Source organism: Parasteatoda tepidariorum, chromosome 6 (assembly GCF_982258835.1).
Source record: "Parasteatoda tepidariorum strain Cologne lab strain chromosome 6, Ptep-v5.0, whole genome shotgun sequence".
NCBI lineage: Eukaryota > Metazoa > Arthropoda > Arachnida > Araneae > Theridiidae > Parasteatoda > Parasteatoda tepidariorum.
Window position 1 is genome coordinate 112091525 of NC_141760.1, and position 72089 is coordinate 112163613.

At 31.3% G+C, this 72089-nt stretch overlaps 1 protein-coding gene across 1 annotated transcript; it reads left to right on the forward strand.

Annotated features, from left to right (window-relative positions):
- The first annotated feature begins 19789 nt into the window (after positions 1 to 19789).
- On the forward strand, positions 19790 to 52535 carry LOC107440264 (uncharacterized). The gene is made up of 4 exons (XM_016053142.4): positions 19790 to 19946; positions 38867 to 38998; positions 41241 to 41439; positions 48933 to 52535. Exons 1-4 carry the CDS (start codon positions 19791 to 19793, stop codon positions 49160 to 49162), a joined length of 717 nt encoding a protein of 238 aa, XP_015908628.4. The 5' UTR covers position 19790; the 3' UTR covers positions 49163 to 52535.
- The last annotated feature ends 19554 nt before the right edge of the window (positions 52536 to 72089 follow it).

Genomic DNA, 72089 nt, shown 5'->3' on the forward strand with positions numbered 1-72089 from the left:
GTTTCGGAGGACCTGTTAAATGTATACTGGGCAGTGACAATTGATCTTAATTTATGTGGAGGGCATACCGGGCAAGTGTATACCGGACAGTGTCACTTAACTAGATCTAGTATATATTTCGGACATTTATCAAATCGATTATGTGATTGTCAACATTCACCGGTGGAAGCCAGCAACCACCAATTTTGGTCATTCACAATTACGTGGTTAAAAATGTATGATAATGTTTGCGTTTAAGGTGAATCTAATTATCAATATCGAGCTTAAAACGAATCATAATGTTTATATTTAAGTTGGAAATTACTATCCTCTTATCACGCTTAATATGCTTTAAGCGTTTTACTATAGAACTTAGCACCCCTATTAAAATTGCCAAAAATTTGAGCGATTTTTTGGTTCAAGACTCGCTCTGAAATTTAAAACATTGTAATATACGTTGTTTTATCTTTCTTCAGAGCACCCGAAAGTATTTCTTTCTTATACTTACTTGTCCTAATATTTTAAAGTTATGGAGCTGGCTAGAAATTATGAAGTACCCGGAAGTATTCATTAAATTTAATGCATTTCTTGCCCACCATTCCTTTTTTTCTGCCCCCTCCCTTCTGGGCTCTTGCATGTTTAGAAAGAGGGGTGAGGGAAGGAATTTCGTGTATCGCTTTGATAAAGCAGAAGTCTAAGACTTAATCAACTGTAGTCAGATTGGATTGCTTCCTTCCTGATTCTTGTAAGGAGGGATATATCGAACGGTAGGGATATTTCAGAAATCGATTTTCACCCCCAGAAAAGGTGATGAAGTACTGAATCAGCCAACGTCTGCTTAAAATTTATGCGAGAAAGGCTGGTAGATTATCGGTGAGTATGATTTAAAAAATAAAATGTGGATTTCGTACACATTTAATGCAACCATTATCTACGATTTTTTTTTTTTAAATGAAACTTTTTCTGACAGAAACATTTAAATTTTCAAGTCATTTCTGCAAGAGTCAGAAATAAAATACTACCTTTAAAAACGATGATCAGTACTGAAATTTGTTTTTAATAAATTTTTTTAAAGAGAAAATAATTTTGGATTCATATTTATAAAATAATAAAAGGTTCATTTTATCTTAGAAGATGTATAGATTAAGAAAAATAAGAATCTATATTTTTCTTAACATATATATATATATATATGTGTGTGTGTGTGTGTGTAAAATGATAAAATGATGCAGTCGGACCGAGCAGGGAAGCAGACACAGGATTTTAATGAAATCAGATGTATTTTATTTAGATCATGTTCTTATGGAAGACCAGTGAAAAGTGATGTTAACTCCATTCAGGATCAGTCTTTCTGGTAGGGAAAATCTTGCAAAAATCCGAAAATGTCTCTATTTAGGGAATAAAGTGAAATCTTAGAAATTACTATTGGTTAATGAGCTTGCTCGAGTGATTCCCACGGCTTAAAAGGGAAAAAAGATCTTTATTTAAATTTATGCATAGTAGGGCCAAAAATAGAATTAGAAACAGGATGTGGCTTTTAAAAGTGTGAGAAAGTGTTTCGATTAGAATAATTAATTAGGATAACATAAAAAGATCAATTGAAACTTTTTATGTTATATATATATATATATATATATATATATAACCAGGTAGTATTGATATACTATACTAATCTAATTAGATCTTTAAAGGAACAACAGCAACGTTTTTACACGCTTTTAACAGAAAATTATTTATTATTCATTGTGTAAAACAATCAAGTTACGCACAGTTCTTCTCAATTAATACCATGGGAGTGCTGCGATGGCTCAGGGGATAAGGCGTTCGCCATTCAATGAGGTGAACCTAGTTCGAATCCCAGCGATGACTGGTCGATACAAATTCCGCATCCGGCTTGCACCGACCACAGTGCAGACGTGAAATATCCTCAGTGGTAGATGGATCATGGGTTAAAGTCCCTTTGCCGTCAGGCTAACCGTGGAAGGTTCTAGTGGTCTTCCTTTCCATGTAACGCAAATGCTGGTTAGTCCCATTAAAAAGTCCTCCATGAAGGCAAATTTCTCCCAATATTTGATCTAAGAGTTTCCTTGTCTTCTAGATTGGGTTCAAAATTACAAGGCTACGGGGACATTAGAAGTCGTAAACCCAAAAATTGGGTCGGCCGTTCGACGAATGTTATAAAAAAAATTAATACCCGGAAGGGCCGAGATAGCCTGATTGGTAGGGCACTGGCCCCATATCCAAGAGGTCATGGGTTCGATCGCCGCCTGCCAAAGACTCTCCGTGTAGTACATGGTGACTGATGCACGTTAAATCTGTCGAGTTACAAAGTCCTCCATGTTCACATAACAAATCATACTTCTGGGGGTAACTGATCCGGGAGTTTCCTTCCGGATTGGGTTTAAAATTACAAGACTAGGGAGTTAAACTTTAGTATTCGTAAACCCAAAAATTGGGTCGGCTGTTCAACGACGGTTATGAAATAAAAGATAAAAAAAGTAAAATATTTTGAATCAGAGCAGTATTCTCAAGACACGCTTTAATTCGATTATCTAAATAGAATGGATTGTCAGAAATATCATCGATCCCTTCATTTTTTTTTCTCTCTATGAAATGTTCGGGAAAACTGCTTTCAGACTTGAAGCGGAGCTCAGTTTTCCGATTGATTTTTTTATTCTAAGATAAAAAAAAAAAAATAGTTTTTATACTAAAATGAAGCGTTAAAAAAGAAATGAATAAGTAAAAAAGAATAAAATATATGGTTCGCATTCTGTTTTTTTTTGTTCTAAGAAGAGAAAATTTTTTGATCCGAAGCCTCTTCTGAAAGCTGAAAATTACGGCTATTCCCTTCACCCTCCCCCCTTCTTATATTCAATCAATCATTGCGCTGCCAGATTTAGATAGGGGGCGCTGCTTTATTAAATATTTCTTTCAATCTAATTTCCTTCCAGATTCCTAGGTTTAGTTTCCAATAAAGCTATTTTTTTTCCTTTCACCGACTTGTTAGTTTCTCTATGCGAGGCACAAGGATTTATAGTGTATCAAATTACAGTCGGACCTCTTTTTTAACGAATTCGCTAAATCCCGATAGTAAGTTTGTTATATCGGAAATTCGTTAAGTAAAAAATCAGCTTTTGAAATACTTAAACGACACAAAACAGGTTTTAAATTCATAAACACTAGACATAATTAAAATAGCAATTGATACGCAGTTATCTTGTAAATTATTATTTATTTTACAAATCTTAACCATAAAAGAAATCTGCATGGTAAGCAAGAATAGTGCAAAACATTATCCAGTGTTACACTATCATGCTATATACATTTTCAACTAATAAAAACTAAATTTTTGTATAAAATTATAGCTGCCTTTATTATAAAAGTGATTTTAAACATACATTGCCACGTGCGTTCTTAAGTTTAATTGCTACTGATAAAATCCGTTAATTTTCTTTGAGTTTTTTGTTTGAAATGCAAACAAAAGGGAAATAGATTTTCTTTCTCTAAAAGTGAAGTGACTTCGAAAATCCATTCAAGTTCATTTCCCCTATAAAATGCGTTAACAAGTTCGAAATGTTCTGAAATATTTTGAGAAATAGGAAAGTTCAAAGAAAAGTTCAGAAAATTCCTTCAGCTATTTGGAAATTATTTGACGAAAATATTTCCAAAATGTTCCTCGAAAAAATTCGCAAAATGGAAGTTCGTTAAATAGAAGTTCGGCTGTATTACAAATAAATGACATAAAATGCTATTAAAAATACCTCAAAACTTTTTTTTATGCTTTTTAAAAGAATTTTAATTGAGGGCCAATTCCTTCTTTTACGAATGTCATATTTGCAGAATAGAAAAAATTACAACTCAGTAAATTTTGAGCTGTTGTAATTTTTGTGAAAATAAATCATCTTGGTTTTATTTACTCTTACTGAAATTTTTAAAAAAAGTTGTTTTAGAAATTTAAATTTTTAGTAAAAAAAATGACAAAAACTGACTGTTACGGACGTAACATATTGTGTTACGGCCGTAAGACGCAGTTTTTTTAATGTTTAATTTTTTGTTTTTTTAAATTAATGAAAGTTACTGAGAAATGGAGTCAAGGACACCAAGTCTTACTTATACAAAAATTATTAGAATTTGATTGATATGACATCCAAAAGCGGTGATATTTTCGCTTTAGTATTTAAGGAGCCATTCATTGTCGTTAAAGGTGACTGGTGCACTATAAATCTGTCGGGTCACAAAGTCCTCCATGTTTCCATAACAAAACTTACCTCTGGGAGTACTGAATTGGAGATTGATCGTTCGCTGTTTCAGCCCAAAATTACGAATGAATGATTACGAATGACCTAAATTATGTAGTTGAATGAATGGAGGTATGAATGGATCTGCCCTATTTCTGTGTCGTATGAGTGGGGCAGAAGACAAATTCTTGGCAATAGATGGCGCCACTGGAAAACAAGAAGGAGCTTATTATTATCATCTAAAGAAAAAGTTTGAGAATTGAAAGCGATTTAAATGTGCATTTAAACACTGTAAACTAAATATAATGTATGAATACTATCTTCAGAAAGATAGCTCATCCAATTTTTAAGTATTTGAAAGCTCTAATTATTTCGACATTGGTGCACCTGCGTCTTGCTTCCCCAAACGCTCTTACGTTCTTCCTGGAAATATTTTTTAGTCGTAGTTACCGGTAAGCCATGAAGGAGGGGGGAACGAACTACTGATGGTCTTAAGAATTCAGATCCATATTCCATCTTATTTAAATAAAAAAAAAAATTGCATCATTCTTCCTGTCATTATTTTAATAATTTAAAATTATTATTTTCGTCGCTGTTCATCACTCGTTATTATGTTAAAAAAAAACTTTAAATCATCTTCCTTTCCTAAAGTTTAGTCTTAAAATTTCTCTTGGTTTAAAATGTAAAATGATGCGTGGTCCACTTTGAATATTATGGGTCAATATTAAGGGGAGATATTGGGCCATGTTGTAATACAGAATATTGACATCGGATTTCCTCACTTTTACTCTATTCAACACACTATTATACATATACGTACATAGTAACCTATAGAGCGACATTGTGGGCCCCCTATTGAGCCTATAAATATTTCCTCTGGAAGGGTTCAATATGTCGCGATTTTGTAAAATTTTACTATTGATTTAACAATTACCCTGACTACTGTAGGGCTAAGCATATTTAAAGATAGTCATTAAGATTGCATCCAAGTATATGAAAAAAAAGTTCCTGAAAAGATAGAGACATACTTCTATTTTTATTCCGGATATAAATAATTAAAAACTCAATTTCATTTCGGGCCAACTAATAATACATACACTGTTATTAAAATATGTGAAATTATTTATGGAAACTTAATCAAAACTTAATAAGAAAAAAAAGCATTTTTCAATTATAAAAATTAATGATTTCAACTGCATTATTGAAATTATTTATTCTGCTGTACAACAAAAAAATCTCATTATATTGATGTTAAATAAGGCTTCAGGAGTTTTCTGAAATTCCTGAAAACTTTCTGCTCGGAAATTCTTTTAAAGGTTGAAAATTACTGCAACAATTTTTTTTTATCGTTTCATACTTTTTTCAATCAATCATCTCTTTTCTGTAGTCTTTTTCTAACAATGCAATTTTATAAAATCTTTCTTTCAATCTGAAATTTTGCTTGCTACTCCCTTAAATCTTCCATCTTTTCTTTTCGAATACTCGGGGAGAAACGCATTTACGAAATATCATTTTCCCAGTAACTATATTTCTAAAAGAAGTGATGCTTCAATATAATACTCTCAAGAAAATCTCTTACGAAATACATATAAAATATAATGATATAGAAAATGTTTACGAAAATATAGGGAAGTATAGAGAGTTTTTATTTGTTGAAAAGATTAAACGCACTCAAAATTTTATTGGAAAACTTTTATATATATATTTTTTAAAAAAATAAGAATTTTTACCTTCCAATTCAGCAACAAAATCTTCTAACTTCTATGGGAATCATCTCATCCGATAACTTTGGAGAAAAATAATTAATAATGAAATAACTGAAAATGTTATAACTTAATTTAAACTTACAATTCTTTTTTCTTAGTTAGTTTGGATATTGGGTAAGAGCTAAATTTTGTTATATTCTTGGCTCTATGGAATTTTCACAAACATAATTAAGAAATATAAGAAAATTGTCTTTATTTTTTTTTCTTTCATTAATTGAAAATTATAAACTTTTGAAATCATAAAATTTTTTACTATATTTGTTCGGAATGTAAAAATCAAAAACTTGAACGAATGAAATCGATTGAATAGTTTCTGAGAGCAAAGCTATGGCCACGCACCAGAAGTAAGTATATCTGAGCTATTTGTCTTTGTTTCAATAGGTGATCAGCACAGTGGAAAACAACCACAAATTTACGCTACCGCGATTTTAAAGAATCAACTGACAATATCCTAAGTATGCCATAATTGATGTTTCCTGAAATAAAAATTATTCACGAATGATGTGAATGCGCTTGAGCTTGGTGTAAGAATTTTTTATTCTAATGTTTAGACTTAATTACACCCTTTAAGATATATATGAAAGCTCGATTTGATACTAACTTGAAATTAAGCAGCTATTCCCACAATTGTTTGGGTTTTTTAAGATCAAATTTGAGTTTGTTAAAGTGGAATTAAAATCGTTGTAAATCAAGTTTATCTGATCAAAGTCAAAAAGCAGCATTTGCTACCTTTTTAATGTTCCGCTTTAGACTGATCGTAAGGACTCTGTTCACAGAAGAACACTGAATTTAAGCATCACTGTCTGCGGTCATTAAGCGGGTGGGTGACCACTTTGATCAGCCTGCGTAAGGACCGACGGTGTACTCTATCGTTCCTCGTTAATCTGTTCGTTCGTAAAGTGCTCGAATTCGTGCGCAGTCGTCGGGCTACCAAAGCGGGGGAGCCATTCGTTCTGCAGAGAATCAAAATTGTGATGGCGTGTCTTCGGATTATCCTCAAGAATATATTTCAGACCGTCCGTCGCCAATAGCCCGTTGTGAAGCTCTAGAGAGACGTAAATGAAGCACCTGCCAACTTTTTTAATAGAAATCAATAGTTAAAATAAAAGAAAATTTCGTTTAAAAAAAGAGAACACCAAGAATTGTGAAAACTACTACTTTACATGAAAGTAGTGTTTCACTGCATCGAGAATAATTTTTGCACTACTTTGTGCAAAGTTGCCGCTGCCATTTTTTTTTGGTAATCAGTAGCACCTAAATTTACGATTATAGTAAAATAGTATGATAATACCTCAAATACCTCAGACTACCTGTTAGCACCTTGTGGAATCAATTCCACGGCGGGTGCTAGCAGTTTTGAGGGCTAAAGGTCGTCCTACATGTTATTAGCAGGGTGGTCATAATGTAATGGCTCTTCGGTGTATATAAAAAACAAAAAGTATTTTTTGTTTGCGAATTCTCCCTTTTTCTTCTTCTTTATGTTGTATTATATTTTGTCGCGAAAAAACTATAAGACTTAAAAGCTTAAAATTACTCTGGTGTGTTCGATGGAATGAAAATTCCATCGAACACAATTCACATACAATTCATCTTACAATTCAATTATTAGTTCGATAATTATTAGCTATCAAAATTGTTGTGAAAAATGTCATGTTGGCTCATCTTTTGCCGGTTGAAATGCAAATACAAAGTTGAAATATGACATGCTGATAGGACTATTTTAAATTATAAAATTAACGAGAGTTTTTTTTATATTTTTCCTTGTTTCTTGAAATTATAATTTTGTTCGAAAGTTATTGCAATTTTAGGAGCTTTTAGCATTTTTCTTTCTTTAAATAATATTATTTACTTTTGTTGAAGAAAAATTTATCTTTCTCGCAATTTTAATTTCATAGACTCGCCCTTGATTGAAAAGTAACACAAATTGTATTAATAAAAAATAAGAGAAAGATATTGCCAGATATAAATCCTAATGTTTATATTAAAATTTTTAAAAATATTTTGTCTGGGAAAGAGATCTAAACTGTTTTCGATGCGAACTGTTTTATGATAAAAGGTTATTATTGAATAGGTTTTACAAATGAAATAACTTCACTCGCTATTTTATCACCCATTTTGTGTTCCTAAGTTTATTTATTTATTACTCATTGGCAAAATGGGTGTTGTTTTGGGTTTGATGGCGTGCGCACCTTATTTGGACGTCATCACACTTTTCAACTGTGTTCAAGAGTAATAGTAAGCAGTGCGCATGCGTTGCTATATAATTTTTTAGAGTTCTTTTTTTTCCACTTTTAATTTTGTTATGCATTAAGTTGGTGAGTTTATTTTTGATATACGGGACCAGAGAGATCCCATAAATATTTATTGAGTTGTGAATAAAAGAGAATTTCATAACTTGAACGATGTTTTTGTTCTTATTAAGGGTCATTTTTATAATTAACTTCTTCAAAATTATGCACTAATTTAAATATAAATTTGTATATTGAAATAACTTACGAATCGATATTGTGATTTTAATATAAATTTGAATGCTAAAGAAGGAAAATAATTTTGTGATGTCACACGAAACGTTTATTGACTGGAACTGAAAACAAATTCAGCCCTTTGGACGGCAAAAGGACAAACACTAATTGATGTAGTTTTTGTAACCTATGACTTGAAATGTTGTGGTATATTTGAAAGTCTATCCCTTTAACAAAAAAAAGACCCATAAATAATTAGTGATTGCAATAATGCAATTACAATTTTCTTTCCTTTGCAATTCATCGTCAATATATTTTTTTAGATCTTTTTTTTTTTCATTTTTTGTTTCAAGTACAGTTGGAAAAAAAAGTACCAAAACCCATATATCTATTTATTTTGTTTCTTTTAACATATTAATAAAAATTTGGTTTACATAAAGTTATTATTTTATAAACTAGATATTTTTTATTGTTCTTAAGAAGAAAAAAAAGAGCCGAAGAAGAATGAGAATCTCCCAGGGGGGTTGGCGGATGGAGCAAACATGAGGAAAAATAGTAATAAAATTTACCAGATATGCTAATTGATACTAAACTACTAGTTTAGCAAATTTATAAACCCCTTCTAATGCCCCCCTCACTTCATCATGTTTAAACCATAAACTAACATCTTGATGCCATTAAACTAATTAAAATCTGCCGCATCGGATGAACTTAGACAATTTGTAGCACTAATGAGTCTTCGTTGACATAATTAGTGTACATAGTATAAAGTTCCTAGTACTAGTTAAAGCCTAACCAAAAGCGTGCCGTTAAATGAGTTCTTTTTTCTTTCTTTCATTTTTTAAGTTTGTGTTTTTAAATGCTTTTTTGTTTGTTTTAGAACTATAACTGAATAATGGAACTGGTATTATGCGAGGAGAAAATATTTCTGCCTTTACATACGCTCCCAGTTTCTTGATTTCACACCATTTCAATAATTATGTTGTTGTTGTTAATTTACGTCGCACTAGAGCTGCACAATGGGCTATTGGCGACTGTCTGGGAAGCATCTCGGAGGATGATCCGAAGACATGCCATCACAATTTTGATCCTCTACGGAGGGGATGGCGCCCCCGCTTCGGTAGCCCGACGACCTGCGCGCGAAGTCGAGCACTTTACGGCAGCACAGTTTAACGAGGACCCATACCGCACACCCTCGGTCCCTACGCAGACTGATCTAAGTGGTCACCCACCCGCACACTGACCGTAGCCAGTGATGCTTGACTTCGATGATCTGCTGGGAAGCGTGTGTTAATGATCAGTCCACTGCGGGACTCAATAATTATAATATTTATTATTCAGCTATATATGAATCTTAAAAAATAAAAAGCATTCTTCGTACAGTGGTTAAAAAAAATTTAATATTATAAAACTTCGGTTTAATGGATCGGATTATTTCTTACTAAAAACAGATCCTAATGGTTCAAAGGGTTAACCTCAAACAAAGAATGAAGTACATAGGATAAGAAGGCTAGCTTCGATAGACATAATGTAAATCGTCCCCCCGATGCTTAGAGCGGTCTCTGTGTATAAAAGAAAAAACAACGTTTAGGGGCACAGTAGCAGATGCTTTTGAAACGGTTTTGAGGGTCAAACAATGAGGTGACTGTGGTTCAAATCCCAACGATTTAATATATACTTTAAAATGCATATAAGTGAATAATACGGTGCTAATCCAGCATTGTATAAATGAATGCCTTAGTAATAGTGCTTGCTATAAATTATATACACCACAGTTTTTACAATGCATATACTTTGAGCTGTGGGGGCTCAGACGATAGAGCGTTCGCCTTCTATGGTGAACGGGGTTCGAATCACGGCGATGGCTGGTCGATACGAATTCCGCATCCGGCTGGTACAGATCATAGTGCTGATGTAAAATATCATTAGTGGTTGACGTATCACGTGTTACCGGGCTAACAGTTGGAGGCTTTCATGACATGGTTTTCCCCTTCATGTCAAGCATATGTGGGTTAGTTCCATTATAAAGTCCTCCACAGCAGTAAAATTTCCACCAATACTTGATACAGGAGTTCCCTTGCCTTCTGGGATTAGGTTCAAAATTACAAGGTCATGAAGTTGAACATTGGTAGTCATGAACTCAAAAATGGTTTGACTGTTCAATGACGGTTAAAAAATTAAATAAAATAGTAAATCAACTTAGATAATCTATGACGATTCAGAATAGGATGCGATTTTATATGCATATTTCTTTACCAAGAAATTTTTTTTTTTTGAGACTAGTGATTTTTAAAATAATTTTAATTTTTACTGATGTTTGACAAAAAATATTAACTAGACGTATAAGATTGTCTGCTACTTTTTAGAAAACGAGGCATTCGTGTTATCGATTTTTCTCGGACAATCAATGTCTTTTACTGCACCTTTGCAAAGCTTATAAAATAACGAGGGTAATTAAAATAACTAATCTCTTTGGCGAAGAACGAGTTTTTTAATGTAACTAAAAATAAAATAAGAATTTTACACTGCAAAAATGATTGGATGCACTCCATAGTTAATGCACGTGCATTATTAAATTTTTTTTATAATAATAATAATTATTTTGTACTTTATAACCGACGTTGAAAAGCCGATCCAATTTTGAGTTTACGTTACCAATTTAAGTTACCATTGTTCAATTCCGCAGCCTTGTAGTTGCTCCCAGTCCAGAAGACAAGGTTCTCCTGAAGCAAGTATTTTTAGAAATTTACCTTCGCAGCGGGTGTATGATGGAACTTATCTCAGTTTGCGTTAGACATAGAGGAAAACCACGAAAGCCACCCACGGCAAGCTTGACGGCGATGGGACTCTCACCCAAGATCCATCTACCACTGCGATTATTTTACGTCAATACTGTGGCCCGGTGCGGAATTCGTATCGGTCGCCACCATTGGGATACAAACCCAGATTCCCTCAATGGGAGACGAGCGTGAGCCATTGCGGTTCTTAAAAAGTAATTTTTTTCTGCATTCCACAAATACATTTCTTTTCAAAAATAGTGAAACATCACACTGACCACAGTGCTGACGTAAAATATTCTCAGTTGCAAACAAATCATGGGTTAAAGTTCCCTTGCCGTTAGGCTAACCATGAGAGGTTTTCCCAGTTTTCCTGTTCATGTAACGTAAATGCGGGTTAGTTCCCTCAAAATGTCCTCCACGAAGGCAAATTTCTTTCAATACTTGATCCAGGGCTTCCCTTGTTTTCTTGGTTCGGTTCAAAATTGCAAGGCTATGGAGTTTATCATCAGCAGTCGTAAACCCAAAATATTGGATCGGCTTTTCAACGATTGTTATAAAACATGAAGTAAAATAAGAAACATGATGATTGGTTGATAGTGTGTTGAACTCTTGTTCAAGAGAACGGCAGTTCGAATCCAGCCTACCGAAGAATCCCCGTGTATTAAATAATGACCGGTGCACGTTAAATGTGTTTGGGTCACATAGTCTTTCAAGTTCCTAGAACAAATAGATGCCTCTAGAGGTACTGATGCAAGAGTTCCCTTGTCTTCTGGATTGGGTTCAAAATTATAAGGCTACGGATTTGAACATCGGTAGTTGTGAACTCAAAATTTAGTCACCTGTTCAGCGATGGTTTTGAAATAAGAAACATGCCATTTTATTTTGCTTCAGTGTTCTTTTGCTACGCTTTTTTAAATATCAAACTTGTAATAAGTTTAAAATATTTCTTATTTTCAAAGAATATTTTTATTTTAAATTCACTAATATGTTACATCTAACGTGAGTTTAAACCTTTTGTATTCACTGTGTCTGACACATTTCTACTTTAAAACACTGAATTTGTTAAAAGTATCAGTTACAATTCCTTAGCACACAATAACGCCAAAGTAAATCTTCTTAACTATGGCAACGTTCGCTAGATTTGAGCATAACTTTCCGAAATTCGGGAAAAAGATTAATGGTACGATTATTCAAGTGCCGCGTTTTGCTCCCGTTTAATAGAACTTAAAACAGCCGAATGCACAAGGCTGGAAAATGGAATTAGAGACAAAGGAAAGATTTTTAAATTTCTATCTTCATGTTTACGACTAGAAACACTGCCCCTACTCACTTCTCTCACCGAACCCAAAGATTGCCGTAGTTATTTTTCTTATATCTTTTCTTAAATTTTAACAAGTTGTTATGCTTAAATTAACAAGTAATGTTAAAAAAATTTTAAAAGTCAATTCCTACTTAGGGTCAACAAAGAAAAAAAATTTTTAGTTACTTTTTATTAAATAACTACAATTTGTTGTCCCATATCTAATATATATAATTCTCTTACGTGGCTCCCAAATTTTGGCTGTATTTCTTTTCCGCAGGTGGCAACGTTTGCTTTGTTTTGTTTACGTTACTATTTCTCTTACACGGCGAATCGGCCAATGATTGCCGCTAAAAATGTCACGTGCCAAATCTAGCTGAGGTGGCGCAACATATGGCGCTTTTAAAAACGGAAACTGAAATAACCAGAGCGAGAATAAGCTAGGCAGAAGTGAGTAGTCTTTGTCGATAGATCTCTATTTTAGTATTTTGTGGAAAGCGCTTTTTTTCACGAATTTATATATTACGAATTTATTTGACGATATTTGATTTATATCACGAATTATACTATAGCACATTTCTAATAGGTTAATGTTGAGTGTTCAAATAGAGTTATAAGTTAGAAATTATTACTTAATGTTATTTTTAAAATATGTGAAAAACTGGATCGCTTATAGTGAAATGTAAAACAATGACTAACGCTTAACCCATCAGAAAATACCATTTCGTTTTTCGCTCATTCCTTTTTAATGAATGAATAAATATTTTGAAAAAACTGTATTAACATCAAGTGTCATCCAGTACAAGTTCAAAAAAATGTATTTGCACTTGAGTGGATGAATAAAAAAGTATTTTATGAACGATTGAACATTTGAACAAGATAATAGGGAGAGTGTGAATTAACAGTAGGAATTTAAAAATGCATGGAATTAAAAGATCCCGAAACGTTTAATTGTATTAACACAGGTCTTCTAATTTCACAGCTTCGTACAATACATTAAAAAAATGCTTTTTTTTTACCAATGCATCTATGTAAGTTCATAACTCATTGTTCAATATTTTTTTCGTAAAATTTTATTTTAATATAATGTGTCAAACAGCTTTTAGAAGAAGAAAAATAAATAAAATAAAAAATAGTGCGTGGAGTCCCTCATCGCGAAAGAAGTTAAACTTCGCAACCTGCGACGTTAATTGTAGAAGAATCAGCAGTCGTAAAAGGATCACTAGTTCTATTCAACGACTCTTTTTCCTGCTCCGCTCGCCTTCGTGCTCTGTAATCACGGTAATATTGTGCATTTTGTTGGTAATCACGGTAATATTGTGCATTGCTTGTGGTTGCCTCATCGTCTCGCCCTGGAAACTGTATTTGTATTAATAATGTATGTGAATATGCGTCATAATGTAATTTCAAAAGAGAAAACCTAACAATCAATTGATATTCACAAGAGACGTACCTTGACATAACCTTAAATCCGTCGCATTGCCCGTGGGATTGTTTTCACTCATTTTTTACAATTGTTATCCACTAAATTTGGAAATAAAAAAAATACTACCCTATTAAATTATATGTGTTTTAAAACAAACTAAAAAAATATTTATAGAAAAGCAGTACTTTTATGACTTTTATTATTTTTATGCTAGTGAGAACCAAAACAATATGGAAATGAATGAGGGAAAACTGGATTTCCCGGCCAATAAAAATGTAGCGTTAAACATTTAACGCAACCTTGTTGGAAGTCGCATAAGAAGTATAACTTCAATAAAAGAAGACAAAGTTTTGTAGTTTTTGTTCTCCTTTTAAACAATGAGAGGAAAAATCTGGAAGAAAAGCATTACTTGTATGCTGCCGTGAAATTTTATTTTATTTTATAACCGCCGTTGAAAAGCCGACCCCATTCTTGGGTTTACGACTGCTAATGTTCAACTCCATAGCCTTCTAATTTAAACCAAATCCAAAAGACAAGGGAACTCCTGGAACAAGTATTGGGAGAAATGTGCCTTCGTGGAGGACTTTTTTATGGAACTAATCCGTATTTGTGTTCCACGAAACCACGAAAACCCCCCATGGTTAGCCTGGCGGCAAGGGGACTGTAATCCCTGATCTGTCTATCACTGAGGATATTTTATGTCAGCGCTGAACATCATCAAACAAATTATTAAGGAGGTCAAATAATCCTGCTTTGTACCGTACCGGTAGGTTCGAATCTGGCCGAGATGTCCTTCTCAAATTTGTGCAATATTTTCTTTAACTCGATAAAGTTTTTTATAGTAAGCACACAATAAAAAGATAAATAAAAAGAAATCCAAGAGTTTGCAGTGGGTTGTTTTAGAATGTGAAAACAGCCTGACAATTACAGATTTAGGTAGCAGTTAAGTTACTGATTTAGGTTCAGTTTTGTTTACTTATTTATTACCGATTGTGTAAATGCTCTATCCAACAGTTTCTTGTCTTCTTTGTTCAGAATTACAAGTCTACGAAGTTGAACATTAATAATCATAAATCCAAAAATGAATCTGCTGTTTAATGTCGATTTTAAAATATAAATATCGCTTTGCGATGAAAACAAGTTCAGGAAAGAAATACTCCAGCCGTAATTTACATATTTATCCCATTTATGGTTACTATCCCATTGTATTACGCATGGTTTAAATTAAGAGTCGTCTGGAAATGTGCTAGAAATTCCCCTTTTAAGAATATAATTGTGACTAAATGAGCGTGCCCGCATTGTTCTGTTTATTATAAGTTTAAATGGTGTTTATGATGAGAATGTAATAATATTCATTATCACCATACTAGTTTTTAAGCGTACTCTAATTAAAACTAAAAGATAGTATTCGCTTCACTTAAAACTCAAAAAAGGTTAGATTTTATGTAGGTAATATCACTAAAAGAGCTTGGCTGATCATAAAATATTTTTAATCTTTTAAAAATAGCATATTCTTGCAAACTTAACGAGATTTTCTAGCCTAGAGGTATATTATTAAAATCTATAAATAATTCTCAGTTTTTGCATATTTTAGAAATACTAACAATGTTGTAGATTTAAAAATCATGTACCAATTATTTTCTTTTTTCTCCTGCAATCAAACTGATTTTGGTGTTTAGTGTTCAGCCTAACTCAGTTGTGATTCGTTCACGTATTTTTTTTCTTCCTAGCTTTAATTTCAGTTTGTATAATCATTTTATTTTATTCTATTTTATTACCATTGTTAAACGATAGACCCGATTCAGGGTTTACGACTACTAATATTCAACTTCTTTGCCTTGCAATTTTTAACCGAATCCAGAAGACAAGGGAACTCCTGGATCACGTATTGGGAGAAATTTGCCTTCGTGACGGACTTTTTACCCCTGAGCAACCACAGCTCAGTTTGAAACTATTAATGTGTATATGTTTTTGGTTTAGTTTTTGAAAATGGCTGTAGAAATGTAAAATTCTTATGTCGTGAATCACTTTGTACGGTGCTCCAAAAAAAAAAGGACTAGCTGTAATAACTTTTGAACTAAGGATCGGATCTTCACGTTCTAGGACTCAATGGTTTGAAGGGGTGATAGCAATTATGCTGATTAATTAGTGCAGACGATATTTGAAGTTGAGAAATCAGACACGAAAACTTACTTTCTCTCTATAAATATACCTTATTTCGACGGATTCGGTCTTCGATTCCCTGTGACGAATCGAGCTATATTAAGAAACAGTTTTTTGTTATATTACAAAAAAATTTCTTTCACACCACAACAAATGCAGTAACAAATATAAAGTACCCGTAACGGGATAGTTAAATCTTATAAAACAAACTAGAAAAAGTGCCTGTAACGGGATATATAAAAACTCATCCGTAACGGGATAGATAAAATATTATAAACAGACTAGATATCCTTAAAGGTTTATATGAAAACTCAAATTCCACAACAAAATCTAATCTCTAAAAAATCAACAACTCTCTGTTGTTCTAAAAAGGTCTTCTAATTTTATCGTCTGCTTTTATTTTATTGTTTATCTCTTTATGTGCTTATTTTATTTTATTCATGCTTTTGCTAGCCTGTTATTTTTTAATATTTTTATTTTTATTCATACTTTTGCTAGCTAATGAGTTTTTCAAGTATTTTTAAACTTCATATCCCCCCCCCAAATAGAGGGTAGCCACAATCGGGGAATGTGGCTACCCTCGGGGGTTCGAACCCATAATTGGGGTAGCCACAATCAAGGATTTGAACCCACAACCATTGGACCAGTGGTAGGCATGCTGCAGAGATATATCAAATAAAGATAATTATCTTTCCTGATTTATGATTGTAAAATGTTAGAACTCGAAGTATATATCATTCTCCCGACTTATAAAGGTGAAGCGGCTAGTATATCGCAGAAGTGTGTTTTATATGGTTCTGAAATTAAATCTCAGGAATTTTTGAAAGCTAAAGCGGGTTTTAACACAAAAACATACTTTCTCTGGAGAAACATACCTTTTTTCAGATTTTTGACCCCCAAAATATATGGGTTAAACTCCATCTGGAAAATGTGGTCTCCTTTGTTTGGTCAGGAGAGCGATCCAAAGTTTGGATCCTTAATTTCCCAAAGTTTGGACTTATTGAGCGGAATGAAAAATTTTTGCTCGCAATTATGAAACCCGTTTATTCAAAGATAATTCCATGCAAAAAGTAAATTCTAGTTAATAATTATTATTTTTTATTACGTTATTTAATAATAGTCAAAAAAATTCCAATTGTAAGGTATACAACGTTATCTTTACGTGTGCAATTTGGTGTGACAAAATAAAATATTTGAGTTAAATTGGTTGAATAGTTCCTGAGAAATCAAATTTTAGGAATACGATTCTTTTAAAATTTGATTTTTCAACCATTTTCGCTCAAATTTTGGAAAATTTATGTTTTAATAAATTAGTCTAGAAGTTTTAGTCGATTATAGAATAGAATAAACTATTCTGAATAAATTCTACCAAAGCAAAAATTTTTGATCTATTATCAAACAATTTAAAGACATAGTTCCTTAAAAATTTCAAATTTTATATGTTTCTTAAAACTGCTTCGTTCAAATATAGACAATAAATATACTGAACATCAGGACACGTATAACGAAACTTTAATTTCCATATTATATAATTTATACTTAAACTTTTATTTTGTGAATTTTTATATTTTTTTTTCGAAATTCGTATTTATATTTATATTAACATATACAGTGAATTTATACTTCAGGCGGCTTTTTAAAACATTCGTTCTAAGGAAGAAATAGAACAAATCTAAATCCCTCTATTCGCCTTAAACAGACAGTTACGTTGGGTAAATATTCTTTTCAAATAGTTCAATTTTCATGGAATGTTTTAAAAGATAAAGTTTAAATAAAGTGTTCCCTTAAAAATTTTAAATCATATTTTTGTATCTGCTTACAAAAGCATCAATTTCTGAAAAACATACATATATATAAATACATCCCCTGGCCAAATTATTAGATGCACTGTAAGATTCTATGTAAATTCGTAATTATCAGCTGATACTATACAGCTTTATTGTTTTTACACGGCTGAAACCGGTTTGCACTTGTTTACGTTCGTGTATCAATTGGTTAACATTGTAATGCAATACGTTAAAAATAAATACAAATAGGAATTATATAAAAGAAAACTCCTAAATAAAAACCCATTACATGTTTAAATATGAAAGTATTGCCCATAAATTCGTGCAAAACATGTAATTATTAAAAAAACTACAGTGCGTCTAATAATTTGGTCTATTTATTATAATATACTAATATAATACTTGATATAATAAATATTCTATATTCATATAATTTATCGAGTAATTTATCCAAGCGTCGAATTTATATTATATATCGACAAATTTAACCAATTGATACGCGAACGTAAACAAGTGCAAACCAGTTTCAGTCGCGTGAAAGCAATAAAACTCTATATATATATATATATATATATATATATATATATATATATATATATATATATATATATATATATATGTAATAACAGGGCTACAACCCTGTTATCAGCGTTGTATTTAGCTTGAAATAATTGCAGTCTTAAGCCATCAGACGTTCTAAACAGGTTTATTTAAATGTAGGCTGGTATTGCTAACAGTTCACGTCTCCACTCCTGCAAAGGAGGGGGAGTGGAGAAGACTCCGGACAATTCCGGCACAGCTTATCAGGATCACATTATGATGAAAAGGACACGCAAAACTATGCGTTCTTACGTTTTGTACCAACACAGATTTGAGGTAAAAAGGCACACTGTCGTACATTCCTTGTAACCTTACGCATTAAGGAAAATCATTTCTGCTTCCTTATATGGAATTGAAAAAGGGAACGATTCTAAAAATAACTCTTCAATTGAAATATAAATCTATTTATATTTCAATGGTATGTTTTCAGCCCTGAATTCCCAAAATAGAATCTCACTACGCTTATTCTTTAACAAAGACATTTTATAAAAACGAAAGAGATTTTAATTCTTTTATTAATACAAAAGTATTTAATTTTTGTATTACATGTATATATATATATATATATATATATATATATATATATATATATATATATATATATATATATATATATATATATATATATATATATATATATATATATATATATATATATATATATATATATAAACTTAATAATCCACTTTTACTGATGTTTAGGTTAGAACAAAATTTTAGAGTTAATTGTCAATTTTTCACGTTGAAAAAAGAAATATTTTAAAAATTCCACCCTAAGAAATATATATATATATATCAAGACGAAAACCCAATTTTTTCCCCATAAACAGACATTTACATTCCTTTTGAAAGCATCAATATTCCTTTCAAAATGTAATCTCGAAAGTTTTATCTCCCGCTTGCATCGAATGCTTTCAAAATTTTAACCAAGAAAACACACCGACACAAAAGAAGGAAGAAAAAAATTTGCTCGAAATACCAAGTTTACATATCTGTTGTTTCATTTTTAACATTTTTCTCTGTCGCTTCGTGTATTGGAAAAATCAAAGAAAAGGAAAATATATGCAGGCTCTAGTATTTGCGAAAAATTCCATATAAATCCTAGAAGGACAATTTTTTTCTTCTTCTCAAAACAAAAGAATGAAATGGAAGTAAAAGCAAAGACGCGAGCTTCATATTCAACATCAACTAAATCCGCAATGCTCTTTGTTATCCCAATGTATTCACTTAGTTGCTATGGTAACCGACGGTAGTGACATCTAGAAGTGATCCCGAAAATCAACTGGGGGATGATTTTTAGAAGATGCGGAGGATTCAGAGTATTCCCAGCGAAGACGAAAAGCTTTCCGGTCGGTGTGTGTGAGCTTTTATCTTCCGATATGGACAAGATTGTAGTCATGGTCATTTTTTTCTCATGTCTGTCGATGGCCACACCGGCAAAGGAGGTAAGCACATTTGTTACTGCCTAAAGCGAAATAGGATGCAATGTAAGGCGTCTAACAAGAATCTGGAGCATTTAGTTCCTGAACGTTAAATTGACAAATCATTAAAACGTTCGAATTTCGCTCTCGAAAGTGAAGTGGTTAATGCATAAATTGATAGCGAAAAAATTTTGAAAGTCAATAATAAAAAAAAAAAAGAATTACGTTGTATAAACTCGACTTTATTCTGAATGTAACAGATCACACATATTTTATATCTTAGTAAAAAAAATCAATTGTTAAATAAACAGTTTAATCATTTGGCTCAAATAAAAATGCACTGATTTTACCACTTTTAAGAAGCGCTTCCTCGATAAAAAAGGGAGAAAAAAACATAAATAGTTGCCGTAATAACTGTTTCACTGAAAGTACTTTAAAAGGCATGCACTAGAACAAATAAATCAAATATTAAGATTGATTAACCCATTAACGAAGCTTCTATTTAAGAGAAAGACTTTTTTTGCGAACGAAAAAATGACAGTTTGTTTCATTATTATTATTTACTCAAAGTATTTCGTTATTAGTATTTATTTTGCAAAAAAAGAAGAATAATAACTTTATCTTACATAATATGTTAACGATTGAAATATTTGTATTTAGATCTGAAGACAAAGTTGAAGTGGAAGGTGACACAACAAAATATCGACTTAGTATTAAAAAAAACATGTACGACCACTTTTATCACATTTGCGTTCTTTGAAAAAAGTTTCATGAAATTCGACAAATGCACATAATTGAAAAGCTACTACATATAAATGCTGCAGCTAAATATCGAAAGTAGTTAATGTGCAACTTACCCTAGTAGCAATCAATTCAATCAGCTAATCAATTAATCAGCTGATTAATTTATTTGCTCCGTTAAAGTGAAAATTCGCATTTTATCTAAGTAATGTGCAAATTTACGGTTTCTTCATCGTTTAAGTTCAAAAACTTATTTATCCATTTTTTTAAAAATTAATTTATTTATTGTTTTGACTTTATTTTTTTTCGACTTTGAAAAATAAATAAATCATCTGTTACTTTTTTTCATTGTAAAAATATATTTCATATCGGTTGATACTTGGTATTATAATTTGATGCTTATCATTTAAAAAAATATTCTATTCCATTCAATTTTATCAAATAATTCGTTCATTCAATGATTGTAGTAACTTGAATTGATTGTAGTAACTTTATTACTGATTGTAGTAACTTGATTGAGTGGAATATAAATGACATTATAGTACTGTAAGCGTATAGAAATGTTCATTGTTGTTTCAGCAATAATCTTATTTTCCCTTTTTAAGGAATGTCTAAGTAGGTATTGTTCAGATTGACCTAGGTAATTTCAGAGATTTGTGCCCTCTTAGTAATCCGCACATTAGATAAATTACACTGGAGAACACTCATTTGTTGCATTTATACAAACTCCGTTATAGTGAATGGACCGAAATTTTGATTCATTATAACCGGGAGTTCACCATATCCGTACTGCAAACAATTTTTTCGAACCTTTTGTTGCACATTATTTAAATAAATGACCGATAAAAAGAAATACAAAAATGATTTAACTATATGTAGTAACAAAAAATGAGTTTATTTTTTATTACTCTTCGTCTTGAGTTCAAAAAATTTAGGGATGGCCTTTATTTTGGGATGGGAAACTGAGATAAAAGAATCAAACAAGAAAAAATGCATCTGGCTCCATTCCACTCAATAAATGGTTTTAAAAATCGGTATATGTATTTTATGTAGAAATTTCAAAATTACTAAAATATGTAGAAAAAAAATCAGTCGAAGACATAAAAAAGTTCATAATAACCAATTTCCTCTCTTCTTTTGATTCTCTATATCCACAAAAAATAATATTATATGTGTATAGCAAGGCATGGGGGCGAACATTTCGTTCACTATATCCATGCCCCATGCTCACTCCATCCTTGTTCACTATGACTACTTGGTCTTTCCGGTGTGGGGATTTCAAATATGAAATAACTTTTGTTTCTGAAGCTACAATATCACAAAATGACATTTTTAGTCTATTTTTTTTTGTCGAAATGTAGAAGTTTAAGATCAGGGGATTGCATAAATTTTACAGTAAACTTCTAGTGGAGTTAAGGCACATCATGAGGATTGAAATTTCGTGGGAATCCATGCCCGGAATCTTACGCGGCTAGGTGTTTTTCTATAATGACCTATTCAGAAGCACCCGAAGAATCATTTCATAATAGGGAAGCTCCCCTAGTGGCTTATTATTCCAAGTCAAAATTCTTGATGGTCTCCTCAAAACACCTCGATGGTTTATGCTTGTTTAAGTGCGTTTCATGATGGTCCAACATCAACCATCATCCAAAATTTTCCAGTATGCGTTCATGGATTTTGATATGCCAACAAACTTCCACCAAAGCTACTTTGATGCTATGATGTTTAACCATCAAGAGAACTTTGATTCTTATGGACCAACAGTCCGTGATGGTCCATCATGATTCCAACTATACATTTGCATGATGGTTTAATGGGAATTTCTGATGATTCAACACGAACAAACCATCAAAACAAGTTGCTATTCTTATGTTGGATCATCATAAATCAGTCCGAATTCCTACATTACGATGATGACTGCTCATGATCGTTCCAACATTTGATTTCAAAGAAACTATGATGGAAATTTCTGATGGTTCAACACGAACAAACCATCAAAACAAGTTACTATTTTTATGTTGGACCATCATAAATCAGTCCGAGTTCCTACATTGGGGTGATGGTTACTTATGTTGGTTACCATCAAAAAATATAATGGCTCCTGATGGAATTTTTGATGGTTACTATCAAGATTATGTTGGTCCATCAATGAAAAACCATCAAACATTTTGGCTTGGGATGATGACATTTCCGAGCACGGGTTTCTTTTAAATTTTAATCCTGATGCTTTAACACCCCTATGTGCCTTAACTTAGTCCCCCCCCCTAGATGTGTCTTAACTCCCTTAGAAGTTTGTTACAACATTCATGAGGTTCTTGTTATGTATAACGTTTTTAATTTTGTACATTTCGACAAAAAAAGGTTAAAAATGTGGTTTAAAAAAAGTTGCTGCTTGAAGCGAGAAACCGAATGCAGATTTGAGGTCAGCGATACGAAAGTATCCAAGATCAGTTTAAAAACAAATCTCATGCAACAGAAGAAAAATAATTGTTTCCCACTTGAAGAACTGATTTCTATTTTTCAGCTGAATTATACACATAAAATTACCTAATCGCAACTTCTTTTTAAAAAAAAGTGCATATAAATGTATACATGTATAGATATACAGTCAAACTCCGCTATAGTGAACCTTCAAGGAACCGACATTTCGGTTCACTATAACCGGGAGTTCATCATATCCAACTTCCTCACTTTTTTGGTTCACTATATCCACAAAAAATAACATTATACGTGTATAGTAAGGCACAGGACCGAACATTTCGTTCACTATATCCGGGAGTTCACTATAAACCATGTTCACTACACGGGGGTTTGACTGTATATGTATGTATTAAGTATATATGTATATGTATGTTTGTGTATATGTAAGTTGAGGCGAAATCAGATGTTGTTGGAAGTTGTTCGGTATAATTGACTAATTGAAAATTGTGATAAAAACATAATAATGAAAATCACAGTTGTGGAAAAAAACTGGATGATAATTAAAATAAAAATTTTATTCAGTAGTATTTGCAGAGCTCGAGATACAAAATATATTTTTATCCATCAGATTTATATAAGGACAGGCCATTAGAGATAAATGCCCCGTGACCTACCTAATCAAAAGTCAAATTAAAATGTAATTGAATTGTTCCCAAACAAACAGTTAGAATCAACAGAAGAGATCCTTGGTTGGTGATTTATCGAAAAATTACTTAACCGAAAATAAAGCCAACCCCCCATAATCAATATTAAGTTTGAAAAATACCTTGGCGATCGCGATTCGCCAAGACTGTGAGAATTAGTAACTGAAACATATATTTGTGGTAAGAAATTTTTAGAATAAAGAGTTATAGATTTTTGTTTTTGATTAGGCGAGACAGAGAATTAATGAGTCTACAGTAGAATTGAAATAAAAAGCTAGCCGTTACATTGATCGATATGAAAAGAATAAAATATGTTATGTTAGCTTTAAATAAAAATTGATTGATTTAACTTAATTATAATTTGATTAAGAATGATTAAAAAAAAGTTTAGGAAATTAAGGAAATTTTAAAAGCTAGGATATTTGTTATGCCCATTGTGGCATCACAATATGTATATTTTTCTCTCAATTATTCTCTATTTTATAATTACATTTTTAAAAAAAGTATGTTTGGGGCACTGAAAACTTTATCTTGAAGTTATAAATTTACGTATCACTTTTATTAAACAAAGAAAAGTAAATATTTATACATATCCAGAGAATGTTTTTCAAAAAATGCCGAACTGTCTATCCTAAAGTAAAAACACTAGAGCTATTTTAAAAATTGAGACATTACGAACCCGAACTCGAAAAACAGAATGGCAGTAACTCAAAACATTAAGATGTAAGTACTTGTTTTTCACCATAATGGATGAATCGCACGCAATGTAGCATTTCTACGTGCCACCAATTTTTCACTTTAACAATTTCGAAGCATAAGCATGAAGAAAAAATATAAATCTATGCATTGCGGTGAATTCCAACATCATTGAATAATCAGTATTAGAAGGTTTTTTTTTTAATCCTTTTTTACGACTGGAAATTTCTTTTTATAAAAGAAATTCGCTTATACATCATGAAAGTTTCTCACGGAATAAAAAGTTATTCGGAGGAATATATGATGTGCTCATTTAAAACTGTTAATTTCGTTTAAAAAATGTAGCACAATTTTAAAAATATTTATTCTTCTGTTTTTAAGTACCATACAAAAAGATTACGCTTCAAAAGGTTGCAAACTATTTTAATTATATAGAGACTTCAAAATGATAACTTTAAATACAACCAAATTATAAAAAGTTTCATCACTAGATTACGGTCGATGATCAGCAAAATGTGTTCTAATGACAAGAATATTGTTATGCCTACAAAGCTATCATGATCATAAAAATATAGATCGGTCCGTAAGTAATTTAGTCATAAAATATTTGACCACTGACCGTAAATTAAACATTATGCAAGTAACAGCTGTCTTCATTTCGGACCGTGATTGAGCTAGGCTATTTGCTTGTCGATACCATTGAAAGAGTCAATGAAGAGCAGTGCTGCCATCTGTCGAGAAGTGAGAGAGTTGCGTGTTCCTTTACCATGTGCAAGGAGTTAGCGAAAATCGTTCTTTGATGCAGGCTGAAATCAAACCCGGAACCTTTAACATTGAATCTAAATGTCGTAATCACCATGAGAAGTAGTGTATACCCGAGTAGGATGATATAGGAAGCTTTATTTTACAGGGCTTTTTTTCTCAGAGAAAGAAATTGCCGTAAAAACTAACAGCCAACTCTATTAAGGTTGCTGATGTTTGTTATATTTACAAGAACGAGGCTTTATTTTTTTCTCAAAGTCCGGAACTGGAGCATAAATTAACGGTTAACTCTCCAAATTTCGCGGAAAGTTCTTGAGTGCGTGATCGATCTTAGCTTTATTTAGGAATGCTGGAAAGAAATGCCGTTGTGTTATAGAAGATCTAGCAAAAATATTTTTTGATCTACTTTTCTTTTTCTTTACTTTTTTTTAGTTTTGTGTTTGTTAGTTTAGTAAAAATGAGAGCGAAATTTTGGTTGTCTCTGTAACCATCAGGATAAGTTTTACTATATCATTTAGTTATTAATTGTAACGACACTGATGAATAAACTAAAGGGAGAAACAGTTTTTTTAAAGAAAAAAAATTTGTAACGCTTATACGCAAGTAAGGTATCAAATGATAGCTGACCTCTTCGGCAACACTCAATGAACTGCAATGTCGTTAGGAAGTGGCGCTGTGATCGCGTTTGCGTAGCGGTACCTCATTTGCTAGTCGAAGCTTGTAGCGTAAGGAAGTTTTTAAACTTAGCCTATTTCTTTGTTGTTGTTTTTTTTTTAAAACTTCTTTGTTCACCCATTGTTAGTATGGAGAGTCGTCATAGCCTAGACCAGGGATGGCGAACCAATGGCACGCGTGCCATTTATGGCACGAGACACAATATTTTGGGCACGCCACCGATCACAATTGTAATTACACTATGAAGCATATGTAACAATTAAATTAAAATTCACAAAAGCAAAACAAAATAATAAACAATTATTAATAAAAAAATTAACAATTAATGCTAAAAAAACAATTAATAACTATAGAAAACAAGCTAACAATAAATAACTAGTAAAAAAAATTAACAGACCTGCTTAAACTAACATCTTACAACCTCATATAAGTTATTTGTCATCTAATCCGCAACAACAGAAGTCACACTGATGTTACTTAACGTCCCGCAGTGGACTGATCGTTAAGACACGGTTCCCAGCAGATCACCGAAGTCAAGCATCACTGGCTGCGGTCAGTGTGACCACTTGGATCAGTCTGCGTAGGGACCGAGGGTGTGCGGTATTGGTCCTCGTTAAACTGTGCTACCGTAAAGTGCTCGACTTCGCGCGCAGGTCGTCCGGCTACCGAAGCGGGGGTGCCATCCCCTCCGCAGAGGATCAAAATTGTGATGGCATGTCTTCGGATCATCCTCCGGGGTGTTTCCCAGACCGTCGCCAATAGCCCATTGTGCAGCTCTAGTGCGACGTAAATTAACAACAACAACGATGTTACTTAACGCGTATAACTGAGACATGGCACAATGTATTTATCTTCAATGTAAATAAAGAGTTTTGAGTTGATAGTATTTAGTATTTCCCAATAATCACGGAGTCAAAATTATTTCACGGCACGTCTATGACTTCATTAAACAGTTTTTTAGAAGAAAATGGCACGTTGGTGTATAAAGGTTCGCCACCCCTGGCCTAGACGATGCTACAAGGTAGACGATGCTACAAGATACGGGCTCTTCATAGAATACCTTTTGTGGGGAACTCTGGGTTTCATAAAATGGGATGTCCACTGTATGGAAGCAGTTCACAGAGACAAGAACAGTGGTCCGCCAACCTGGTCAAGTGCAAAACGTTAGTTAAAAATTATTATTTGAGATTTCTAGTCAAATGAAATAGTTTCACGACAGCGACACAATTGCTTCGTATCCTATAATACTACAACAGAAACATTCATTTCACAAATACCAATCACTCAGAGTCTTAACTAACGCAGGAGGCCTGTAGGCCAGGCACCTTGTAATCTGCATCCCTTTGATTGTGAACCGCAAAAAGGATCGTCCAGCAAGGTGCCGTGAACGCATCTCGTGGACAGAGGATGAGTGGGAGGCGGTTTGTGATGAGTCGTCTGGTCAGTTGCCCAAGACGCGTTGTCGGCGTAGTCTGATGGTCTGGGTACGCATCGTAGCAGACGGGCATGCTGACCGTCATGTGTTTGATAGAAGTATTCTGACACGTCAGCGGCATACACGTCAGCACACGACGAGATGTGAATATGTGAGATTTTTCCACGGAACATATGAACAAAACTTCCTCTGCATGGACATTGATATATGTAATAAGTTATATATATGTAATAATATAGGTATAATAGATATATGTGTATAATAAATTAGACATACGTAATTCTTTAAGCAGTAATATGTTGCAAAATTTTATCCATATATTCAATCGTAACTCTCTTTACTAAATTAAAAGTTCGTTATAACGATAATCTACAATAACAGACGGAATTATCTCAAAATAGCAATAAAAATACTGGACTGCGATAGTTTTTGATGTCATTGGTAACTATCTATATTGTTTTCAATAGTTAGCTGTCGAAAAGAGAAGTAAGTCCCCTGGGTTCTTTTTTTTTCTACGGCAGGCACTGAACATTCGTTCTTCACCTTGGAAGATGCCGGAAGTGTTGCTCATTTATCGTTACCCAGTGGGCACCAGTGAATCTAAGTCACGGGGGTGAGCAAAACTACCCATGCCACAGATACCAGTTTATAGGGTGGGCCACATTCACACATCACACAACAGAGAACAACACACAGAGAGAAACATCCATGCCCGAAATGGGATTCGAACCCGCAATCATTGGCTTCACCAGGCATGCTGTCCGCTCGGCCATCTGAGCAGGAGCCTTGAAGATAGCAAAATTTTAATTTCTCAAAAAGGGACATAATCAGTCTGGTGGTTGCCTACATGTATTTATTTTATTATAGTAAAGGTTTCAGAGTGGGAAAGAAAATAAGGTGACATGATGTTCACTTTTCCATCATCATCCTAAACATAAATGAAAACATTGTCCACATTGCTCTCTTTTTTACTATAATTTCGTTCATTGTCCCAACTGAAAAATTGACAAACTGAACAACTGAAACAACTGAACAACTGAAAAATTTAACAAATGACAACTGAACAACAACTGAAAAATTTATTTCTTAAACACATTTTATCACTCCAACGAAAGGCTTTTAATTTTAAATTGACTTCAAACGTACATTTTTGCATCTACAATACAATCTTTTGACCGTGACTTAGTAACTTTTCGTAATAGCGAACGTCTCGTACCCATTATATCGTACTCGTTATATCGTGCTTTTTTTCCCTTCTTTTTATTGAAATATTTGTGCTCCTGGAATTAAAGTTTTCTTATTAAATGAAGCAGATATAGACGTAAAAATTAAACTTCTAAAAAATTAAGTCTTTTCTCTGTGATACATTCTAAAGTTGATAAATTCTTTATAAAATCACACAAAGAAGAAATAACGCATGTTTCTGATGACTGTGAGGATCTTAAGAATTAAAATAGCGCAGTGATTATAAGAACTTAAGTTAAAACACAACTATGCGCAGTTAAGGCATTTCATTTGTGAGAGGGCTTACGAACAGCGCTACTTTCTGCTTCAAGTGCGTTCAATCGTTAAATTGTGTAATCCGATTTGTTCGCTTTTCAATCAAATCAGATTAAAACAAACACAAACTGAGATAAAGGAAATACCATACTGCAGCCTGTAAATAGACGACATTTTTAAAATTCGATTTCTCAGGAACTATTCAACCGATTTTGCTCAAATTTTGTATTTTGACATGTAAAATTACATACTTTGAAATGATGTAAAAACTTGCCCACCTTACTATTGAAAATTGTTTTTTTACTATTATTTAAAAAAATAATAAAATAGTAGTAATAAATATTTACTAAAATTTATTTTTTTGAATGGAATTATCTTTGGATAAACGAATTTTATAATTGTGTGCAAAAAATAGTCAATACGCTAAAAAAAAGTTCTCGGGTTATGGTGAAATTCACAAAAAGTAAAATTTACATTAAGGTAATCCAAACTTTGGATCGCTCTCCTGACTTAACTTTGGGGACCCTACATTGCCTCTTATATTTTCGGGGGCTGGAAATCGGAATCCGTCGCAAAAAAATGATATGCTTACTCAGAGAAAGTAAGTTTTTTTGTCTGGTTTCTTAACTTAAAATATCGTCTGCACTTATTAACTACTATATTTGAGGTCACCCCCTCGAATTATTAAGAACGACTTCTAGAGTGTGATGATTCGATTATAAGATCAAAAGTTATTCAGGGTGGTCCTTTTTTTAGCGCACTGCTCTTCTTATAGATCAGATGGATGTGTAAAGCTGTTATGAAAATGAATACACTTATTTAATTTTAAGTAAAAGGCAGATATTAACTTAACTACATAAGACTTAATTACTTTTAATTAAGTTTTTCTTTAAAGATTCGATTTTCATTTGAAATAACACTTTTTGCGAATAATTTTTCATGGTGCGTAGCGTTTTTGAAATTTGCTTAAAGGTGCTTATTTTCGATTTTCGTTTTTTATAGCCCTTAAAGGTGCTTTTATCATGGGATGTTTTTAAAAAGTGCTTAATTTTCCCTTTTCGAAAATGATTTTTTTTTTTAAATTTACCATGTCGATTTTCGCCATGTACTATGCAAAAGCATGATTTTCACATTGTTCTATTATACGTTTTCACAATTCATTCAACCACAATCTATTGCGGCGTACCGTCGGTACATAGCGTATGAAAGCATCAATCATTTTACATTTTTAATGAAATATTTGGGAGTCCGCATGTGCGTCTACTGTGTTGGGTTCGGTGAGATTATTGCACTCGTATGAGCAACTCTGCTGCATTTTGCAAGACATTCTCCATTTCAGGCTTCATTTTCCACCCTCTGATATTGAACCGAAAAATCTGTTGATCATTTTATAATGGCTAATAAAATCAAGAAAAGAGTACTTTGTCAGAAGCTAGTTATTTCTTATGATCATGTAAAGTCTTTCAAAATTATTTTGCAATGTATATAGTGCTTTAAAATATTTTTTAAGTGCTTAAAAAGTGCTTAAAAGGCTCTTATTTTTTTGTTGAAAGATTTGACTACGCCTCCTGTTTGTTTAATCGTGGTGAGTTAGTAACTAAGTAATGTATTGCAGTTTTCGATGCTAGTTTTAAAAGCAAAACAAAATGTCAATCTGGAAAAGCCTTAGTTTTTCGGAAATATGAAAAGCATTAGAGATAATATTTTTTTATGTTTTTAAAGCTACTGTATTTATTTATAATAATTTCTAATAATGTAATAATTTATAATATATAACAAATAATTAACCGAGTAGTTGCATATAATCATTTTTGGTATCATAAAATAATCTAAAATTGGAGAATTATTTGTTTAAATAATTTTTTAAGGAGAAAAATTTTTTCCCAAAAGGGCCATTTTTCAAAAGATGCAATATTTTATAATTTTATTTCTTTTGTGGGGCAGTTAAAACGTTAGTATTTCTCTATCTAAATCGAAAACACTATTGTTTTTTACAATAATCCATTTTGTTAGGTTGTTTTAAGTAATAATTAAAGTAGTGTTAAGTAATCAGTTATAGGATTAGCATTTATATAGATTTATTTTGTTAGGTACAGTTTTGAGTGACAATTTAATTAATGTTGAATAGTTATATTTATACGTTAAGCATTTATTTAGAATAATTTTATAGTTTCCTAGAGAAAAAGAAGTTTAGAAACGAAGCATTTATTTAGATTTATTTTAAATCCTTTCTAAAGTGGCTGTAGAAACATAAACGGTGTCGCATACTGCCAATTATGAAAACTCTTGCTTTTTTCGATCAATAATATAAATATACGAGTAATGGCTGTAGAGGTGTTTGATGAAACATCGAATACAGCACGTAATAGAATATATCACGTAACAGAATACAGCACGTAATAGAATACAGCACGTAATATAGCATTGGTATTCTTGAGAGACATGGAGATATTTCTGTTTCCTACTATGCCACAATTATAGTGGTGTGTGTACCGGAGAGACTTAAAATCTTTCAGCATATAAAAGTATAATGATGGGGTCGCAGTTTGCCATTTGTTGTCAATACATTTTTATTGGCTGGGAAATCACATTATAGGATCCAGTTTTCCCACATTAATTCATATCGGTTTGGTTGACATCAGCATAAAATTGATATAAGTCATAAAAGAATTGTTTTCCTATAAATATTTTTGCATCCCTAATTTGATGGTTAAAATTATCTGTAATATTATTATTACGTTTTTGATTTCGTTAGATTTCTAAATTAAGAGTTTAGGAGGATTGATTTTTTTTTATTATTATTGTTGTTAGAATAATGTAATTCTACGTTACATTTTAAGTTATTTAAATAGGTGTCTGCTCTAATTAACCGTTTTACAATTATTATTTTTTGGTGCAAATGACATTAATATACTATTATGAATTACTGTTAAAGAGATTTGTTAAGTGATTTAGAACTTAACTTTCAGCTTCATGCACAAAATTGTACTGCAAAATTTTTAAATGTTATTTCAAAAAGTGATTACTTAGAAAAACAAATTTATGTTCATTTATAAATCATATCTTAATAGTATCATAAGGGCAATATTTGGAGGCACAAGTGTTCTTTTTAGTACAAATATTTTTAATTGAATAATTTCAACTGTCCAATTGGGTATACTATAGCCTACGTCACAGGTTGTGTTATTCCTACTAAATTTAACCCATGAACGGCATTTTCTGCGAACCTAACTTCAAGCCACAAATAAACAAACGAAGTGTTTGATCGTTTAAATAGCTGCTCGCCAGATTTTATTGCATTTAAAGAAAAGTAATTGATATTCGATTTGTGATTAATAATTGATTTATGTGGATAGTGGCATAGAATTTAGCATTGCGTCATGGTAAATGTTATTCCTACTAAGTGGAAGTAGTTGTGTTTTTTTTTATATTATACCCAATTATTGCGAAGTTATTATTGTTGTTGTTGTAATACTATTGTGAATATATAATCCCATCTTGGTGGGTGAGCGTCAGCAAGCAGGAGGCTTAATCCCTTAGTTATTACTAAAATTCAATACGTAAACAACTTTGACAATATCTCTTGCATCAATATCTTGTCATCTATTGAAATCAACGAATTTCCACGCGGGCAACATCTGCCTTTATTGTCATTAAGTAAATGCCTTATTTTAATATAAAAATGGCCATTTAAAAATATAATACTAATATTAAAAAAAAATTTTGTTAGTTTTATAAGTTTTAAACTCATAATAAAACAAATTATGGGGAGTGTTACTTTCGTTGCGAGTTAATGTAGCGAGAGTCACGTCGATCATGTCAACCTTCATCTACTATGTTAAGGCATCCCAACATGATATCAAGTTCACATGTCTTATATACTAGTGAATTGGAATTATATTTTTGTAGTGGTAGATACACTACACAAATAAGTTACTGTAAAAAAATTATATTAATATTTCAAAAAAAAAAGTTGTTGAATACCTTAAGCGGTAAAAAAAAACATTTCGCACATTTCTTCATAAACTGACGAAACTAAAATATTCTGATTATAAATTATTAGATTATATTACTTTTCAAACACGTAAAAATTTATTTGAAATACACTATTTCTATAGATTTTAAACAGAGCTCTAGAAGGAGAATTTCTGGAAACTGTTAGAAAGCATTTCGAAGGAATGGCTTTTCCAATAATTGCTCACGAAATGGCCCATCACAAACCATTATAGTCTGGCCGCGCGTATTATGGGAGATGTTCAAACAATTATTGCATTCCAATAAGGCTGATGTGCACAGGTTGTGTTGTACATTTCTAATCAGTCAAATAGAAAGACATTCATTTATTATAAGCGCGATAATAAAAAAAGATTAAACGAGATTTTTTATTTTATTTTGTTAAAGTAAAACTTGTTACTAAATAAATATTTTAATGTACCGAGAATCTCAATTATTCGCTTTGTATCTTACTTTTATTGTGCATTTCTTATGCTAAAAAATAAAATGAATTGCATTCAACCTTTTATCAATCTCATTTTAAGTATAATCTCTCATTTTTTTTTCTTTCTGTATATGTATGCATATAATTTGTAGCTTTAACCGGTGTCACTTGTGTATTTAATACGAGATCTTGTGTATGAATACTTGTGTGTTTGATACTTGTGTATTTAATACGATCACTTTGAATCTCATAAATAAATAAGTTCTAAATTATAACCCTGTTATATGGAATAATTAAGAACCGCCGTGGCTCAGGGGATAGAGCTTTCACCTTCCAATGAGGTGAACCGGGTTCGAATCCCAGCGATGGTTGGTAGATACGAATTCCACATCCGGCTCGCACCGACCACAGTGCAGACGTAAAGATATCTTCATTGGTAGATGGATCATGGGTTAGAATCTCATTTCCATTAGGCTAACCGTGGGCGGTTTTCGTAGTTTTCCTCTTCATGTAAAGCAAATGCAGGTTAGTTCCATCAAAAAGTCCTCTACGAAGAAAAATTTTTCCCAATATTTGATCTCGGAGTTTCCTGTCTTCTGGAACAGATTCAAAATTACAAGGTTACGAAGTTGTGCATATGTAGTCGTAAACTCAAAAATGGATCAGATGTTTAACAACAGTTTTAAAATAAAATAAAATTGCAAACATTGCATAACATGCAAGGACTGGAACCATTTATTATATGAGAGTTATGTACACGAAATATTACGGGTAAATAAACATAAATAAATATCTATTCTAGAAGTAAAACCATACTTCTAGCATACTAAAACTAGAACAATTTATTATATGAGAATTAACAATTTATTATATGGACACGAAATATTGCGGGTAAGTAAACATAAATAAAAAGTCTATTCTAGAAGTAAAAGCATACTAAAACTAGAACAATTTATTATATGAGAATTAACAATTTATTATATGGACATGAAATATTGCGGGTAAGTAAACATAAATTAAAAGTCTATTCTAGAAGTAAAAACATACTAACACTAGAACCATTTATTATATGGGAATTAACAATTTATTATATGGACACGAAATATTGCGGGTAAGTAAACATAAATAAAAAACTATTCTAGAAGTGAAAGCATACTAAAACTAGAACCATTTATTATATGGGAATTATGGACAAGAATTATTGCGGGTAAATAAACATAAATAAAAATCAATTCTAGAAGTAAAATCATACAAAGACTAAAACCATTTATTATATGAGAATTAAAAAATGAAACACATTTTTTGACATACCATTTTGGTTTATTAACGATTTTATTAACGCAGGAAACTAAGCAATATTTTTTTTTAATTTTGAAATATAAGAAATAATTAAGAAAAGAATTAAAATTGTAAAACCTTCTTGTTATTCCTCTAAAAAAAGAAATCTACTTTTTATGCTTAAACATTCCAAAGGGTTTTAATTAAAACCATTTTCAACAATCCTACAAGTGTTAATCAATATAAAAATCCGATCGAATCTGTTGTTTATTATGCCACGTAGTGTAGAATTTGCATATGTCGCGTTACAAAAATATTTTGACACAAATTTAGACATAAAAAGACATAAAGATTATATCCAAAGGACAATATTTTATCTTAATATTTTTAACATTCAGTATACTTTTAATTAATTCTGCTACAAAGTTTAAGGCAAATATAGTCTTCATAACAAATGAGATTAAAAAGATCTTCGGTAAATTAAAAAGAAATTAACTTTTTCTAAAGCTTATGTTTGTCATAATCATCACATCTCTACAAGAATCGAAAGAAGAAAAAAAAACTCATAGGTGGTGCAATAAACACAAAGTTGATTAAAACTGTAAAGAAATTAAACGTGATTCGTATAAAAATTCCGAAATGTTTGATAAATGACAAGCTCAAATGAAAGAAATGCAAACGAATCAAGTACACAAGGAAATTATTTAAATACAATTTTCTAACAGAATAATCTTCAGTTAATTCTGTTAGAAAATTTTATTTAAGAAAAACAGCTCTTCGACAGTTAAAAATAAACTAAATCTTTCGTAATTGTTACTAAAACTACGAAACATCCAATAAATTCTATTTCTAGACGTTTACTTATTCATTTTTAAAAAGAATATTTCTTTTATCTTTTCTGCTAAATTTTCAAGAATTCGAAAAATGCCTCAAAAATGCTGTTATTAGCGTTTTTTTTGCATCATTCTTATTCATGCAATTTTTTATTTTAAAATGTTTCGGAAGTACATTTTTCGAAAAAATATTTTTAATTTTATAAATGTTTCGCCCAGTCGCCAACAGCTTTTAAATTTATTAAAAATAGCCAAAAGTTTTTATAAATAAACATTTTAGTAAACTTTTCCACAATTTTAAAAAAAGAACATGTATCATAAATTTAAATGTATAAAGAAAAAATTAGCAAAAATTTTAGGTTTAATTTTTTTTAATTACCTTAATATTTATCGTTGTGTAAAAATAAAATATATTTTGTTTATGTTCTTCAGATTCTCAATAAACGATGCATTTTAGAGTACGCTCTAAAAATCTTATCACCAAATGCAACATCAAAAATGTATATTATGTATATTAACGCCAAATATTTAGTAATGAAACACTAATAATTGATTCTGATTTAATACACATCACAAATGTCCCGCTCGTCTTTTACTTGATGTTTAGTGCCAACAAAACTTGTGTGAACAAAAATTGGCATAATTCACTTAAAAATCTAGTTCACCATAAAATTTTCACCAAGAACTATTAATTTAATACAGAATTTTTTGAAATGAAATTAATTTTTTAATCAACCCTATACTCACCACGCAGGGAACATTAAAACAAATTCGAATTAGGCTTAATAGAACAGAAACAGATAGAAATTAAATATAATTAAATCGTTTGATATAATTGACAGATTTATGTTAATCTTCTAACGAGAAAACATTTATCTCTATTACACAACTTAAAATATGTATATCTATGTATAGCAATAATATTGAACTTCGGCTTCTGTAGAATGCATAGTATGCGAGACGACAGCGAACTTTCACCTTCTGGTGTTCGATAGTGAAAAATCGATTGTTGTCATCTGACGATTTCTAAACATATACAAAAATGGCATTTTCGGAGGCATAAAAATGTCATGAATGCATGTGAACTTGGTGTATGCGTTATCAATTGTTTGTGCTTAGATTTAATATATACTTTAAAATGCATATAAATTTTTAGTTATCACCGGATCGTTCATTTAGAACGATCCGGTGATAACTAAAAATTGTAAAAATGAATAATTTAATAAAAGTTCTTGCTGTGATGTAAATTATATACACCACAGTTTTTACAATGTATATACTTTGAGCCATGGTGGCTCAGGGGAAAGAGCATTCGCCTTCAAATGGTGAACCGGGTTTGAATCCCAGCAATGGCTGGTCGATATATATTCCGCACCCATCTCGCAACGACTACAATGATGACATGAAATATCCTCAGTGGTTGACGGATCATGGATAAGAGTCTCCTTGCCGTCAGGTTAACCATGGGAGGTTTCCCTCTCCATGTAACACAAATGCGGGTTAGTTCCATCAAAAAGTCCTCCTCGAAGGTAAATTTCACCCAGTACTTGATCCAGGAGTTCCCTTGTCTTCTGGATTGGGTTCAAAATTACAAGACTACGGAGTTGAACATTAGTAGTCGTAAACCCAAAAATTGGGTCGGCTGTTCAACGATGGTTATAAAATAAAATTGTATAAATAAATACTTCAGCAATAGTTCTAGATATAAATTATAGAAACCACAGTTTTTACAATGTTGTTATGTTTTTACAATGTCATTATGCTTAATGTTTTTACAATGTTGTTATTATTTTACAATGCAATTATACAGTGTGTAACATTGCAAAAACTGTGGTTTTTACAGTGTCATACAATGTATAATGTAAATCAGTTTCATTTGTGGTTTTTACAGTGTTATACAAACATTTAAGTGTTTTACAATGTATGTATAACACTGTAAATGCTAGTGCCTCATAACACCTAAAATGGTTGCAACTGTTTTACACTTAAAGAGATGTTCGGTGTTAAGTAAAAATAAAGCATACAAATTTTGGAGTTTTTCAACCCCCATTTGGGAGAAATATTTCACAACAATTTTTACAGTATGTTACTGGGAATGACCAAAAGTGGTGGTTGGTGACTTAGACTAGTTATAGTTAAGTGCCACTGCCCGGTAAGCACTTGCTCGGTATTCCCAATGGAGGCTATCGGAATCACACGAAAAGTGTTCAAGGAACTTTGCCATTTTTTGAGTAATAGAAATCTTTATTAAGAACTTAAATACAGTATTCTCGAAATCAAACTTTTAAATTTCAAAAAAAAAATCTCTTTTTTTTAAATCAGTTTTTGGCGTATAACTTTCAAGAAAATATATACAAAACTTCTAATCGGTTATTTAAAACCAGAAAAACTTTTCTTCAAGTCGGTTCGTACCTTATGTCGAATACCAAATCGAGAAACTATTGTTTGAGAAGACTGATGGTTAAACTGAAGTTATAATCCAATTAGAATTTCGAAATCGCAGCAATCGGGAGGTTAATTCGCACATGTTTTATCTTTCAGAAAAGAATAATCTTAAGGAGTGTTAAATAAAAACTAAATGCCCTCCACATGGGAAGTAAGCTAAAGTTTTTGCTAACACTTCCAATTTTGGTTTTTAAATGCTTTTTCCTTAATAATTACACTAAGAAAATCTCTCACGAGAAAACGGCAGAATTAAGGGGAAATTTTCCACTAAACCACACTTTTTATTGGTTAGTACAGCACAAAAGGATATTTAAAAATGAGCTTTGATGTTTTTGGAAACCCTTTCCAGAGTGCTAACCATTAAAGTTCTATTTAAGTTTAAATAGAACTTTTTTTTCAATTAAAAAACTGGAAATTTCATTAGAGCGTTGGATGCTACTGACCAGTATTCTATCAAAAATACCGTAAAAAAAAATACCGAGTAATAGTCCCTAAAATATTATCGAGATCAACTACTGGGTTATAATAAAAGAAATAAAAACCAACTACTGTGTTATTAAGAAGGAAATTTTTTTTTTCCAATGACCACCTGGAGAATGACCTAGGTCATACAGGTATCTGAAGGGCAGATTTGTTGACCACTCTTTCAGGGACACCCTATTAGGTGGGCCAACGTTGCTCCCACATTAAGGACAGAGAGTACAGAGAATGAAAGAGCATCCATGCCTTGCCCGGGATTCGAACCCAGAACCATTCTGATGCAAGGCCAGTTCCCTAACCCCTACACGGGCCGGACGGCTTAAGAAAGAAATTAAATTCAACTATTGTGTTAAAATGAAAGAAATAAAAACTAACTGATGTGTTAAAATGAAAGAAATAAAAATCAGCTACGTGTTACAATGAAATAATTATTTTGTATAACTATTGCGTTATAATAAAATAAATAAAAATCGACAGCTGTGTTATAATGAAAGAAATATTTTTCTGAAATATTTAATTCCTATTATTTTTTTCAGTGGAAAAACTTCGAAAACGGTAAAGTTTACAGTCGAAAATTGACAAATGATAATGCCGAAGTCGACAACCATGAAGTTCCAAATAGTCCTAGAGTAGAAGAACGACTCCTTCACAGCCATCACAAGGACAAGGTAACACTCAAAAAATCCCATTCCTTTTAAATCACTTTTTTTTCCTTTAAAATTCCTCCTTTCCCTTCTGAATCCCCCTTTTCCCTTTTAAAAATGCTTACGTGATTAATTTTTTGACGTTATTTATTTGTAAGCGTTTTTCTTTTTCATTCTTTTAATGGGAATTATTAAACGCAATGCAATTATCGTTCCTTGTACAAAGTAGGTATGTAAAGTAGTTTTGTACAAAGCCCAGAAGAAGCGTGTTACGTTTGTTTCTTAATTCTATTTGTTAATTAATATGTGTGCAGCAATTTTTTATTGGAATCTCATAAAATTGTACATTTATTGATTGTTTTTTTTAAAACCTTTTTCAATGCATTCTAAACATTTATAGATTTTTACCCCCAAAATTTTCAGTCAGTTTTAGATTTTTTTAATTAAGTATTTGTAGTTGTAGTTAACTACTATTGTAATAAAGGAGATGTAGTTGTAGTTAACTGCAATTGTAATAAAGTAGCTGTAGTTAACTACAATTGTATTAAAGTAGTTGTAGTTAATTATATTTGTGATAAAGTAGTGTTAGTAAACTACAACTGCAACAAAGTAGTTGTAGGTAACTACAATTGTAATAAAGTAGCTGTAGTTAACTGCAATTGTAATAAAGTAGCTGCAGTTGTAGTTAATTGCAATTGTAATAAAGTAGCTGCAGTTGTAGTTAACTATAATTGCACTAAAGTAGATGTAGTTAACTACAATTGTGATAAAGTATTTGTAGGCATAGTTAATTACAATTGTAATAAAGTAGTGGTAGTTAACTATAACTGTAACAAAGTAGTTGTAGGTAACTACAATTGTAATAAAGTAGCTGTAGTTAACTGCAATTGTAATAAAGTAGCTGCAGTTGTAGTTAATTGCAATTGTAATAAAGTAGCTGCAGTTGTAGTTAACTATAATTGCACTAAAGTAGATGTAGTTAACTACAATTGTGATAAAGTATTTGTAGGCATAGTTAATTACAATTGTAATAAAGTAGTGGTAGTTAACTATAACTGTAACAAAGTAGTTGTAGGTAACTACAATTGTAATAAAGTAGCTGTAGTTAACTGCAATTGTAATAAAGTAGCTGCAGTTGTAGTTAATTGCAATTGTAATAAAGTAGCTGCAGTTGTAGTTAACTATAATTGCACTAAAGTAGATGTAGTTAACTACAATTGTGATAAAGTATTTGTAGGCATAGTTAATTACAATTGTAATAAAGTAGTGGTAGTTAACTATAACTGTAACAAAGTAGTTGTAGGTAACTACAATTGTAATAAAGTAGCTGTAGTTAACTGCAATTGTAATAAAGTAGCTGCAGTTGTAGTTAATTGCAATTGTAATAAAGTAGCTGCAGTTGTAGTTAACTATAATTGCACTAAAGTAGATGTAGTTAACTACAATTGTGATAAAGTATTTGTAGGCATAGTTAATTACAATTGTAATAAAGTAGTGGTAGTTAACTATAACTGTAACAAAGTAGTTGTAGGTAACTACAATTGTAATAAAGTAGCTGTAGTTAACTGCAATTGTAATAAAGTAGCTGCAGTTGTAGTTAATTGCAATTGTAATAAAGTAGCTGCAGTTGTAGTTAACTATAATTGCACTAAAGTAGATGTAGTTAACTACAATTGTGATAAAGTATTTGTAGGCATAGTTAATTACAATTGTAATAAAGTAGTGGTAGTTAACTACAACTGCAACAAAGTAGTTGTAGGTAACTACAATTGTAATAAAGTAGCTGTAGTTAACTGCAATTGTAATAAAGTAGCTGCAGTTGTAGTTAATTGCAATTGTAATAAAGTAGCTGCAGTTGTAGTTAACTATAATTGCAATAAAGTAGATGTAGTTAACTACAATTGTGATAAAGTATTTGTAGTCATAGTTAATTACAATTGTAATAAAGTAGTGGTAGTTAACTACAACTGTAACAAAGTAGTTGTAGGTAACTACAATTGTAATAAAGTAGCTGTAGTTGCAGTTAACTGCAATTGTAATAAGTAGCTGTAGTTGTAGTTAACTACAATTGTATTAAAATAGTAGTAAATACAATTGTAATAAAGTATTTGTAGTTGTAGTTAACTACAATTGTAATAAAGTATTAGTAGTTGTACTTAACTACAAAGAAAATGTAGTTTTTCCGATCACTATTCTTTAGCAACGAGACTCATTGTTATGTATTTTGTAACAGTAACAATAAAAAGCAATTCTTATTTATTTGCAGAATCGAAAGTTGAACGCGGAGCAGTCCAAACCCTCTAAGATGAAAAACACTGAAAGACATCACAAGAAAAGTGTTGAAGAAGAAATGCATCTGAGGCCCCTCAATGAGCGACACCACAAATTTCCCAACCCTGCCTTGCTGGATGGCTCTTTTGAAAACTCCAAAATCAGCAGGCACACTTTCCTTCAACAAGTCAGGCGTAAGCATTTTCATGATACTGAGTTTTCCATAAATGACTCCGCAATACGAAACATAATTCACAGATATACATGATTTGCTGCGTTCTGCTTAGGAAACGAGAGTATTTATTCTGGTTAAGTTTCACAATTAAATACAAAGTTTGTTAACTGAAGGCGCTACTGATTGGAAATACTATAAAACAATTTTTTCTGCTCGATGTCTGACCATTCCAACGTAAAGGTTGTATGTTGATTTTCTCTTTAATCTGCGTAAATTTGTAGTTTCAAAAGGTGTTTAAATTTGAAGATATTGTTTCACATTTTTTCCTAATCATAGGTTTTCATATACGTATTTATTCCACGAATTTGATTTTTTTTCCTCCTCGGTTTGTCGGATTTTAGCCGTTTTTAATATTTGAAACTACCCCGGTATCCACTAATATCGCGATTCATATTCACGCGATTTTAATATCAAGCATTGAGTTTCGTATTAACGGGATTTAAAAGCTACACATAATGAATCGCATTCACGTGATTTAAAAATCCAATATCGCCATTCGCATTCACGCGATCTAAAAATCATGCATCGCGACTGGCATTTGCATGATTTAAAAATCCTATATCGCGTAATGTATTTTCGTGTTCATGAAATCCAACATCGCAATTCACATTCACGTGATTTTTTAGATACTATAAAGGTGTGATATTCTTTATTGGTAGGTAATTTAATTCTGAATCTTAGTTCAAATAATTTATTTTAAGTATAAATAGTGTATAAATAGATATTTTCTTATCGAGTTTTTGCACATAAAACTTTCAGGGTTTTCTTTGGGTGTCACAATCATCTCTGCGCTGATGTTTTTCTTAACGTTAAATACAACTACCCGGTGTTCCCTACACTGAAATTTGTTTAGGCCAAGTGCTACTATACATTTGCCTGGGGTTTTAAAAAACAGAAAAAGAATCAGCTCAAAATATTCAATACAACAAATAAACAACGCAAATAAAGAGCAGTCGTTCAAAGTAAACAAGCAACTGACATTTTCTAGCTGTTTGCGCAGGAAGTTTCAATTACTCATCCGTATTAAAGATTTCTAGACAAATGCGTTGAAAATTATTACAGCGACTAAATTCTATAATATTAATCACTTTAACTGCCTTATCATTAGTAATAACTGATGATTATTAATAGTAACCAACTAATTGCATCCACCGTAACATATATATCAAAAAGTGGCAATTTCGGTTTGTCGCAGGTCTGCCATCCTTGAAACCTGTGATAAGATTGATGCTAATGTCTTCGAGGTTTTAGTAAATAGTAAAATACATCATATGTTTCAAGTCATGTCTAAACATAGTGGATATGTTTGCTACGATCGGTTAAATCCTAGAATATCCCACCACTTTGCAACTTTTTAAAATCTCGTCAAGTTGGCGATTATTACTGGGATCAGCGTTGTTTTTTGAAAACAAAACAATTTTAATTATTAAACATTTAATTACATTAAACATTTAATTAAAAAAACACATTTTAAATTATTATTTATAACACTTAGCAATTTAAATATATAACAATTTAAATTATAATTTATATGATTCCGATAGCAAGAGATCAGAAGCATAAATGGCGAAAAAATAAATACTTTTACCTCTTTTCTAACGAAATCAAATTTTCGCGTAGGTATACGTATCAAAGAACCAATCAGGTTTAAGAATTTTGGTGGTGTGGTCGGACGCTCAAAATAAACTCACCGAAATATCTTCCAGAAACCTAGTTTCGCGAGATTTCAAAAAGTTGCTTGGCGAGATTTTAAAAAAAAAATCTCCTCTGGCTGGGATATACTAGGTTCCCAGGGCTAAAGAGAATACAAGGGCTAGTTCACTCCGCTCTTAGAGCTGAAGCTACGATTTCCCTCCTCATGACGTCACTGTGTCCACAGATTTCGGAGATCGCAAGCAAAGATATGATAACTTTGCTTCTTTCTCTTTGTAAAAATAAGTTAGACTTTTTCTGGTTATTAGCCTTCAAACTTTACGTAATTAACACATTATTTCCGTTCATAAACATAGTTCAAAAAAAAATTTCTTGGTTATTATATAAAAAAAATACCATTTTAAACTTATAAAAATGTTCTGCTAGTTGGTGAAAATGACACGATAAATACTTTATTTTCAAAAGTTCAGTTTTAACTTTAACTATTAAGAAAAATGAAGGCATATATCGACACTTTTTTTATCTACATATTCTTTTATAAAGATAAGTTAAGTTAAATTTAGAATCCCTGATTTTAAAATATGTCGTTAATAGCAATTTGTTCATACTTAATCATTAGGAAACATCAACCTTAAACGCTAATTACTGAAACAAAATAATAATTTAGGTTCATAATGACATTAGAAATTTTGCAATTGTTTATAGACATTTAAATTTACGATGATATAGTTTATAGATATTTAAATTGAAGAGAATATAATTTTTAAAAAAAATCATAAATATTTAGAATAACTACATTAAAAAATATGTTATGAAATTAGGAGAATTTCAATATATTTTATTTATACTTTTTACTTACATTTTAATTTCCTTTGACTTTATCTATTTTTTAATTCTTTTCACCTGCCTTTCTTTATGAAGTAACGAGGCGGTTTCTATTTAGATAATGAATTTTTATAAAAGTTCTTTACGACAGAATAAGCGTATTGCTGTTTTATATTAACTGTGTCATTTCGGAATCCATTCTTTACATAGTTGTTCATTTACTTTAGGGAACACGCGAAAAATTATACTTTTTCCTTTTGTTTTTATATCAGAATTTTTGCAAGTTGCAATCGCGCAAACTGGCATTTCGATAATAGTTTTAAATTCTTGTAAATTCACTGCAAAAACTGAGGAAAGTCATTATAGAAAATAACAAATGTCTTGGAATATCTCGCAAAAAGAAATTATCCAATATTAGTTAGAGCTAGTAAGGCCAAACGCTCTGTTCTTGAAGTAAAAGTGCGAGCTAGAGCCCCTGAATTATACAGGCCGACTCATCATCTATTTTTGCTCCAAGGAGCTAACATAAGCACAATAGTAACATAACGTTAATTTGCAAACTTTTTTGCTCCAATATTGCTTGATAGGTCAGCTCTGATAGTATAGGAGCCTTAGTGCGAGCTCTACGCCAAAGTGACGTCACTAGAGTGACGTCGGAGGATCGGCGCGGCGAGAGATACTTCAAAGGAGTGAACCAGCCCTTCTATTCTCTTTAGCCCTGCTAGGTTCCACCCGCTACAATCACAAGTGTAACTGAGTGTGCTAGAAAAATTAAGATTACGGTTCGCTTTAATTTAATTTATTGAAACATAAAATAGAGCACAAAACAGACGCATAGAAATGAACAAAAACGAATAATGATTATTAAAATGAATTAAATTTCGGGCATTAACACAACCTAATAGTTCCTGGAGACAGACTGCCAATATTCTCGCTAGATGGCGTTGCAGGCTGTTTCGTTTAGAGCAAATGCCGTGGCAAAGGGCAAACTGAATTATAATTAGATCTGTTACACAAGTGCATTTATTACAGCAGGACACTCTTTTCTTCTTTTTTTTTTACTTTTTCGGTGTTTTTCTCCTGTCCAGGTGGAGCTGTAAATGAGTCAATAGTGGTTATGGGTTTAAATATAGACTTTATGTTTGTTTGTTATTGGGGGTTTTTTTTTTGCGTCCTGTTAGAGCAAAAAATCAAGTTGTCTTTATTTAGTTGGGACCTACTGTAAGTCAATAAATACAATGTTATATTTTCTCTCATATTTAAAATTTACCGCTCTAAAATCTAATTTTAGATTAACCTTTTCACGTTAACTGTCACAAATGCGTGGAAAGCAGTAAACGTCATTAATTGTGACAAAAACATTAATTAGTTGGTACCCAAACTAATTATTTTTGCATTTTATTTGCCGGAGGTGTTATAATAGTTTGATTTATTTAATTCACTACTTCTCAGTCAAAAATAAAAATTGTATAGTTACACTTTAAACTAACATTGATAAAGTGAGATTCAGAGCTATAAAAAGGGAAAAATCAAACACGTGACAGGAAGAACCATTAGACTTTTCCCTCAAAAGGGAAAAACGAACACGAACTGTTTATTTTCTTTCAGATTTGGTAGAAGAATGCATGGGTTATTATCGTATAGCAGTGCTTCCCAAACTTATGACTTCTGTGTACCCTTTCTAAATTTTTCGTAACGCTGTGTACCACTAATTAAAAAAAAATGTTTTTTTTTTTTTTTTACTGTAAAATAATTGCACAAAAGTTAAAAATCACAACTGGCTGTTGTCACCACTAACTATTAACTGTTAACTCTGCAAAAAATAACCAATAGAAAAATACGTAATCGTAATTTTTATGGCTAGCTTTGTTTTTAAATAAAATATATTTCTTTAAATTTTCGTTTGTTGCGAGATATTTCGCATAGGAACGCGTGCCCCCACTAAACTGTTCCCGTACCCCTGGGGGTACGCGTACCACACTTTGGGAAACATTGTCGTATAGAGATATTATGTATTTATTTTTGTTTTAATAAATTTGTTGTGTTACTAAAAAAGATATTTAATGATCCATTTTTAGCATAAACACATCAAAATTCCTTATTGATGAGATAAACAATAATTATAGTGAAAGCTGTCAAATTAGCTATGGCCATATTTAAGCTATCGATTTTTATTTCAATTTTTTTTCTATCATGATTCTGATTTTGTACAAATGCTTTTACGAATCGTTCAGCTCAAAAGAGTTCAGTTTTTGTTTTCCTTTTCAGTGGGGAAAACAAACTAGTTTTGAATTTTTATTTCAAATATAAAACTTCTTCAACGAGGAAAGGCTTAAAAACGAAAAATATTGAATATGACAAAGATGTTGAAATTCGGTAACAAGCAAAACATAAAATATAAAGTATATCTTCTGTAACTAAGAAAGGGACATCTGTTTAAAAGTAAATGCTTTGCAGATGAAAGGAAAATCTTGTATTTTTTTTTAAAATTGTATGTATATTCCGAAGACAACGTTTTTTTCTTCTTCCAGATTCATAAATGATAGAAGTTGAAAGGAATTAACATTTTGAAAAGAAAAAAAGAAAAAAGTTTGCATTATTATACAGACTTAAAAACGTTGGAAAAATGTTTTTGGTTTAAGACTTTTTAACTGTCGGCATCGTTGGGAAAACGACGCATAAATATTTATTTCTTTATGTGTTTAAATTTCAAAGTATATCTAATTATAATTTCATGTTATAGTTAACCTTTTTAAAAATACTGAAATAATAATAATAATAAAATAAACAAGCGGAACATTTGTTTAAATTTTGCAAACTAAAAGAAACTAAAAAAGCAACAGTTTGGATTAAATACTAGTATATTTAAGTCAAACTTCAAACAATTGTAAACTATATGGTAGCTTCATTTTCATTTTTTGGTATGCATGAAAAATACCACAAACATAAGTTTATTTTAAGTGCATTCCGAAACGAAGCAGAAGTATATATAAATTTTTTAAACAAGTCGCCAATAATTGTTTAAAAAATGGTTGAGCATTATTTATCACTGAAACAAAAAATGCACAGTGCGCAAAATAAACAAAGGACCGTGCATTCAAATTTTTTTCGCATACAATTATAAAATTCGGTCATCCGATGATAATTCCGTGCAAAATAAAATTTTTAGTAAATATTTATTATTTTATTTAATAATAATCGAAAAGAAAATCTATTTTAAGGTATACAATCCCTTACACCATTTTAAGGTATGTAATTTTACGAGGCGAAATTCGAAATTTGAGCGAAATCGGTTGAGTAGTTTCCGAGAAATCGAATTTTAAATATACGACTTCTTTTAAAAATTCGATTTCTCAGGAGCTATTCAACCGATTTTGCTCAATGAATTTTGTCATGAAATGCGCATAAAGTAAATTTACATCAAGGGGTCCAAACTTTGGATAGCTCTCTTCACAAAACTATGGGGGTCTTATTTCCCAGATTGCGGCTACCCCTTATATTTTGGGGGTCAGAAATTCTAATCCGTTTTTAAAAAGGATATGTTTATTCGGAGAATGTGCGTTTTGTGCCTGGTTTCATAACTTAAAATATCGTCTTCATTTATTAATTAGCATATTTGAAGTCACCCTTTCGAACCATAAAGTTAAGAGTTCTTGAACGTGAGGATCATTAGTTCAAAATTTATTCAAGGTGGTCCATTTTTCTTTTCGTGCACTGTATATGCCCTATAAATTCCGACGGAAACATTTTGAACAAACACACCGTTTTCAAAACAATAAAACAGTACCAGACACTGTAACACTCCTGGACTTTCATGAGGACTAACCCGAATAAGGTATACGCACCCGAATAATAGTTTTTTCGCGTGCAGAATACGAACGGGTGACAGTTAAGGAAACTGAATCAAAAACTTTGAACCTATTGCACATGATTCAGAAGCAAAGCATTCTTTGCCCTGACCTATTATAGTCCAGTACAGATTGTGTTTATAATCTACCACGAATACCTCACTTGTCTAGATAGCAATGTTAGATGCGTAAGCAAATACCAGTCAAAAAATTGTCGTAATTTTATACATGAAAACACTACAAATTATAAACAATCAGTCTTATCTTTTCCTGTACTTCCCACACTCCTTTCCGGCAAAACCCAATCCACAAGGTCATGCTAAAAGAAATGCACTTAAAACTGTTACGTGCGGCTGTTTAGAGCATTTTTGAAGTTTAATGTTTGCTTTAAACCCTATTTTTAATGATACTGTTAAGCCCAAATTAGAATACTAGATGAAGATACAGTCCCTGCTCTAATTATTAGACGCACTGTAAGATTGTATGTAAAATCTTAATTATCAGGTAATACTATACAGCTTTATTGTTTTTATGTGACTGAAACCGGTTGGCACTTGTTTACGTTGGTGTATCAATTGGTTAAATTAACGATACATCATATAAATTTGACTATTAGATAAACTATACGATATATTATAAAAATATAGAATATGTATTACATCAGGTGTTATATTAGTATATTATAATAATTAGATCAAATATATTAGACGTACTGTAGTGTTTTAATAATGACATGTTTTGCACGAGTTTACATGCAATACTTTTATATTTAAACATACATGTAATGGGTTTTTATTCAAGAGATTTTTTATCTACTTTCTATTTGTATTTATTTTTAACGTATTGTATTACAATGTTAACCCATTAATACAGGAGTGTCAAGAAATGCAAACCGGTTTCATCCGAGTAAAAATAATACAGCTGTATAGTATCACCTGACAATTGTAATTTTACATAGAATTTTATAGTACGTCTAATGGTATGGCCAGGGACTGCAATGAGAAAAATAATGTTAAAAAGTTAGAGAAAAAACTTGAGAAAATTTACATTTTGGTACAATAATATTTAAAAGCTTATTATATTTTATCTTGTATTATAATAATTTATAATTCGTTGTTTGTTTTAGGTAAACAGAATAGGAGAAGGCCGAGAGGTGGCAAACGTTTGAAGAGAAATAAAACTGATCGAAACGATATGAACAACAATTTGGATTTCTCGAAAAATACAAATGAAAACGAACTGAATCCGGAAGAAAAGAAACAAACGGAAAAACCTGTCACCTCTAAAACTGATTACGTTCCGTACACGATGGCCAGAAAGGAAATATTTCCCGTAAAGCAGACATCATACTGGTAAAAATGTGTATGTTGAAATTAATTAATAACAAAAGCAAATGACAAACAAAAAAGTGTTTTATATGCTAAAAAACTAAGAATTCTTTTATGTTCAATCAAGCTATAAAATTAAGTAGGTTACGAAGTGCGAAAATGAAATAATAAGGGACTCTTTACGAATAGAATAATTTTCCCATCCTCCACACTTTTCAGCTTTACGTTACCATGGTCTCGACAAATCTTGCTTTTCTTCCTAAGCCAGTACGTTTCTTAATAAATTAGAAAATACTTTCAAGGGAGAAACCGAAAATTTGCCGAAACCTTGGCAACGGAGAGAGAAGTGTGGAAAGTGGAGAAATCGAGTAACCTGGCGACGTCTGTTCCATTTCGAAAGAATGCAATATGGTAACAATGTAGAAAAGACTTGGGGTTCGTTTTGAAGTTGGTTAGTTTAGTGGGGATATAACTTTGCACTGCATTTAAGATTCATTTAATATCGATCTAAATATTAGTTTTCCTTTTTTATTATATATACAAATCTATACCAAAATAACCTGACTAAAGCTACGTAGAATTCCAGAAAGAAGGAATTTCTACGTAAAATAAAAATATTTTTTTGAAAAACTTGGCTATTATTAAGAATTTTTATTTTATAACAGTCATTGAACAGCCTACCCAATTTTGGGTTTACGACTGCCAATGTTCATCTCCGTAGTCTTGTCATTTTGAACCTAATCCAGAAGACAAGGGAACTCCTGGATCAAGTATTGAGAGAAATTTGCCTTCGTGGAGGAATTTTTAATGGAGCTAACCCGCATTTGCGTTTTATGGAGAAAAACTCCCACGGCTAGCCTGGAGGCAAGGGGACTTTAACCCATGATCCGTCTACCACTGAGGATATTATGCATCAGCACTGCGCTCGGTGCGAACCAGATGCGGAATTCGTATCTATCAGCCATCGCTGGGATTCGAACACGGTACACCTCATTGGAAGGCGAACGATCTATCCCCTGAGCCACCACGGCTCTCTTAGAAAGAATTTTTATTTTATTTTATAACCGTCGTTGAACAGCCGACCCAATTTCATGGGTTTACGACTACTTACGTTCAACTCCGTAGCCTTGTAATTTTGAACCAATCCAGAAGACAAGGAAACTCCTGGATCAGTACCCCCAGAGGTATTGATTTGTTGTGGGAACATGGAGGACTTTGAGACTCGACAGATTTAACGTGCATCAGTCACCATTTACTACACGGGGAGTCTTCGGCCGGCGAGGATCGAACCCATGACCTCTTGGATATGGGGCCAGCGCCCTACCGACCAGGCTATCCCGGCCCTCTTAGAAAGAATTGGCAAAAATGCTCTCGGGATTTTATTGGTATCGTCCCTCGATTGATACTAAAAAAAAGTGGGAGAGAAGTTAAATTTAAATCTCGCCACAATTTATGAGTTATCCACTTAATTAAAGTAAACACATAAGCTACACCAAGACATTTTGACCTTTCAGGAAATAATAAATTCATAATTTTCATAATTTCATTCATAATTTTTGTTCTTCAGAAATTCATAATTTTTGTTATTTCCCTGACGCCAAACTTCCAACAAAGTGTTTTCAGAATCAGAGTTTCGGTACTGAGTGTGGATAAATCCTCTAATTATAGTGGATATACGGATATTAATTATAGTGGATTAATTGCTCTAGGCAACAATTAGTGGGCTAAAGCAACTAATTGTTGACACATCTCGTAACCTACTTATGTAATTGATTTTTTCAAAATTTGCATTTTAAATGCATACAAATAAAAAAATAACCATTCTTTACTCTGAATTTTTTATAATAGAGATACTTCCAGGGCACTTATTGTAGTTAACTAAGTTTTGAAACCATGCAGATTAATACTACAAATGCTAATTAAATGAAATTAAATCAATTCAATTGTAGTATCGAAATTAAATCAATTAGTACGTGCTTAAATCAAATCTTCCCGCCTTATATAAACATGTAAATTTGTCATTATTCAACTTAATTTGCATATTCAACACGTTTTACTAATTGAGTTAAAACAGAAATAAAGCTGAACGGAATGATGTTTTAAAACAGTTATCTGTTCAGATTCTTTTTAACTATTTATATTTCAACTCATTATGATCGTTTTTCTGATATAGATCATTTGACAGCTTTTTTCTGTAAACACTGTTGTTCACCGTAAGGAGACGATTGACGGTCAATTAGTGAAAATAAGCATCGAAACTGGGGTTGGCGAGGAAAAGTTTCTTTGTGCTACCACATTCAATCGTAATTGAAATGTACTCTACAAAGGTCAATTGTTTTCTTACGGTGGATGAAAACAGAAGTAGGGGTCGTCCACAAATTATGCCACTCTTGAATGGGAGGGTTCATCAAATGTGATAGCGGCATCAAAGGTGCCACCGCACATGTTGTGGTTAAAATAAAAACATTTAAAAACAGTAATTGTTTTTCATCAAAAATGTTTCGAAGTGTGTAATTATTATTATTGTTACGTTCACAAATGGAATTAAAAATTATTTAAATGCTAAGTAAGTTTAAAAAATATGATCATATAACGTAGTATTCCTGAATACATGTATATGTTACCGTAAATTAGCGAACTCAAGAGAATGTCGACTTTCACCGATGAGTGTCAAGATTCACATAGTCGCTTTGGTGAATGTCCGAACTATTTGTTATATCCGATTTGATATTAATTTATTAGCTGATATTATTATACACATCCGATATTTTAATATCTGCTGTGGATAGATTAGGAGAAACATCAGTGTTCGGTGTACCGGTTAAATGAATACAGGACAGTGGCACCTGACCTTAAAAATACCTTGATGTAGGGCATACCGGGCAAATGTATACCGGGAAGTGGCACTTAATTTGACCTATTATATATTTTGGACATTTACCTAAACAACTAAGTGATTGTCAACATTCACCTGTGGAGGTCAACAACCGATCATTCCGAATGTATATGTAAATGTCATATTGTGTGACATGTGATAAAGGTGGTAGGGAATATGGTAAAGTGTTACACATTACGCCAAAAGAGTAAAGGTGGATCAAAAATAATGAAAAAAAGGTGACATCATTTATGGATGGCCCCTTAGACAAAATTTCCTGCACAAGAATATATTTACGTGAATATATAATTTGCAAGCTAAGACTGTAACCCATATTCATTGGGCAGCTAAATGTATAAAAATAATAAATGTACACACTTTGGTGAAGTGTACTGTTTTACTCAATGTGTTGTGAAGAACTGTAGACTTAAATGTGCATCATATTACCTCTATGCATCGTAAATGTATACCTGTTACGTCATACTTATGATACGTGTTAATGTAAGTTTGAGACTTTCTCTTTTTTCTTTTTTTAAAAAAGAAAAGAAATTTGAAACTCAGACTTTCTTAAGAGGCGGATTCCTATAAAAAGTATTGTGTATAATGAAACCTATTTTTCCAAAACTTTTAATTTAAGTACAGTGAGCAAAAAAAAAGAAAAAAAAAAAAAAAAGAAGGAGGACCATTTTGAATCACTTCAGGTCTAATGATCGGATCTTCACGTTCCATGACTCACTCTTAATGGCTCAAGGGGGTACCTCAAATATGCTAGAACCTTGGTAAGTCCTAGAGCGTTAAGATCCGATCATTAGTTCAAAAGTTATTCAAGGTGGTCATTATTATTACTATTTTGGCGCACTGTATATATAAATTTTTTAAGGTGTTTTGGTGTCAAAAATTGTTTGAACTAAGAAACCTTCATTTAAGATTCTTTTTTCTTTTATGTAATATTTTACGAACACGCCTAGTACTTTTTACATTGATTTAGTAAAAGAAAATTAGAACGTGTGATAAATATTTACTTTATGAAAATTTACTTCCTGTAGTGATATTTTCCTTTAAGGGTGTTTTGAATTTAATGTGTAAATAAAATCCGCTTTTCTGTGATACTATGTAAATGTCTGTAATTATTTGTGTCTAAATTTTGTTATAAAAGTTGCATCTGTTACCGATGCTAATATTAATGATAATAATGAATTTGTATGAAATGTTTTCCCCAATACAAATTTAAATAAATGGATATTGACCTTATGGATTTTTGTTTTATTTCATAACCGTCGTTGAACAGCCGACCCAAATTTGGGTTTACGACTACTAATGCTCTCAACTCCGTAGCCTTGTCATTTTGAACCCAATCCAGACGACAAGGGAACTCCTGGATCAAATATTGGGAGAGATTTGCCTTCGTGGAGGACTTTTTGATGGAACTATATCATATTTGCGTTATATTGAGATGAAAACCACGAAAACTTCCCACGGTTAGCCTGACTGTAAGGGAAGTCGACCCATGACCATATCAATGAGTATATTTTACGACAGCACTGTGGTTGGTGCAAGATCAGTGTATCGATCAGCTGTAGCTGGGATTCGAACCAGGTTCGAATCAGGGGAAGGCGAATGCTCTATCCCCTGAGTCATCATGGCTCACCGTATGGTTTTGTAATTTATGTTTAAAATTTATCAGACTTACAGTAACTTTATTCAGAACCTACATTTATAATGGATGTTCCTTAATCACCGCCTTTTATATGTAGTTTTAGAATTCTTATCAAAAATGAAGTAGATCAAAGAACTTATAGTAAGTGGTCACAAATTACTATTCAAGCGCGGAAAGAGTGCTGACGCAATTGAAATCCAGCAAACCACTGGTGAAAAAGGCGGAGCTGAGAGCATCAAAGAACATTAATTGCTAGATGAAACTTACAGGTGGTGAAGCTTGGTTGTACAGGCTATTTAACAGGTTTGGATGTTTTCATTCTCGTCAAATTCTTCCACAATAGCGATATTTTAGATTTCTAAACTGTTTTTGCTTCTGCCCGCCTTACGTATTTAAGGGGAATAACGCAGTAAAAGTTTTTTAAAAAAAATAATAACTTTTGTTTTGTATTTTTTAATAGTTTATCCCTTAAAGATTAACATACCAAAATAGTGAATTTATTTTCGTAAAAATAAAAAGTAAAAATGATCTCGAGAAACATCAAAGCTACATCAAGAGCTCCGCCTGCTGCAAAACACTGCTGGAAGAAGGCTAAAGGTTCGATTTTTTCCTCACCTCATATCTTTCATACATATATTTCATGCGTTGATCTGGATTTTTGGGTGGCTTTTCAAATCATCAAAAACAGAAACTCTTTTGTTAATCTTGCTAATATACCACAGTTTTCAGTCCCATAGTAGACCGATCAAAGGACACAGTTCCCAGTTGATTACAGAAATTCAAGCATCACTGGCAGCTGTCAGTGAGTAGATGGGTGACCGCTTTAATCAGCCTGCGAAGGGTCCTCGTTACACTATACCGTAAAGTTCTCAACTTCGATCGCAGATTTTCGAACTACCAAAGCGGATTAAAACGGTGATGCCGTGTCTTCGGACTACCTTCGGGGAGGGTCTTCCCCAGACCGTCGCCAATAGCGCAGCTCTAGTGCCACTTAAATAAACTACTAACATTATCTTATTTTTCCAATATTTGGGTCCTGCAGTGGATTGATCGTAAAGACATGGTTCCCAGTAAAACCCTGAAGTCAAGAAACACTGGCCGCGTTCACTAAGCGGGTGGGTGACCAGTTTGATCAGCCTGCGTAGAGACCGAGAGTGCATGGTATCGGTCCTGGTCAAACTGTTCAACTTTAAAATACTTGACTTCAAGCGAAGGTCGTCGGGCTATCAAAGCAGGTGATCAATCCCCTCTGCAAAGGATCAAAATTGCGATGGCATGCCTTCGGATCATCCTCAGGGATGTTTCCCAGACAGTCGCCAATATTATTTTTAACTGTACATTTATCTCTTTAGGGTGACTTAAATTACGTCATCTTTATTTTGATATTCATGAATTTTTTCCTTCTGATAAAGATATGGCACCGAAACGCGAGTAGATTTTAATAAAACCTTGTTTTTAATGAAACCCAAACAAAACTCGCTCATGGGAGTATTTTGGACTTATTTAAAACCTATTTGAGGATATTTTAATAGTTTTCGGTAGACAAAAGTGAGGAAGACTGGTCTGAATTGACAAGATTGTTTTAACCCAATGTTTTGAGAAGTAAATGATTACCTTCCAATCTTTAATTGTGATGAATACCATTCGGTAATAAAAATAAGGTAAGAGTCAAGTTTTTAGTAACCAATGCTTGATAATTGCTTTCTGTTATTGATTTTAAAATATTCGTAGGCATAATCTGTCCCCTCGAAATCTATAGATAGGATATTTTTGTTTACAAATTGGATGAAACAAGAATGATGTTACGAGCATTCAAAAGACAAAACAAAAATAGTTTTTCTCTTGTTTTTCAAATCTAGATTTGTTTTTTTATTTATTTAAGTATGTGAAATATTTCTTTTTCTAATTAGCATTGCCTTTTAATGAATAATACTCTTGCCCACGGCGTTACAATTGTTTAAACATGTAAATTGTATTCAATTTCTATTAAATCAGTGCGTAATCCGTATATTTTGGAGCAAAATTTCAAAAATTATTTTTAAAAAATTCATTTTTTAAAAAAGAAAAATTTTACAGTTTACTTCTTTATACTTTGATAATTGGTTAAAACACCATTTATTGGTTTTCCTAAACAAATGTAAGTTAAAGCAGGAAAAAGTGGTTTAAGTTGGCGATACTTTTATTGATGATTCAAAAGTAGTGGCACGAAAAATGGAAGAGAAAGGAACTCTTCAATTTCATCAGTTCAAATTCGAAGTATTGACTCTTAATACTCTTAAATAATAGCTGATTTAATAAAAAAAATTTGGAGAGAAAAAGTTTTTCAATTGCAAATTTTATTTTCAAACGTTATAATTTAAGTTACGTGTAATTTTTAAATTGTATATTTGTCTTGTTTTTTTTTAATTTTTAAATGTTTGAAATTTTTGTAATTTAAAATTTGTAATTTTTGAATGAGAAAAATATTTTTTTAAAGTATTTTAGAAGAGTAAAGAAGGGAAACACCAAAAAGCAATTCAAAATTTTATATATGTGTTTATATTTATCTTAAATATATTTATATCTACTTTATTTTACAACTAATCAAATATAAGTGATAACTAAACAGTTATAAAGTACTGCGCAAAAAAAAAAAATGTTCAAAAGTTCACTTATTAAACACTTTTGTTTGCTGAGTATTCTCCATTAAGTTAGAGTTTATTTAATGGTTAAAATTGGAGTAGTGTTAGAGATTATTGATTGTTTAAAATTGGAGTAGTGTTAGAGATTATTGATTGTTTAAAATTGAAATAGTGTTAGAGATTATTAATTGATTAAAATTGGAGTAGTGTTAGAGATTACTGATTGATTAAAATTGGAGTAGTATTAGAGTTTATTGATTGTTTAAACTTGGAGCCGTGTTAGAGATTACTGATTGATTAATATTGGAGTAGTGCTAGAGGTAATTGATTCATTAAAATTGGAGTAGAGTTAGAAATTATAGCTTGATTAAAATTGGAGCCGTGTTAGAGATTATTGATTGAGAAAAATTGGATTTGTACAAAGAAGAGGCTTATTAATTTAAACACTTTGCGAAGTTTTTTTTTATATACCCAGTGCAATTTTTGAATTGTTATTAACTAACACAGACTTTAATAAAACCTAATTTCTTAGAAAACAAATCGAATATTTCGGAATTAAGACCTTACATTCAAATTATTAACAGACAAATTCACTTCCGTTTCATAATTTTGTCAATAAAATGTGATGTCTTTTCCATACGATTTATAGAAATATAAATTTTTTTTATAGAATTCTGCTTAATTTAACCTTTCCATTCAAGAAATTGGTTTTCATAAATTAAAACATGTTTCGAGCATGTGCCACACATCCTCTATGTGGTTCAGATTTTTCATCGATAGTAATAAAATACTTTGCGTAGCTGAAACAAAAATATAAAATACCATGAGTGTAAGAAATTGTCCTGACAAAAGTATTACTTTAATGTTTATCCTAAAAAGGGAAATGACAAATAATATTCTATGAAACACAGTTAAAAAATGATTTGAGTCGTTCCATTTAAAACTAAACAATTAACTCAAATTCTTAAAAATTGTTTGAAAAGTGCAGTTTCACTTAATAAACTTGAGCGGAAAATGGTTTTAATCTTTCAAAAGTTTTAAAATGTTTGAAGATTTTAATGATTGCTTTTACACTCGCCAGTAAGAAGAAGTTTAAGTCAGATTATATTTTAAAGCCAGCATCCAAGTAGAAAATTTTTGGTGTTTATACTTGCTTATCAGATTCTAAAAATACATATTAACGGTGGTTTTTACGGAACACCCAATGTTTTTGAATTGTAGAAAAATCAGAAGGCTTTTTTAAATATAAATACGCTTTAATTATATATTGAGTTTTCACAAAAAATTATTAAAAATTATATTTCTTTAATTGCTTATAAAATAAAAAATAGATAAAGAAATTAACTATTATCTGCTTGGATAATGGTGCTTAAGTATTCAAAACTTTGTGAATAAGTTTAACAATATGAGTTTCATTTTATAAACGGAAGTGCATATAAAGAAAAATCTATCACAATGGGCATTTTAAAAATACGCTCATTTCAATAGTCATCGCATATCAGTTTATAAATTATAATGAATTAGTACAATGAAAATCATAACAATGAAAGAAATTTGAATCTAACTCGTATATCATATAGCGTACAAAACTTGAAATTGCATTTAAATTTGTGGCCTAAAGATCTAAATTAAAGAATTATATAACGATATTATTGGAATTATTCTGAATGAATTTGAATGTATTGAATGCTTGAAGTTCAATAATAAAAATAATCATTTATTCCTTATAATTACCAAAGATTTATTATTTCAGAAGTAGAATATGGTTATAATATTTAGAGTATCTAAACTCTCATATAAATTTTTTTCAATTGCTGTCTTCCAATTTTGAAATACTGTTTTAGAAAATACAGTTTTCAAAGGAGGCAAAATTTAAATTGTATTGCTATGTAATAATTTTTATCCAAAATACGGTTTAACAAACTGTATTTTAATTTTTTAAAAATAATGCTCCATAGTGTGATAGAGCAACTTAATTATTAACATGCCAACATTTCTATAAATTGCTCGTTTTATAATTATAATATTTTATTTATTTATTTTGCTGAGTGAAATAAAACACATCGAAAAAGTTTTGAGGTTGTTTTAATACATAATGTAGCATTTTGTAAGCTGTACAAAATTATATCGTAGATATCTAATTCATTAAAACATATTTAATAGAAAATTGTTCGAGATTGCTCTTCGAAGAAAATTCGTGTATAAATTAAAGTAACTTTTAAAAAATGCTAACAAAATGAAAAAATATTTTTTTTTAAAATTATACAATATGAAGTGTGACCAACTCTGTTATTTGTGGAATAGTTTTGCTATTTTAAATTATGACAAATGGAAACGCTTAAGTAACCATTTCAATTAATCTAGCACATCAATGACTTTAGTCATCATGACTTTAGTCATGTCATGACTTTAGTCTTATACATCGTAGTCCTGTAATTTTGAACCCAATCCAGAAGACAAGGAAACTCCTGGATCAAGTACTGGGTGAAATTTACCTTCGAGGAGGACTTTTTGATGGAACTAACCCGCATTTGTGTTACATGGAGCGGAAGACCACGAGAACCTCCCACGGTTAGCCTAATGGCGAAGGGACTCTAACCCATGATCTGTCTACCACTGAGGGTATTTCACGTCAGTACTGTGGTCGATGCAAGCCGGATGCGGATTCGTATAGACCGGTCATCACTGGATTCGAACCCGGTTCACCTCATTGGAAGGCGAACGCTGTATCCCTTAAGTCATTGCGGCTCATCATCCAATATTTAAAGCAAACAGGGGAAAAAAATAAAAATGAAACATTTTACACAAAAATGTTTCCAGAAAAAAAATTTAAAATGAAACATTTGACATTTTTTTTTTTCAAACTTAAACATGATAGTTTCAATTTAAGGGAGAATTTTCTATTACGATGGCGAACGGCTCTTGTGAATGGACCACTTTAAAACAAAGTTCCAAATACCCACAGTTCCAAAACCTATCGAACACTATATAGAACACTATTTTATGCCCATCGAGGAGGTAAAAAAAAAAAACTTATCGTCATAAAAAAAAAATTAACTACAGCAAAAACGCTACATTATTTAAGGGGGAAAATCTTGAGAATTCGTTCTTATTTCGTTCGCCATAAGAAAATTTATGAAGCGAGGGATATTACCCCAAATGAATCTTATCTAAATCAGGCTATTTTCTCCTATTCCTGCCGCTCTTTCTGAGAAATAGCTTCCTCTGTCAGCCACTTATTCTTCGGTGTATAATTTTTTTCCCGCCATCATCCAATATGTGTTTTGGATAGACACTTTGCGGGGTACATGCGTTACGTTTCGCTTTCCGCGCAGGCGATAATGTATTTTTTCTTTCTATTTATTTATTGTATTCTATCTCCTCCATTTATTTTATTTCTTCAACATCTTGGGATTTCTAAGTAGAAGTTAGGGTGTAGGAGTTTATAACACAAAGAAATATTTCTCCTTTTCCGAATCGCTATTGGGTGATTTAAAAACTAAGCCTTCTTAGAGTAATGCGGTTTTTTTTTTTATATGGCCTGCTTTTAAGTGTTTAAAATAGCCGTGCGAGGTATTTGCTAGGAAAAAAACTCAAAATAATATTGATTTTGGAAATCTTATTGTAGCTTCGATTTCTTATTTTCTTACAGTGAAAATAAAAACAACAAAAAATGTTCTTCATTACGAATTTTTTTTAATTTATTTAATTTTTATTTATTTTTTTAAATAAAATTTTGCCCATATTTTTTCCTTCAAATGTAATTTTTTGAGGTCTTCCAAATATTACTCAAGCACCTAACTGGGGAGGGGATGTAATTTGCTTATTTTTGTTGACTATTTTTGTTTTGCTTATTTTTGTTTTGTTGTTATTTATTTATAATAATAAAATTAAGAGTGTGCGTGCGACCCTCTTATAACTCCAGAAACGTTTGGTCTGGCGTCTAGAAATTTAAACTGTGGATGTGTGTGGGGTAATTTCAGATCCCTATATTTGGGTACTGATTTCATGATTGAAATTAAATCACTGAATTTATTCGGTGATTCGAATCGCAAACTTGCAACCGATTTTAATCGGTTGATTCGAATCAATGGAATTTCTTCATTCGCTTAGAATCCGCCATTAATAAAAACAAGTAGGCTGCTCCCCCTGCTCGCTAACGCTCGCCAATCCTCGAAAATTGCTACGCCATCTTATATGGTTTGCTTCGCAAACCAAGCTCGCTACTAACTTAGGTACATTGCAAATGTACAAAATTCTAAGAATTTAAAACAATCATTCAAATCCATATAACAACTTTTTTTTTAAAAAAAATTACATCTTTTTAGTAAATACTAAATATTAAAATAAATTTGAATTCAAATAAATGACATGTAATTCGTTAAACCTATTAGAAATGTGCTATAGTATAAAATCTTAAGATAAAATTTCTAAAACTCATATCTCTTTAAAAAGGTTAAAATTTTGGCTATAATTAAGTCTATTAAAAATTGAAATAAGTGAATTGCAATAGAAAAACCTGCATAAACAAATAAATTCTAGTAAAACAAATAAATTCGTGATATAAATCAAAAATCGTCAAATAAATTCGTAATATATAAATTCGTGAAAAAAAGCGCTTTCGACAAAATACTAAAATAGAGATCTATCGACAAAGACTACTCACTTCTGCCTAGCTTATGCTCTCTCTGGTTATTTCAGTTTCCGTTTTTAAAAGCGCTATATGTTGAGCCATCTCAGCTAGATTTGTCATTTAACATTTTTAGCAGCAATCATTGGTTGATTTTCTAGCGTTGCCATTCGGGGAGTTGTAATGAGGCTTTTTTTTGTCGCCACGTAAGAAAAATATCTATATAGATGATACTGCAGTAAACGATTTTTTTTCTTTTAAAGAATTTAAAGATTACATTATGGATATTTATTAGTTTATAGCTCTCATTAAAAAAAGTTGTTTTTTCACCTTCCTTATATTTAATTTTTTTCCGTTATATTAGATAAATTCAATGGACAGCAAGAAAATTAGTATTTTAAGTTATATTATTATTTCACGTTTTTAAAACGTGATTGTGTAAAACTAAATTTAAAATCAACAGTAATTTAAAATAAAATAAAATAAGTTATGTATTGTAATGCAAAATGAATTGAGAAATTGCACTACAGTCAAACCCCGCTATAGTGAACACGGTTTATAGTGAACTCCCAGATATAGTGAGCGAAATGTTCGCTCCCGTGCCTTGCTACACGCGTATAATGTTATTTTTTGTGCATATAGTGAACCAAAAAAAGAGAGAATGTTGGATATTATAAACTTTTTTCTGTCTTCGACTGATTTTTTTTTATTGTTTTGTAATTACAATTTCTACTTCAAAATAAATACACATACCGATTTTTAAAATCATTTTTAGTATGGAATGTAGCAATAAGCATTTTTCTTGTTTTCTTCATTATTGAATTGGTTCAGCATTCACAATCTTCCTTTATCTGGACAAATGCTTCAAGTAAAGCCGATGAATTTGCTAAGCGATTGGGTGAGACTATTTTTATAAGCTCGAATGTCTGGTTAGACAGGTTTAAAATGCGGAATAACATAAATTCTTAAAAAAATTATTGGAGAGTCGGGAAGCGTTTCCATGTCTGATGTTGAGGATTGCTCATCAGCTAAAGATTACTAATTTTTTTTGTACGCAAGACGAAGATTGATAATAAATAAAAGTTAACACATTTTTGCTACTACGAATTATTTTCCAGTCATTTTTGTATTTCATTTTATGAGTCATTTATTTAATAAACGGGAGGAGTTCGGGAACCATTAGTGAAAATTGTTTCCGGAACTGTTATAATGAATTCCCGGTTATAGTGGACCGAAATTTTGGTCCTTCGATGGTTTACTATAGCGGGATTTGACTGTATTTCGTATTAAGAGAAACGTAAGAAATTGCCATACTCTTATAGGTGCCAATGATTCGATATTAAATTTGTGATTAAGTAATAATTGAAATAAATAGATATGTACCAGAAAATAAAATTAATGGAGAAATTGTAACCCATCATTTTTTATAGCAACGGTGAAAACTAGCTATACTATTACTGACTGCATTACTACTAAATGCAATACTGACTGCAATACTTTCATTTCAGTAATATGCACGAACTGAAACAAAAATTAAGTTGTGCACTAAAAAGAGAAATTAACGAAGAAATGTTACAAATTCGCTCATGAGAAACTGGTAAAATAAAACTATTCTAAACGTTAATGATGCTTAATAAATTTTAGTAAGAATTACTTAATAAAGTGAAAAAATATGCTAGGTTTCATAAAGCAAAATTAATAGAGAAATAATCCAAAATCGTTTCGGAAAATCTTAAAAGTCACCATATTATTATCTACGCTTGTAGTGTAACTACCACTACAATTACTAAACACTAATTCACTAGTATATAGGACGCATTATTTCGTTTATGCCTTGGGATGTCTTTTGAAAGGTTGACAACGTCGAATGCTCGATCCCCACTACGTATTAGATGCCCACTACTTCAATTGATGGTCCATATTGAACAGTTAACCTGCTATTAGCGACATTGTCCTCCTCGCGCAGTAGCTTCTCAGTCACGATTCCAAGCTACGAAGTCTGTACACACTCGACTGCTAACAGGAGATACAGGTGTGACCATGCTCACATTAATCTTAATACAGACTTCCCAGTCAACATTTGAAAAAAAATCCGGTAATTTTAATACAGCTCTCCCAGTTTCTAGCGGAAAACAGCAAAGAATCAACTAGTGGAAATCATTTATTCATTGAATACTGGTGGGGGAGTACTGAAGCGTAACTACCACTACAATTATTAAGTACCAATTCACTAGTATATAGGACACTGTAACTCGAATCTATTTTGGGGTACCTTTTGATAGATAAAGGTTCACATCGCCAAATGCTCGATGACCACATTGCTTAATGAATTTTTGTAATAATTACTAAATGAAATTAAAAGTAAGCCATGTTAAAGGCAATACTAATGGATAAATGTTACTAAGAGAAGCATAAAAAATATACTCAAAGAACAATTAAACAAAACTATTAGAGAAATGTAAGTAATCGCCATTTCATTAATGGCGCCAATGATGCTTAATTATATTTGGTAACAGGAACTACTTGTATAATTATAAACGGTGAAGTTTTAATAGGTACCAAATGTGCAAATATTGGTACAAAGTATTATATTAGTTTATAAGATACCTGTTAAAACCGCATACATACTGTACAGTTTTAATACAGATATTGTGAAAGAGGTTTTTTACACTTCCTCTTCTAAACGGATTAAGTGCCGGAGAAAATAGTGTAAATTTGCCATTCATGAGTTGTCTTTGCTGCTAATTTACAATCCAGTGCCATTTAATGACTCACTCTCTCTTTTGGTGGTTTTCCACAAGGCTGTAGTTGATCCCAATTTTAAAGCAAGGTTTTATTTATTTTAAAATTTGTTACCTGAACTGAAAAGAAAGTAAGGAAACAAGCTATTTTTCTACTTAAGAATATGTCAAACAGCATAACGTGGTCGTTAAAAGTCGTTGGATCGGAAAAAACCGCCTACATCAACAGCATCATACTAATTCTGCAAACAGTTGATGAATTGAACTACTTAAAACGAGTTTTGATTAATTTAATAATGTAAAGCTACTAGCAAGAACAAAATATAACAATAAATTTTAAAAAATTAAATTATTTAAAATTTTTTAGTTGTCTTTCAAAATCGGAAGTCGTTATGGAAAAATCTTCAGAGGAAGGCATTGGCCCACATTGGGCTGTCTGTCCAACTATGATGATGGTGAATTGTCTTTCAGTTTTGTGCATGATTGTGGTATTGTAGTTCAGTATTGATACATTGATTCCTTGCTTTTTTGTACCTTGTACGAAGAACGGGTATTCAGCTATTTATCTAATAAAATAATATATTTTGTCCCACATTGTTTAAAAGTTAACTTCTAAATAATGTTGTTCGCATGATAAATTTGAAAGAAATTTGCAGTAATAGAATATTTTTTTACTCTTTCTTTCTTTCGAATCTATAAGAAATAATGAAGAAAGTGGATTTTTTTTTTTTAAATCAAACATATATTTGTGGTTGATTGATCAAATTTTTCTACCTCCAGCTGAAATTCCATAAAATCCTACTTTCAAAGTATCATAAATATTTTCAATTCTAAAGAGAGAGTTTGTTATTGAATGAATAGTAAAGTCGTGTTTACTTTCTGATTTCAGAATTTAATCGTTTATCTTTTTCATTTCAAATTGAAAACTTTTGTTGTTGAAATAAGTAAGTATTTTACGTCAAAAATAAATTTTGCTTTTGAGTTCCGAGATTAAATATTTGTTCTTTCTCACTAAACAACCTTTATTACTTCATTTATTTATTCCATTTAAACCATTTGTTTTGTTATTTTACTTTATTTATTCTATTTAAACTATTTGTTTCGATTTTTAAAAAAAAGGAAATATTTGTTTTCAAAGGAATAAAAATGCATATTATATATTGTGGGAGAAAACGAACGTGATTGGATTTTTACATATGAAATTATCGTTGGATAAGCACGTTTTATAAACGTGAGGGAATTTTTTTTTATTCGCTTGACTAGTTTCAAGCAAAGGTAACGATAAAATATTTTATCATCGTCGTTGAGCAGCCAATTTTGAGTTTACGACATCAATGTTCAACTCAGTAGCCAAGTAATTTTGAACCCAACCCCGAAGACAAGAGATTTTAAGTATTGGTAAAAATGTGCCTTCGTGGAAGACTTTTTGATTAAACTAACCCTCATTTGCATTGCATGGAGAGGAAAACGACGAAAACCTCACACGTTAGGATCATCCCATAAAAATTTCGACCGCTTTCCAACCAATTGGAACCATCGAATCTGTGCTGCAGTTCCATCTATGATGACAAAATTAATTTATCGTCACATAAAATTTATCATCCATTGAAAAATTTCCGTCATTTTCCGACTAACTGGAGCACTATTACCCTATCGTTAGCTGTGTGCTTAGTGACAATATACACCCTTGTGCAAATTAATTGAAACAAACTTCTTTTTTCGTGTTTTTTAAAGAAGATGTTTTGGGGTTGTTTCGGTTACAATGGGGTTGGACCTTTGCAGCCTATTGACGGTATGATGCGTTCTGAGCAGTACATTACTATTCTGTGTAAAAAAGTTGTTCCAGAGTTGAAGAAACGATACCCTGATGGAACAGGGATTTTTCAACAGGATTTAGCTCCTTGCCATACGCCCAAAATTGTCAAGAAATTCATGTCTGAGAATCAAATTGAGACATTGGAATGGCCAGGGAACTCTCCGGATATCAACCCAATTGAGAATCTCTGGGCCATATGCAAGAATCGCCTTTTAAATATGGACTGTACAACTATGGAGAAGCTAATCACGGCGTTAATTCATGTGTGGTACAAGGACACAAATATTATAAATGACTGTAAAAAATTCGTGGAATCCATGCCGAATCGTGTCCAAATGTTAATAAAGTGTCGTGGAGATCATATTATGTACTAAATATTTTTGAGTTTGTATAAATTTAAATAAAATAGCATTTTCTCTTAGTTTTCTGAATTTATTGAGTTTGTTTCAATTAATTTGCACAAGGGTGTATGTTCGAAATGTCACCTGATCGTAATTAACAGAACTTGTCGTATGCAAAAAAGGATTTATCAACAAAATTTTGCAAAAAAGGATTTATCAACAAAAAAAATTTTTTTTCTCAAATTTAATTGGATCTTATGATCCTATATTGGCTGAATATTGGCTATAAAATATCTTAATTATTATTTAGGACTAATATTTTGTAAATTGAATCCTTATTGAGCGAAGATTCGTGAATATTGGTCCAATGAGCGCCCAAGTTATTTTTCTGCTAGGGTTACTGTAAAATCCATTGTTATTTCTGTCAAATACGAAGTGGAGCCCATAATGTGCTTTTATCAATCGTTTACATAATATGGATATGTAAATTTGTACTTACTTTCAACCAAGAAACTAAGTCTGGTCGTTTGACCAGTTAGGGTAGAAATAGGTATTTATTAAGTGTTGGTATGTTTAGTGTTCAGTACGATTCAACTCGCAATATTTTAAGAAAGAGATTGGAACGAAAGAGATTGATTCGAGATGTTTGCAAGGAACCGAAATGATTAAACATGGGTCATCATTTTTGTTTTAATTCACAGACTATCGATTCACATAATATGGTTTCACGTAATACCGATACGTAAATTTGTACTGCATATGTTACGGACAATGTAATTATTTAGGTCAGTATTCATAATGCTTAGTTATTACGAATAATGACCATTAAAATTGGGCAATTTGATAAATTTGAATTACTTTACGATAATTTCTCACATTGCCCGGTCATTATAAATACCGCTATTATTTCTTTGGGCACTTTGATTAATTGACAGCAATGGGACAACCACGTGCGTGCGGTGTGATTCTGGCTGGCCAATGTTCACCGGTGAATGTTGACAATCAACTTAGTCGCTTTGGTGAATGTCCGAAATATTTATTACATCCAATTTGATACTAATTTATTCGTAGATATAATTACATTTATTCGATATTTTAATACTTACTGACGATAGATTAGAACAAACATCAGTGTTTGGAGTATCGGGCAAATATATATCGGCCAATGGCACTTGACTTTAAGAAAAATATCAGTGTAGGGTATACCGGGCAAATGTATACCAGGCAGTGGCACTTGACCTTAAAAAAACATCAGTGTAGGGTATACCGGGCAAATGTATACCGGGCAGTGGCACTTAACCAGATCTAGTACGACTAGACCTTTGGTAAATGTCCGAAATATATACTTGGTCTAGTGCCACTTTTGCTATAGCTTAAATATTTAAAAAAAATTAAACAAAGCGTTTGAATCAATTTTAAACTGATAACGAAATTATTGCTTTAAAATTAAAAAAAAAATAAAATAAAAACTATGCCAGATAAGAGTAATTGAAGTAGTTGCTTTATACAGCGCATGTGCGGGAAAGAATTTTAAAAAAATTATCCAGGTGCATCTAAAAGTGGATGAATATCCCAAGACACCCTGTGGCTGTGTGTGACACAAATTGCCCACTTAACTTTTAGTATTATACATAATGACCGGGCAATGTAATAATTTCAACATAATTTATCATTTTGTCATATCCTTTTGGGCACTTTTTAAATTGCCCGGGCATTATAAACAATGCCCAATTATTTACATTGCCCGTGACATATATAATGACACAATTTCTTAGAATTTTGTGACTTTTTGTACAACATATAATTTTTCTATTGTTAATATTTAGTAATAACTTGTTATATAACTGTAAATAATAAAAGAAAATTAACTTTAAGCAATTTCTTTACTCATTGTTTATTCTTTTACCATCCAGTCATTTTAACTGCTTTTGGACAATATGTTAAGTTTCAGTCTTTCCAGTTTTAAGTGAAAAATTAAGTCTCCACCGGAAATATTTTGAGAAAAATAAGTAGGGACCATTGCCATTCGTGTTCACCGAACTATTCGAATATTTTTCTTCCGATGTTTGTAAGCAACCGAAAAAGGATAAATGTGGGTCATCATTTTTGTTTTAATTTAATTTTCAAAAGGGCAAAGGCGAAAAAACCTTTTTATAATCAATCAATAAATCCTCGAAGAAGAGCTCAGAATTTTATATTTTTCCCAGGAGGAGACGTTTAATTAAGTTCTTATTGTTTGTTTAGAACAAAAAATAATAGAGGGAGAAATCCGATATATTTTTCTAACTAGTAAATATAACAAGGCTGAAAGAGGGTTTCTTTTTTCAAGCATTTGTCGAATATTTTTCAAAAAAAACTTGCATTTTTTATCTTTATAAATCCGATAAAAAGTAATTTAAAAACAGATAAAATTAGTTAATTTATTATTATATTACTTATTTTTTATTTGCTTATTTATTTTTATTTTATTCAGTTATTATTTTATTTTTACTTTTATATTACTTTTTCTATTTTGATTGAGAGAAATTAGTTACTTTAATGTTCAGTGCTCTATAAAAAAGAGCTTAATTACTTTGATCAAATGATTGGATTTTCACATACTCTACTATTAATAATAGTGAACATCATAACTATTGTTGCGATCTAATATTAATTTTAAAAAAGAATTCCGCATATTAGAAATTTTTCCCCAACTGAGAAGTTTGTATCAGTTTGCTCAAAAGTTTTATTATGATCACTACAAAAATATTTATTTTTCAATTTTCTTTTGTTTCTTGCCCCATAATTTTCTATTAGTTTTTCTGAAAATGTGACTTAGAATTTCATATAATTGATCGTGTAAAGAATGAGTCATATATGAGTCATAGACTTTAAGAGCATCGATACGCATACTTTTGCGGAAAAAAATAATCAAATGGGGATTTTATTGAAATTTTATCTAACACTGCTAGTGTTAAAAAAAACTAATTCTTGTGTCGATTTATGTACCCATTGTACGATTATCGATAAAATTTGTATAATTTTTTTTTTGCTTATATATTTGAGACATGAGGGGTTATTCTTGTATTTTGTTTTTTAATAATACATAATTTTATAAAATTAAAAATTTAACAAAAGAAATTGCTTTAAAAAATCACAAATTTCAAAATTTAACCAAACAGCTCATAAAATTTAATAAGAACTGTCTAATTTGATTAAATTCATTTTAAATGTCCAGCGTCATCTTCGTAAAATTTCCCTTCCCTTCATTTATGCCACTATCGTTTTCAAACATAAAACAAAACAGGAGTATTTAATTTAATTAAATTGCTTCGTTATTAGAATAAAATAAAATAATATTAAATAAACTAAAAACATATATGCAGTGTATTACAGGACAACTTTAAAAATACTCCAACCATTATTGTAGATATTGGTTATTGGGACATGGCTGAGTTACGATAGAAATACTATTTAATTCTAAGCAAAGCACTAACAATGCTTAGGAGGTTCCTATTTTCCAAAGTTTCGTATAATATTTCCATTATAAGCAAACATGCAGAGAAGCGATCACAAAGGAATTTTTAAATCTGGATATCCGTTAGAAAAGGGGGTGCCTCATCCATATTCAAGTTTATTGCATTCATAAAAAGGTCAAGAATTAATGCTAGTTTTTTGTTTTTATATATATATATATATATATATATATATATATATATATATATATATATATATATATCAGGGTTGGGTTTTTGACATGACAAGGGTATAATACTGGTTTAAACCGTCAAAAACCCGTCAAAAATGTCAAAAACTAAAGTTTGCCAAAAAAATATATAAACTTCAAAACTACCAACAGTTGCCATGCATTATATTGAAATTTAATTATACTGTAGGTAATCAGCCGGTTTTAAAATATTTTTTAATTAAAATTAAGGTAAAATAACAGATTTAAAATTTCAGAAATTTATATTCAAATGCATGTGCAGAAAAATTTTGCACAAAATTTTTTTAAATATTTATATTTTGAAGAAAAAAAATTTTTTTTTTTGATACTTAAGAAAATTAAAAGTTTATTACTATGCATTTTTGACATATAAGGAACATATAACTAATATTTATAAGGAACTTACAAGTTATGTTGTATAAATACAAACTTGATACAAGTGTATGAAAAAAATTTTTAATGTTATACCGAATATCTTTATTATCCAGTATGTTAATTTGAATTTAAAAGTAGTTATATTTGTGAATAATGATAAATATAACTCATATTGCTTATTATATTTATTTATAATTATTACACTTATCATTTTAAAACAATTTTTACCTCTTAATTTTTTTCCCCCACTTGTATTAAGAATACAAATAATGCATATGTTGAAAGCAAGAAGTAATTATTCAACAGCTGAATATTTAGATATTCAACAAAACTATGCATATAGTATTCAGCAAAATGAAATTCACAAGTATTTGGATAAACTAAATTTTCAGCATAGTAAATGAATAGGCTGAATATACTGTAAATCGACACTAACTACTCTGTGTATTTAACAGAAAGCACTTAAATTTGTATTGTCTTATGTTAAAAAGATTATTAAGAAGATTTAAAAGAATATTAAAAAGATTTTTCTTTAAAAGATGTCTAATGTGCAAAACTGCTAATGTTTATCTTTAAAAATGTCTAATTTTTAGTATAATCTATACTATACACTAAATTTGGTTATAAATAAATTTCTTAATAATATCACTGCAGATTTTCAATAACACATGAAAATGAATACATAATATGACAAAAGATGTGAGCTTTCAGAAGTACAAGATTTTGGTTACTATTCAAAATATAAGTGTTTCTTCAAAATTTTAAATTTATTTTTTCTAGAACATATTTAGAAACACTATCCTTCATAAAAAATATATAAATTTTATGTATTAATTAAATTTCACATATGAATATAGGTTTTTGACATTTTTGACAGTGAGGTTTTTGACGTGACGGTTTAAACCATGGTTTAAACTGTCAAAAACTGTCACATGTCAAAAACCTGCCAACCCTGATATATATATATATATATATATATATATATATATATATATATATATATATATATATATATATATATATATATATATATATATATTATATATATATATATTGTGTGTGTGTGCTCTAGACAGTCATTTCTAGGATTTTACACTTACGATAATGTGTAAATATAAATGTAATAATATGAAACTTATTTTAGAAATAATTTATTAACAGAATAAGTGAACTTTAGGATTATATATTTATTTAAACAATGCAAATATGGGAATTTGAAGACAATCAATTCAGAGACAGATAATGTCAGAGATGTCGGCTGTTCAACGACGATTATAAAATAAAATGTAACATCCCTTTACTTTTTCATTTCGTCTGTCTAGACTTCATTTGAACAGTGCAAATAATTCGAATAAATTGCAAAGTTACAATTTACTTCATCCACAACTGATCAGAAATTTAAGCAAAATATGTTGTACCGATCCTCTGCAAAAGACAACTATTCTGCTGGTAATAGTTAAAAGCATGCAAAGCCGACAGCAAAAAAAGAAGTAGACTGTTGCTGAACTGATCTAGTTATCAAAGTTTTCTGTTGGCTAGGTGATCGTGACTGTGAAATGAATTGTTTGTGAAGTGATCGTGTGAGTGATGTATACTGTTGGCGATATTATAGAGTCTGCGAAATGAATTGTCGGTGAAGTGATCGTGTGAGTGATGTATACTGTTGGCGATATTATAGAGTCTGCGAAAGGAATTGTCGGTGAAGTGATCGTGTGAGTGATGTATACTGTTGGCGATATTATAGAGTCTGCGAAAGGAATTGTCGGTGAAGTGATCGTGTGAGTGATGTTGGCGATATTATAGAGTCTGCGAAATGAATTGTCGGTGAAGTGATCGTGTGAGTGATGTTGGCGATATTATAGAGTCTGCGAAATGAATTGTCGGTGAAGTGATCGTGTGAGTGATGTTGGCGATATTATAGAGTCTGCGAAATGAATTGTTGGTGAAGTGATCGTGTGAGTGATGTTGGCGATATTATCGAGTTTGCGAAATGAATTGTCGGTGAAGTGATCGTGTGAGTGATGTTGGCGATATTATCGAGTTTGCGAAATGAATTGTTGGTGAAGTGATCGTGGGAGTGCTGTTGGAGATATTATCGAGTCTGTGAAATGAATTGTCGATAAAGTGATCGTGTGAGTGATGTATACTGTTGGCGATATTATCAAGTCTGCGTAATGAATTGTCGATAAAGTG

What these genes read in the sequence shown, in the direction of transcription:
- LOC107440264 (XM_016053142.4), top strand. Translation starts at nt 19,791, where the DNA reads ATGATTTTTAGAAGATGCGGAGGATTCAGAGTATTCCCAGCGAAGACG. An exon ending in TGGCCACACCGGCAAAGGAG is followed by an intron (nt 19,947 to 38,866) that starts GTAAGCACATTT and finishes TATTTTTTTCAG; the next exon opens with TGGAAAAACTTCGAAAACGG. An exon ending in TTTCCTTCAACAAGTCAGGC is followed by an intron (nt 41,440 to 48,932) that starts GTAAGCATTTTC and finishes TGTTTGTTTTAG; the next exon opens with GTAAACAGAATAGGAGAAGG.